The sequence below is a fragment of the Phalacrocorax carbo genome, chromosome 3 (assembly GCF_963921805.1).
Source record: "Phalacrocorax carbo chromosome 3, bPhaCar2.1, whole genome shotgun sequence".
NCBI classification, from domain to species: Eukaryota; Metazoa; Chordata; class Aves; order Suliformes; family Phalacrocoracidae; genus Phalacrocorax; species Phalacrocorax carbo.
The window spans coordinates 69,825,944-69,883,015 of record NC_087515.1 but is presented as its reverse complement, the minus strand read 5'-3'; the positions used below and the strand labels follow the sequence as shown (position 1 = coordinate 69,883,015).

Genomic DNA, 57,072 nt, shown 5'->3' with positions numbered 1-57,072 from the left:
CATATAGACCAATGGCAATAAACCACATAAAAATATACATCCACTGGGAATGGAGGAGGGGTGGAAAGGCCAGAGGCAACAAGGGGCTTTGATTCAGTGCATTGAGAGCAAATGCATTCTGCCTTCCAGTTTAAAGAGCATGTACACAACCAAAGACACCATTACAGATTAGTCCAATAGAGAATATCAGCAGTATAATGGCTAGAGTTGCATATTACAGATCTCAAAGCCAAAGAAATTCTTTGCATAGCAGCATTGTGAGAATTGCATAAGTCCTTGCATGCTAGGAAATTTAGGCCTGGTCCAGAAACAACAAAACTCTAAGGGGAATGGCCTGCCTGCTGGGTTGCTGTAGATCTTTGCTAAAATGCCATTGAAGCCACTTTGATACAAAATCCTTATTTACAGAAACAAGTTTTTAAATAGACAACTGCAGAAATAAATTGGAATGCTCTGGAAAATTATATTACAGTGATTGCCAATTCTTCGCTATATGTAACAGCTAACTCCCTTACAGTATGTGTAACACTGAAAGATAATTGTGTTGTTGCTGGAGAACAAGCAAAGTTCATTCCTTCAGCAACATTTTGAAGACACATAAGAAGTCTATCACTAACATTGGAAAGACGAAACATTTAGTGGAAATGTACTCTGAGTTTGAGGAGTGATATCGAGAGGTTTTAAGGGATTTTTTTTTCCTCTACTTCTGCCTCTAGCAGAGGCTCTGAGTCAGGCCACTTTTCTAGCCTTCAGGTGGCCTGCTACACTGCATATGTGAATAAGGTCTAACTGACTCTTCATGAGTTTCTACCCTGCCACACTCCTCCCTAACAGGGTCTCAGGGAAAGACTATGGCTCAATTTCCCAGTGTGAGGGAGAATGACGCTTTCTGTCAACTAAGTACCAGCCAGCTGATTCTTAGTGACATCCCCATTTCAATGGGCAGCTGACTCTGTGTGTGCAGGGAGTTTTGCATTTATTTCAGTACTAAAGCCCATAAACATGCAATAAAAAGAGTCTTAGACTCGTTCAGAGCACAAGTAAGAACCTATATGGGCATTATGACTTTAGACAGCATATGGAGGAATAATATTGAAAACCTATTTTAAAAACAGGCTTACAAAACTCACCACTTCCATAGGTGACACTAGGATTAATAGAAACGTCGAGTTATACTTAGATCATTTGTAGTTCTTGCATGAGTGTGTGTGTCTTGCTTCAGAGCTTCCAAGGTAACTATATTTCCATGTCACAGATAACATGGGGGAACCTGAAGGTCCAACAGAGCACTTCCCCCTATAGCAAATAAGTGTAATAAAGCCATTACTGTGGTTCAGTAATCACAGTTTTGGGAACTAAAAAATTCACCACAGTGCACTGGCCCTGTTATGGGTGCAGTTGAAGAGAATATTTAAACAGTGTCAGTGGCAATTTTCTAAAATTGGTATGTCCAGCTAGCCACCTGCAGGCCAAAATCACTGGTTTTGATACTTTTGGGCATCAGAACCAACGTGTGTAATTGGACACAGAAAATCTTGACAAAATGGACTTGTCCTTGACCTATTAGTTTATTTCAAAAACCTTCTGTTCATTAAACTTACATACATCAGGGAATGTGGTAGATATTTGATCCTTTCTCTGTTATTCAACAATGTGATATATGTCAAAGGCGATCAAAGAAACTGAAGGGAACTAAAGAAACACCTTCACTGACTAATCAGGGGAAAGGCTTTCATAGTTACATACTTCAAACAAAAGCACACCACCATTTTTCAGAACAAAACTGCTGAACTTTACTATGAAGGTTATTTAAAGAAGTTTTATTGCAGTCAGCACTGACTGAAATTAAGAACCTTTTTTTTTTTACAATTCTCTCATATTATTCTTTCCTCAGCCTTAGGCATTTAAAGCTGCTCAGCTACTTAGGCATTTAAAAGGTCAATTTGCAAGGCATTTTGGTTTGCTAATTTCCACAGTTAGCTAGAATCTTAAGCCATGTTCCAAATTCACTGTGAATCATCTCTAATTTTTCTAGTTCTAAGGAAGTTAATGGAGTGCAATCTCTAAATTAGGGCAAATAAGCAAATTTATAATACTCTTGATTTTCACTCAAGCACACAGATTTTTGCCTCTGTCCAAACTGTATAAATTTTCTTCAAGATTTTCTGTCCTTGTATCTTTTCCAGTAATAACTTTGCAATGATGTCTGAGTAAATTTTGATGAATTGTTGATCTGTTTGAAGCCTTCATATATTGTGGGATTTTCCTACCACTCACATCTAGAAAGGACCTGAAGTGTAAACTGGGCAAATTACTCTGAGCATGGTTTTGCCGTGCAGGCAGCCACAGTGGCATGATAAAGTGGTATTTATGGCTCTAATGCCTGCTCGCTCCAACACCGGCATGCCTGAACAGTTACTGGTACTACCATACAGGCTGTATTGCTCAGAACACATGGCCTCCTGTCTTCTCTCTCTGCAAAACCGAAGTTGTGCAGAGGAAAGAAGAATAAGGCCTAAAAGGAAGGAAAAAGGCGTGTATTCTCAACGTGACCGGAGTAGGACAAGAGATCACTACCAAATTAAGCACAATTAATATTCCCTATATTGCCACATATACAATTCACTAGGACAAAAGCCTACACTCTCTCTGAAATCCTTTTTACATTCACATAAGAAGATGTGCACATTAATAGATCCTGGGACGATATTTGAAATTCCTTTGAACACACTATGTTTCTCCAGAAGAAGAAAAGTTGCAAGACAAGATCAGGCTGATGTTGAAGAAGTGCCTTTTTACTCCTTTTAACCTAGACATGCTGTTTAAAGGTAACATGTATCATCATTACCACACTATGCATCCAGCAACAGCCCAGAGAAGGGTGCAAAAATTCCAGGATGAAGGACACTGTCTTTCTGAAAGTTCAGCAAGAGTCTGGGTAGCATCCATATTTCTTTCACGCTGTGGGAAGGAACAAGCCAGGCTCTGTGCATGTCGTTCAGATAGCCCATAATACCGAGTCAAGTGATGGCAAAAACATACTTCCAACGCCATGTGTCTAGGATTTCGGGCACCATTGTGATCATACCTCAATGCAATGTTTCCGTACTAGATGCAGCTTGTTGCCAGAGTGCAAGTAAACTTCGTAACTGACTGCCACGAGTCAGTCTGGGAGCAGTAAATTAGCAAGTGGCTCAGGCACTCTAGTCTAGGAGAAGAGTAAAAAAGGAGTGTGGCTGCAGCACTGGGAACAACGGTCCTTGTTCTCCTGCCTCGAGTGAAAGTAAACAAGTCCATTGTTATCTGACTTTGCCAAACCTCAAAGTATAATGCTAGAAGGAAAAATAAGTTTTACAGAATTGAGCATATACAACCCTTTTCTTCCCTTCATAAATTGTATGTTACACTAGTTGAAACTACCAAAGTGTTTACAGTATGCTATATATATAATGGCACATTTAAGCTTTTTAAAGGGACCGGAACATTTCAGGAATGTCTCTGGTGCTGAAAAAGGCTAGTGTATTACAAATCATATAATATTTTAATTCAGAAAAAATATGTTTGGGTATTTTGACCTAGCATCATATGGGTTAGGAAACCGAACGAGGATGCTGTGAAGCATGACTGATGAATCAGTCGAGCTAGTCTGCTTCAGATACATATTGTGCAAGGCATTATCGCTGCAATCAGTCACAAAAATGCATATTTAGTTTTTGTACATTAAATACTACACCTGTGAACCTATGTAAAAGATATACAAAATATAAATGTCATCAGGACTGTATATTTCAAACTTTTTAAAATAAACACAAAGTGTATATATATATGTAGGCATATAGGTTGTAATTTCAATGTCAACACTAGCACAGTTTGTCTCTTCTAAATACAGACCTGTATACTTCCTAGTCCAACACATGCACTACGAACACATGATCATGCATACAGCTTTACGTTCTGCTGTTTGCAGAAGAGTCAGAATATACAGCACTATACATTGTTTCAAAACAAAATTGATTGGCAAATTAAGGAAGATGCCATCCAAAAGAAATTCCTTGTGAGCTATTACCAAAAAAACAGAGAAAACCAGGGGTCTAGTTATTTCATCTCAATAAAAACACTGAAGACCATGGTGATGATGACCTAAGATTCAAAACGCTTTGTCCGGCATGTGGTGGGGGTCGCTTTTGGACAAGATACAACAGTGTAGAACTGGTTGCTATAACACATACCGAACACGGCTATAATGAGGCGTAGAGCTTTCACAACACCATTCAACCCAGCTCTAGGTTCAGACTACCGAGGTCTCTGACCGAAAAGAGACAGAGCAGTTGTATGCCGTTCTTCTCACAGCTGGCGGTGCTGACGGTGATCTGGATGCCCATCTGGAAGGTAAGCGTCGATTTGCTGGCCGAGCAGGCCGGGAGAAACCCTTCCCACTTGAACATTTAGCTGGCACAGATATCTAGAAGACAAAGGCAATTCCTTGCTTTAACAAGTTATGGCTTTTGTGGAATGCAGCAGGAATGTAGGAAGACATTTGGGGTGACCTCAGAACAGGTGGCCTGAAGCTATTAAAAGATGCACAGTAACGCGCAGAATGCAAAAGAACAGCTATTTCTGTGTATAGGGATTCTCATATCGGTTGTGGTTTAAAATATATGGAGACAAGTGTCAGACATAAGGAAAGATATAAAATGTTAATGCAAGCCAAAACTCACATTCACTTGCCATTTCTTTTAATTTTTGGAAGTTTTTTTTGTTGATGAACGCTGTATACTGTTTGAAATGTAGAACTGGAGTACGGTCTACATACTTTTCAGGTATTTTTGATAGATCCTATTTCAGCAGTCACATCTTGCTAAGAACTCTTTCCATTAGTGCAACGTGAAGCTGTTTACACTTGGTAACTAATTCAGAATGGTTATGTATTAATGCAGTGTCATGTCTACATGCAGAGCCTTATATACCCAGGAAAACTGACAGATTTTGATCGTAGCTACAGTGATGTAAGTTGGAAATAATGAAAATAAAACAAGTGCTTCATGCCACATGTAGTTCTTTACATCTTTGTGACATGAATGCTGCTGGACCTAAAATGGTACTCCCTAATCAGGCACTATTCTACACTTAGTTTGTAGAGATAGAAATGACAACATAAAGTACGAGCCTATAGAGAAAAAAAATTCAGTTGGCTTAGTAAAGTTATTCTAGGCTTACATCAACGTAAACTCAGTCATTATCTAGTAATTCTTTCTTCCCTACATATTCATTGATGAAAATTTGTTTTCCTATCAGAAGTTCATCAGATGAAAAAGAAATCAGAAGCTTCATGTTTTTTTCTTTCTGTGCTGTAGTAAAGATGTGTCTGCTAAGCAAGATGTTGCATCACTGCAAGGCTGTCAGAAAGACATGCAGAAGAAAATCTGCATGATTGGATTCTCAGCTGTTTAAATCCACATAGCTCCACTGAAGTCTGTGAATTTGTGGCAGTTTAAAGCATACCACCTGACAGTCTGAACCCATTTAAGTTTCTCAGCTCCAAACACATTTGCATTCTCTTTTCTAAGATGCTATGGGGCATATCTCTTTGTGTTTGTTGGCCAAGGAATTCTTCAGGAAAAATAATTTTTTTTCTTTATGGCCTTTTACAGAACTGCAACTTATAGTGTATTTTCAAAACCATCTGTTTCTCTTTTCATTAAGAAAGAATGTTGGGAAAGGCCATATTTCTGAACTTCTGCAAATAAAATTCAGCCAAATCTAAATTAATTAGTCATGCCATACTCTTCTGTTTCTGTGAGCCTATGCTTGAATATATAGGAGAAGCCTGGAACTGAGACATGAGTAAGAGGAGGTCACTTTATTACTGGAAACTTTATGGAGCTACAATACCCCTTTTCATAGACAGTTCTAAGGAAATCCTGAACCAAGCAGCACCCTGGATGCTGAAGAATTCTATCTAAGCCTGCTAGGATTTTGACATGGCCAAGGGTGCTTAAACCTTTTGAGAAGGCTTATGAAATAACTCCTCAGCTAAAGGAAGAAGGGAGGGAGTTAAAACCTGATTGCAGTTCTCACAAGTTCAACCCCTGCATAACTGCACTGCAGTTAAAATCTAGCTTTACACAGCAGCAGCAGAGATCAGAATCTGGCACGTCTTCACTGGTCATTCTTACTTACACACTTCTGCCCTCCCACGCCTCTATTAACTTCAGCGGAAATACTGCTGATTAATCCAGATCCTGGCCTAAAGTATCTATTTTTACATAATTACTTACAATCTCACATTAGCCTGCCTCATTTTAGATTCTGAAGCTTGGTATGAAACTGAATTACTCTATTCTCGCCATTCTTAAGAACCTTACCTCTGGTAACTTCTGTCTCTCTTTTCCTTGCTTGAGTTGCTGCCCAATATGCCTGGCTGAATTCCTCGGAAATTCTTGCTTTCCTTGCTCAATCTGGAGCATTTCTAAATACTGACTAAATGTCTCACAACCCCCATTGGTGAATTCAGAGTTTGCCCGTGTCCGCTTATCTTTGCAGCATTTTGCATTACATGGAGAAGTCACTGTTGATTTTTCATAGTTTTTCAAAAGCTTTTCAACAACACCATAGTTCGACCTTGAGTCAGCTGAACGCGGGCGACCGGATAAATTACTTGGTCTCCAGTCATGCTCGTGAAGCATGTGCCTATAACCACTAGTATTTGGAAGTCCATTTATTGGCTTTTGTTGACCTGCCATTTTGACAGCTTTGCTGGGGTTGCTATTTTCTTGCTCTTTTGCTGCAGAGAATTTGGGATTTGAAACACAAGATGTATTTACAGTTTCTGTCCTGCTCATAGCAGAGTCACACAGTGGGCCGCAGGGTTCGTGATCTTCTGATGCTGTTCGAGGCACCTGGTTTTCTTGCAAAGCATTGTTACGTTTATCTGTGTGAAATACAGTCCGGTTAAATTCATCAATCTTTGCTGCTAAAGTTTCATTTCTTTGGGTCTTTCCCAAAGCATATCTAGAGTCTTCCAAAAGATCGCTGTGCAGGGTAGCAGGGGCATAAAAGTCATTACTGTAATAAGGGCTGCTGTGAGACTTGGGATTTTGTTTCTGGTGCATCATGTTGCTTTGGGCCATATTTCCATCTGAACAACTCTTTTGGGCTGACAGTGGGGAAGGTTCACTTTTATTGTCTTTTCCAAGTTTGCCCACATCATATGCCCACGTGTTGTGGCAGAAACTTGGTACATTGCACTCATTTTTGGATACAGGTATTGCAGCAGTTACCATCACAGGACCTTTCACAGCCTGCCCTTCATTTGCACAGGCTGCTGTAGTTTCATTCTGGTTTATAGGTAAAGGATTCATCAGTTTCCTTCCACTCCTACAGTCCTGAGCCTTGTAATTGCTTTTGATGCCTAGATCTCTTATTGGTGCTTCAGAAAGCTGTACAACTGCAGAAAGTGAGTTTGTTAGGTGCCGAGAAGTGCTACGTGGAGGAACTGGTGGAGCTTCTTTCTTTTGCCAAGGTCTGAAGTCTGCTTCTCTGTCACCAGTAAGACCACCATAAGCCATGTCCTTCAAAGCCTTGGTGGAGCTCATCAGATTCTTCCTGTTATTATGTTCCTCTGTTTCAAAAGCAACTGAAGCCTGTGATTCATTGCTGGACACATTGTTCATCTCAGGCAGAATAACTGGTTTTTGAGTTTCCTCAAATTCCCCCAAGAAAGGAAGTGACTTCATTCTGGAAATAAAAAGGGAGATGTTTCAGGGATGAGCAACAGGGGTATTCCCCCAGGGGACCTCAGCACAGATTCATTCTCTTCATGAGCAGGTGTTTTAACACTGGCTGCTTAAAAAGATTTGGGAGCAGTTTTGCTGAAGCTGATACACCCAGGATATTTGAAACATACAAGAAGAATGCAAAGAAAGCTTAACAAAGGGAATCTTGTATTCCTTTCTCTTGCCACTTGTCCTGGTTTTGGCTGGGATAGAGTTAATTTTCTTCATAGCAGCTGGTACAGTGCTGTGTTTTGGATTTAGTATGAGAATAATGTTGATAACACACTGATGTTTTAGTTGTTGCTAAGCAGCGCTTACACTAGTCAGGCACTTTTTCGGCTCCCCATGCTCTGCCAGGTGCACAACAAGCTGGGAGGGGGCACAGCTGGGACAGCTGACCCAAACTGACCAAAGGGATATCCCACACCATATGACGTCATGCTCAGTATATAAAGCTGGGGGGAGTTGGCCAGGGCTGGACCACTGCTCAGGAACAGGCTGGGCATTGGTCAGCGAGTGGTGAGCAATTGCATTGTGCATCACTTAATTTTGTATATTCTTTTATCATTATAATAATTATTATTATTTTCCCTTCCCTTTCTGTCCCATTAAACTACCCTTATCTCAACCCATGTATTTTACTTTTTTTTCCCCCAATTCTCTTCCCCATCGCACTGGGGTAGGGGGTGAGCAAACAGTTGTGTGGTGTTTAGCTGCCTGCTGGGTTAAACCACAAGACCACTAAAATTCTTTTCCTAAGTTTTTGTAGATGATTGCTTGTTTTCTTTCCTACCCCACAGTAAGGACAGTGGGATCTTGTGAGTTGTAATGACTCCAGTGAGAGTCTACCTGACTATGAACTGAATAAAGAAAGCTTTAGGACACAGTGCATCCCTTGTGTAGGTTTCCTAACATTACACATGACAGTACAAATGTATCTTTTGAGATCTTCTCCGCCAGGATTTAGAAAATATGCATCAGCTCTAAATCTATTTGCTTTAAAGATACAAACACTAATGCAGCTACAATAATAAATTAGTGACAGACAGTCAACCAATTGCATGGGGGAGTGTAAGAAGTCCCTCTGCTCTTTGGGAGCGTCTGAGAAGAGCTTGCCATGATGCAGACTTCCATGGGGTCTCAAGTTGAGACATAGCCTTTCTCAACCTCTTTCAAGGTGTGCACCCTGTCACACCATGGATTCAGCCTTACCTGCTGAGAATTTCTGCACAACTCGAGAGGAAGACTGGTGTTTAGCTTGCTAAAGGAGACCATGAACATTGAATTTTTAACAGATGGCAGAATGTCCATTTTCCATATTTTTCAGGGTCTGGCTTACCATCTTTCCATTAGTACAAATGTATGGTTGTTCTTCCTTCTCTTGCCTTCTTTGCACTCTTGGATTGCCAGTCCCTGACACATGCCCCACACTTAAGGCTAGATCTGGGCTTAATCTAAGAAACCTCCCAGCCTAACAAACCCATGCAGTGTTGTATAGAACTGCACAGAAATGGGACCAGGGCAGACAGAAATATCTGTTCACTTTCTCAATCCTCTATACAGTCATTAGAAACAAGTACAATTTCATCTTGTACAAATACTAATTTCATTTTGTAGATCATATAGCTAAACTCCATTTTGCTAGGAAAACGTGCCTTTGTATCATATTTCAGTATATTTCATCTGAATGTTTTATGCTGAGCACTGAAACACTAGGAAGATAGGAACTCCGCAACTCCTAGTAAATTCAAAAGCAACCCCCCCTTCAAAGTGAACAGGAGCAGAGTCTTATTAGTCATTTTCTTCCTCTAATATAAAAAGTCCAAATATGTTTTTACCTTCGGTGGTTGGACTTCTTTCGAATTTCCTCTTGATAGCTGCATAATTCTTCACTGACTCTGGCAAGTTCTTTAAGAGCCTTTATAAATATAAAAACAGCCCTTTAATATAAGCCTTTAAAATGGTATCTCCAGAATTATTTTGAAACTCACAGCAGAGGAAAGTAGCACAAGGAAAGATACAAAAGTGCCCCCAGATTATGAATGGAGGCAAAAAGCATGCTGTTAATACATATAAACAGTGAGAAGACACTCATCAATAGCAAAGTGAGAAGCAAATAGAGACAGTGACTTGCTGGAAAGCTAAAATCAGGGAGATCAATTCTTTAGGTTAACCTGGCAGGCCAAAGCCCTCAGTATTTTCCTCACCCTTGTAACTGAAACATGTTCATACTTCACTTACTACATTGAGATCACCAATATAATTCTTGGCATTTTTCTTGGAAGTTTTGATGCTGAGGCTGTCTTCAGGTTCCTCACAGTTCTCAAAGGCCAGATTGTCCATTAACAGAGTATTGTTTCTGCTCTTGGCTCTGGTTTCTTTACATTTGTGTCCTGTTTTACTGAGCAAACTCCCTTTTTCATTTGCCACATTGTGTTGATAGTTCAGCTCCACTGTGTCACTCTCTTCCGAAGCAGGGGAATGCATGGACAGCTGCAGCATCTTGCTCTGAATGGCCTTATTATCATGGACACTCATATTGCTCTCCCTTCTAAGTTTCACCTCCTGGTAAAGCTGACAAAACAATAGAACCTTCTATTAAATCATGGTACTGTGATGAACTTTATGGTAAAATAACATATTAATCTTCTGTTTTGAATGACGCTCCATTCAGTAGCACCAAGTAGATTTTATACATGTGTTAGTAGGAAAGTGTTGAATCACAGAGTGTGATAGTTCACAGACCATTATTGTCACAGGATGAGGAAATGACTGTTACCATTCACAAACTTTTTGCCATGGTTTTAGTGTATGGCTCCCACTCATAGGATGGGATTGGAAGAGGTCTCATGAGGTTTATGGCCCTGCCTTGAGCCAGAAGCTGTATGGTTACCTTCCAAGTAATATCAGCGCACTACGTGGTAGACACAGCCCTGATCTGATGGATGGGAAATGTGAAGGAATGAGAAGGAGGGAGAGGGCTCTGGCTATGTTACAGCCTGTTAAAGTATATTAGTTTAAGAAGGGGAAGTGAATTCTTATCACATACAGCGCCATCTGCACTAGAGCAGACTCTTCTGGTTCTCAGGCAAATGGAATTCTTTCCTATGACTGGAGTGATAAATCAGTACTGCAGAATGGATACCAATAACCTTGGGGTATCATCTGCAGTTTTGGCTGGTCTTGCAGTACCCAGTGATTTGCTTTATTCTCTTCCCCTCAGCCCCGTTCCATTCTTTATCTCTTTTTCTGTCTCTGTCATGCTTTCCTAATCCACATGCTAATAAAAAACATGGAAAAACCATGGTCTTCGCTGCCATTGTCAGGACTACTAATAGCCAGAATGCCTTTTCACAACACATTACCGTCATTACAAAACAGCCCATATATGTAACAAACTGAAATTCAACTACACACAGAGATCACATTACTAACTTCTGAAGCACTCTCGCTTTGGTGGTGAAATTAGGTAAGACTGCACAGAAATGTCCTAACATACAAGACAAAATGTGGCAAAGACTATAATATCACCAAAGTCTGCAAGGACTGCAGGTAAAATATCAAAGAGCTGACATTATGGAGTTATGCTGCAGGCTGGTTTAACAGGCAGTGTATGGCTGCAATTCATTTGGCTCTGATCATTTTCTTTCTCATACTTTCATGTGAGAAATCTCTGCCATACATTCCTGTGTTGCTCAGCCACAGGACAGTGTTGGCAGAGAGCAAGCAAAACTACTCCGTGTGTATATTAGAAAGAAAAATGTGGAAAGCTCAGTGGTGAAAAAAACTTCCTTCTATATGTTGCCAAGGCAGATTCAATTTCTGCATTAGAATGCCAGGGGGTTCTGCTGCAGGGACAATTTGGGGATAAAAAAAAAATAAATAATTACCGTAACTATTTCTGGAAGGAGTTGCATTAGAAATGGCGAGGAGTGAGTGTTTGTACGTGCAAACACAAGTGGTGTCAGGACTTTCATGCTATTTATTGTAGCTGTTTTCTCTACTAAAAGCCATCCATAAATGGAGCAGGTTCTAGTCAGAACGATTCTGCATCATGCAGCGTTTCATGTATGACGTTCTTTATAATATTACCATTAACCCCAGCAGACCTGTGCCATCTAATTCCTTTTTGCCAGAGATTTTGCCAGATACCTAGATACTTTTTTTACTAAATATGAATTTTCCTAAATCCCATGCAGTTCTTCAGCATGTACTTACATAAACCATGTATAAATATGAGCAGGGCAGCTCATGCCCAGCAGAACTGGCAGCAGTATATGCAGCCAACAATATAATAGCAAACTACACAAAGTGTCATTTAACCTCCTGCTTTGTGTTCATGACTATTAAATGCGCAATTGCAAATACTGCTTAACCCCAGGCTTTGCATCCTACCATCAGCTATTAGAAACTTCCATTGACAGATAAGAAATAGGATATAACTCAGAAAAAAAATTTGAAGTAGCTCCTAGTTGCTTCATCCCAAGTGAAAATGTTAGTATTCAGAGTTTTGTTTAAAAGTACCTCTTCTATTTTCTTCTGCATGACCTTCCATTGACATTCCCATTCTTTCCTTTCATTGTCAAATCTCTCCAGTAATTCCATCTTCTCTTTATTCCAGTTCCTCTCAGTATTCTCCAGTTGTTTACGCAGGTCCATGGTTACAGTCTGTGTAACAGCAAGAAGATAGCTCTGCTTTTTTCCTTTCTTCCCTGAATGTTTCCTGGAAGTTTATCAGAATAAGTTTTACTTGTGTTTTATTCTAGCTTTCAGGGGAAAAAACAACCAAGCAAAAACCCAAATAACTGACTGAAATGTACTTGCAGGAGACAGCATCACACGATTGCATGATATATATCTGGAGTGTGACTGGAATATGGACAAACTAAGCGTTATAGGACACAAACCCAAGGGCAGAGGGGCCCAATGTGGAGAGGGGAGGAGGGACATGCATCCAGCATCACAGAATTCAGGAACGTCTGCCACAGCAGCCTCTGTACCATGGCCACTTCACATCTTTGCCATTACTCTTCACTATAAACCTGTTTTCAAAGAAATTCGAGTCTGCGTAGTATTGAATGGCACTTCAGGAACTTGGGATCCTGCAACGTCTGCCCTTGAGGGTGAAAGCTATTTTTACGTTTGTTCAAAAGACAACTGCAAGTGTAAAGGTATCATGTTTGCTCGTGCACTTCTTTCACACATGCATGTAGCATGACGAAGACTGTAACATTCTTTTGGCAATTGAAGACCATAAACTTGATGCACACTAAAAATTCTCAGGGCTATACGAATGCTTTAGCATACGTGAAGGAAAACAGGACAGGAAAGCTAGTAACAGGTAACATACACATACAGTAGAAAGCATTATTGTACTGTATGAAGGACTATAGATCATTATAAAAAGTTAATGTGTTTTGATTTACAAATCTAAATCTATAAATGTTCGTTCCAGGACCAGCTGAGGAAAAACTAGCAACTTTTCTCCAATAGCACTAATTCAAATCTAGTTCAAAACCATGCTCAGAATATTTAACTAATTTGTGCTTGAGTTCCTCCCTCCCTTCAGAAGTCTTTACTGTCTTAGTATCTGTGAATAAAAAATTATTAATTGAACCCCTAAATATGTATATTTTAAGAGAAATATTTTGGATCTGCTCATCTTGAGTTTGGAGTAAAACAGTTGCAGATTTTACGGGCCTGGTATTCCTCTTGCTTCCTTAGGCTTTACAGTAGAAACTCCACTACATCAGCACAATTACCTTGCCAGCAAGGCTGAAATGTCACTCATTCATCCAGTTACAATGGCTCCTGTAGTATAATGGCTGGTGTACCCACACCAATACTTGAATTTGTTAACTTTGGCTCTTGAAGCCAGCTGTTGTCTTACTTAGGTGGACATGGAAGCTAGTTCTACTCAGAAAATGCCTCTGCATTGCTTTGGTCTTCTGCCAGAAACCAAGTGTATGGGCAGGCAAATGAATTACCAGAGAGTTAACTAGGGGTAAGCCCAGTTTACCTTCCTGGTACCCTGACTGATGGTCAGTGTTTGTCAACTGACAGGAACTGCCCATTTTATTGCCCACATTTTCTTTAATATAGTGAAAATTCAGTCTTGAGCTTCACGCAAATTTCTTCTCCATCCTGTATTTTATTGGATAAGTCTTGTTGATTCAGCTGTAGTTACCATGTAATCACTGCTTACCAGTGTCTGCATTATTTCAGCTGACTGGGAAGCTGGTGTCAAACTTGGAGTCAGCTTCTTTCATGAACAAGTAAGCAGAAGAGCTCAGCTGAAGCCCAAGAGATTACTCAGGTCTTTGAGTCATAGGAAGTCCTGCTACAGGATCTCTCAACTGACAGCCATCATGGGCTCAATCCTAACTCAGGGGCTGCAAAACTGTTTACCCCAAGCAATTTTGGATGGAGGTCTTAGAGAACGAGCTGACTAGTCTTCAGATATCTCTGTCAGCCCATTTCACAACGGTGTAATCATGTCGCCATGTAATGTGGTATTGGAGCTTACTCTTTCAAACTCTGACTCACAACTGCCTTGGAGCTGTGAAATGGCAATCTGTCCCTCAACTGTCTACAAAAAGATTTCAGACCCTTCCTCCACCTGCCTTAAAACATAAAGGACAGCTTCACAAAAACTTCCTTGAAACTAAGAGCTGCTGAAAGACAGCACAGCATTCTTACCACGAAAGAAGCCAAGCGCTGGTTTGCTCATGGTTTCTTAGGGAAGGCAGCCAGGCTAAAGAGAGCGCACCTCTCCAGGCCAGCGTTTCAGCTTTGTGCCAGACTTCAGTACGTGTTAACCAAAAACACGTTACCAAAAATCCCACTGCGTTTAAGACCTGTTGCAATCTAAACATCTATTGCTAATGAACTTTAAAACCATTTCAATAATTTCTCACTTTGCTGATTCAAAGTTGCAATTTTTAATACAGTCATTTGCTGGTTGGTTTTGTTGTTTGGTTTTTTTTTGGCGACATTTATGCCTTTATAACCTTTCACGACATCTCTGAGAAATAAAAGTCAACTCTGTGCTCCACTAGAATCCTTCAAATACATGTCAGAAAGAAAGAGAAATATGTATAAAAACTGTAAAGTCATGAACAAGACAGGCAGGCATAATCTGTCTGCAGCTTGCACAAATGGTGATTTTGCTAGTGCACTGTTAGCAATAATGACCGTGCTTCAATCAGCAGCATATTAGTAGAAAGTCAATACTATATAGTATAATTTTTTTTACACATATAAGAATAGATAAATAATATGTACTCCTTTCAAGCATGTATATAGCATTGAAAAGGCCCCTGGTGGTTTCTTAGTGCTGGGAACTACTACTGCCATGTTTGCATTCATCTTAAGAATTTCCAAGTTGTTTCATATGGGACTCTGATGATAAAAAGAGATTGGAGCCCATCAAAATTAAATCAAGTCTTGGAAGAGGTTAGTTACAGAAGTTACAGATAGTCACTTGTAGCTCTAAGACCCACAAAAAGCTTGTATTGCTTCTTATGCTTCTCCAATTTCCTCTTGACATAAATTCTGAGAAGAAAACTCATGTTTATTGATGTTAGCAGCTGAATGACTATACAGTTTTGCTGCTATTGTACAGCGGATGAATTCCACTGTATTAAGAGAGTTTTAGCTCCTAATTCTATGACTCTTTCCCCCTTTTTTTTCTTGGTGTTTGGTGGGGGGGGGGGTTGTATTTTTTTTTGCTTGTTTTTTTTTTCCCTACTAGCAATAAAATCCAATCTGCAGTCCTGGTAGCATACCCTCTGACAGCATAGTGCACTGAAACATCCCCATGGGTATTTCACATGGCTTAAGCAACCCAAAGGGAGGTAAAATGCCACATTATAATTTGCTGTGTGGATCAGAACAGTATCTGTGCTCTTGCAGTATTGGCACTTTCTGCATGTCCTAGACAAGGTCAGAATCTCATTACAGCAATCAAATTCAAGCAAATAATCAATTTTGTCTACATCAGCTGCATTTTCCCTGAACCTTTCCTTTAGCCCTCCCTCCTCAAGCAAAAAATGTTTTAACCAACTATTGGATGTTAATGTTATTATTCCCCTGTGTCTTACCCATGCCCTTTCTAGTCACATATTAAAAATGCAAAATAGTTTGTAACCAACCTCCATCAACTTCTGAAAATAGTCTGCAGTGACATCAGCTGAGATGTTATTTTTCAGCTGAGATTAATTAGATTGGATGTGCACAATCATTCAGATAAATGAATCTTCCCGTGATTTTACAGAAAAAACAGCGATTAAATTATATTTCCAGCAGTGGTGTATTTCAGATGACTAAGGAAATTACAAATTTATGTATTTGTTCAATTATAAAAGTGTGCCATGTATCGCAATGCTATGCAGTTTATACATAAAAAGAAACTACAACTGAGTGAGTGAAAGAGGAGAGAAGGGAAGAAAAAAGAAGTGAGAAAGAAAGGAAAGAAAGGAAAGAAAGGAAAGAAAGGAAAGAAAGGAAAGAAAGGAAAGAAAGGAAAGAAAGGAAAGAAAGGAAGAAAGGAAGAAAGAAAGAAAGAAAGAAAGAAAGAAAGAAAGGAAGAAAGGAAGAAAGGAAGAAAGGAAGAAAGAAAGAAAGAAAGAAAGAAAGAAAGAAAGAAAGAAAGAAAGAAAGAAAGAAAGAAAGAAAGAAAGAAAGAAAGAAAGAAAGAAAGAAAGAAAGAAAGAAAGAAAGAAAGAAAGAAAGAAAGAAAGAAAGAAAGAAAGAAAGAAAGAAAGAAAGAAAGAAAGAAAGAAAGAAAGAAAGAAAGAAAGAAAGAAAGCTCAAGTGCTCACAATGCTACCTGTCATTCCTGTTCTGTTGATATATCTGTGCCTGCTCTGAAGAAACTGAGGGAACTAATGACGTCTTTCTCTAAGAATAAAGACTATATATAACATACATGAACACCACGTGTATGTTATACGTACATATAAATATACATCTAAACATATGTATGTTTTTATATACATATATACATTAATAACATTACATATAAATAACATTAGTGAGATGTTTAAATAACTGTTTGCCACATTAGCAATTTGCTTTCTTTTTTAATCTTAACTGTTCAAAAACACTGATTTAAAATACACTGTCACCATACCTTTCATGGAATAAGAAATCCTTTAGAAGTTTTTCAGTCCGTTTCTAAACAGCAGTGAAAGCAATGAAATGCATAGCTAGCTGGGATCCAGTTCTGCGAATCTTGATCTTTAAAAGAAATAAGAAAGCTAAGCGAGACACAACCTTTCAACTGGGGCAGCATTTGCAACTCTCTTTGAATAACTTCGCAACTTTTGCAAACTGAAAAACAGTTCCGTTCAGCATCATCCCGGCAGCTGGCTTCCACGTGACGTCAGTGCACGGAGGATGGTTTTAAAGCCATCTCTTCCAACCCCCAGCTCTGTAACTTTATATCTCCTCATATTTTGTGTAAACAACTCCAAGTCCAGGACATTTTTAGGTTTTATAGTGCAGTCCAGTCTTTAAAGCTTGCCAAAGCAGCCAGTGTTAGTATTAAAGCTATGACAATAGGCAATTTTAGTTTCTTTTATTAGCGTCCATATTGTAAAGAAAGATTCTTTGCTGCCTTCCAGACCCAATTTTCAGGGTTATATTTTTTAGTATGTTCATTTTGAGCTTTGCAGCTTGATCCTCATAAGCTGCTTTGTAAAGGGAGTTTGTTTAATGCAGCAGTTTTCTTGGTTAACAGCTATCTTACAGAGCTAAAAGCAAATCACTCCTCCCTAAAATATTTTCTGTATTCTAAATATGCTACCCCTTATGAAGTGCAGAATTATTGGGCACTGTTTAATCCTACTGTCTTGCACTCTGGGAATGGTGATAATGGTTTCTTTGGGATATACCCAAATATTCCTGCTACTTTATAAGGTTTCTGGATCAGATTCACCAGTCTGTTAAGATACTTTGTGTCTCAGCAAAGCAAAGTGCATGAAATTGGATGAAAATCTCCGTTGTGCAGTGAGACTCATCCCTGGCATAAGGCTAGCAAGGAAGGTCCAAAAACACCTCGGCCTGGATCTAAAGTACTGGGAGTGCCCATAGCAAGCGTCGGCATGGGGTGAGGGAAGGGAGCGTATGCGACAAAAATGATCCAGCAAGTTAAAGTCCATGGGAGACCCTGAAGCCAGCGTAGCAAAATTTAGCTGCTCCCCCTGCTGAGCTGCACACGAGGAGATCAGCTCGTTCCTTGTACCTCTGCCCACCACAGTAACTCTGCTGTTGCACTATGTGTTAAATTGCTTTCATTTGGCACACTGAGATCCCCGGGCAGAAGCTTCACCCATATACCAGTGCCCCACTGGGTACTTGTGCTTGGAAGCGTCTGTGGACAATGACTGAGACCACCCAGTCAGAAAATTCACATTTCTGGGAACATTTGTCCCCACGTGTACCGGGAAAAGGGCCACAAAGTACTTGGCTCATGCAGCATAAAACTCTGGACAAATTCTGCTATGAGATGGGTGTCTTCGAATGCACTAAGCAGGAGTGACGTATATTTCTGTGGGCAGAGCAGCTGATGACAAGAGGATCAGTGAGATAAAGGACACAATATGAGGATTCACACCCCCTTTGCTTAGTCAGCACTCTTCTCTTTAGAACAATAATTTTATCTGTGATAAAATCCATGCACAGCATAAAAATTTTAGCTCTGGGTGTATTTTATAGTAAATACCAAAGCTGGTTTCAGAGAAAACACATTTTTTCTCCTTATATGGTCTAGCTGTAAGTCTCTGAATACATTACTGGGGTGCTAATTCTGCTCCTGTGTAACATGAATAATGGGACTTGGGCTGCCTGTGAAAATTTAAAAGATTATAAAAAATTGAACAAAGATGCCCAAGTACATGACTGAATGCTCCTGAAGAAAATCCCCAGCCTCTAAACTCTGAGGATTTTAAAACTCCCTGTTTATAAAGCAACAGTGTGACTTTTCTTTTGGGAGGTTACGTCCCAACATGCCAGCTGACATGGCTGGGAGTGAAGCCCAAGTGCCTGGGAGCAGAACTGAGCCCACAGCTGGAGGCTGGGTGCCACAGCACTGCTTCCTCCCTGAAGCCAGCACAGCTGCGCCACCGCTGATGAAGACAGACTCTGAAGACGGTTTTTACTCTTATCCATCAGCACAGGCTGTGTCTTTAATATTGCTAACTCAATGCCCCTTGTCTTGTTACATTAACTTTTTGAAGCCAAACACAGCAAAATTAAAGAAAACAATGGACTAAATCCCAGGGTTGAGTTTTCACACAGGCAAAATCCTACATTTCTGTCAGTGTGAGGAATTAGGAATGTGTAAGACTGAGGGGCTCATGAGGAGAAGAGAGCTGGACCCCACCCATAGGTTAAAAGGCCATGTTAAACTCAGTCTAATATGGGAAGGGCAGAAAAAAGTTGGGACAAAGAAAACATGAAGCAAGCTCTAAAAACCTAGGCTCATTGCTCCAGACACCAAGTGTAGCAGTTGTGACTTTTGCTTTTGAGGAAAAAAAGTTTTCCAACAGAGACCGTCCCTTCCCCAACAGCAGCAGACAAAGCAGCAAATGTGGCTTTCCAGCCTCTGGCACAGGCAAAATAAGCAGGAAGGTTATTGTAGGTTTATTACATCTGACATGCTGCTTCCACAGGCAGAGTGTACTTTGTCCATACCTGGTATCAGCTCTGCTTGTGTTTAAAGTCAGCACCTCAGCAACGAAGGCGCAAGGGCATTTTAAAGAAGCCCTCTGCTAAATTTCTCTTCATCATGCAAGACTGAAGACAAAGCAGCATTAGTTTCAGCATGGGCTATAATCTGATTATATACTCACAGTAGTGTGTATTCTGGTTAATAGTCTGCGCTCAAGATTGTTTTAGAGCATCTTTGGTTCTGCTGTACTAGCTTGGTTATGGCACACCTATTTTCCTGTGTCCACGTAAATTTGGCAACAAGAAGGAAGAACAGCACTGCTGCCAAACACAACATCAGATTCCTGAATGATTTACACCTTGATAATCCTGTCAAATACATCTCAGGAGTGGATATATAAATCAAGGAATGGGCAGAAGGGAATACAAATTCTGTCTCCACTTACTATTGTGCACTTCTGCAATAATATATAACTTAATGGAGAAATGGAGCCAACAAAGTGTTATGTCATGTCACTTCTCCAAGGTTACATTGGAAATCAGTGGCAGATACTTTAGATGTTTACTTTAAATAGAGCCACCGTAATTTTCCCCATAGGCAACTGCATGTGTAATGGCAAAAGTTGGGTTTGAATATCACTTCCCCTGGCATTAAATCAGAGACAGAAATGTAAGCCAATGGGAATTACGTCCCTGATACTGATGCCTTTAGAAGTCTCCTACTCACCTATCAAATTCTGGGGTGATTAAGGGGAAGGGCATCTAATATCCTAAAGCTCTGCTTGTTTTTGTAAACAACCCCCAAAGTTCATCTGCAGTTCATCTCTTTTTATAACACATGTTTAGACAGCCATGTTTTTGGCAATTTTTTATTTTCCAACTGCCAGGCATATTTCTGCACTATAGCACCTGCTCTCTTCTAGTTTTGATTCTGAAGTACTGGTGACATGTGTCAGCAGACACTTACTCTGTCTCTAACTGGAGCTTCAGGCACGGATATTTTTGGTTGAAAGAAATATCTCTGATCCTGGAGAAGATGATCGTTCTAGTATCACGGTAATTTTTCAGTAACAGTAAAGAAAACACTTGTAGAGGTATTTTGTCAGGGCATTCAGAGCTGACTCTAAATAGGAAACAAATTTACCTGAATTTATCTGGTTGCAATAAAGGAAAAATGCATCTATTTTCTAAATGACAAAAATTCATTGGAGTTAATGCCTATTTACACAGTTGTAAAAATGTCAGAATTAAATCTATAGATGCAAGATCTCTGAAAGAACATGGAATGAATTCCTGGGAACACAGGAATCAGAAATTCAATCTTTCAGAGAAATGTAAAATTAAGGCAATCTCAGGGTTAAAATTCAATGACATTTTTGCCAAAATATTAATATTTTGCCAGAATATTCCAAAATGGGAACTGTGAATATGCTATTGGTTTAAGTGGGATTTGAACTGATAGGCAACCTGGCATATCCAGCTTGTTGCCACATAAAAGCAAAATCTTATATTCTTATTATCGCTCTTCAGAATTAGATGCTATGCGGCACACAGAATCTAGTGAATCAGCAGTGCTCTCTCTGGCTCTGCCCTGCCTGAGTCCCATGTGCTCCTGCTAGAAGATGTGGACATGTTCAGCTGCATTTACTTATTCACCTGTGAAGTGGACTTTGCCCACCAGGCCAGTAACTGAGTGGGGAGAATCTGCTTCCTTTCTTGATAAGTATAATTATTGCATTTCTTTGTGAGACCAGGTTATTTCCATTTGGCAAGAGGCAGAACACACATTTCTTTGGCTAGATGTTATCTTCTGGCTATGGAGAGATGTCCATACTGATTTTATTAGGTTTCTCAGCAGCTTTTAAAGTAGTGAAAAATGGAGGGCTGTGAACTTTTCTGCAGTATCTGGTGAGAAACAGATAAGCAGCTCCAATCATTCCCTTCAAGCTGAATGCAGAAGCAGATGAAACACACATCTCATTTCTCACTGAGGTTTCTCTGTACTGAGGTTTGCAGGGTCCTCACCGTTCTCTTTGCTCGTCAGATTCAAAGACTGTGGGGAGCTTCTAAAATTATTTTGCATGCTCCAGTACGCTTTAATTTCAGATTGTAGCCTGTGCAATAGCTCCCTTAATGTCCCAAAAGGTCTCAGCTTTGATTTGCTTTGTTGATGCCTGATGGAATTAGCATGAGGAAAGCTCCAGCTATATGCACGAAAACACTGTGAGAAATCATTGGGGTTATAATTGCCAGTCTTGTGCAGAGGTTATCTCCATCTTTTCTCAAGAGGTTCATCCTCACCTTTTCTGATTTCTAGAAAGAAGCAAATCTTTCCCAATTACTTCCAAGATGTATTCAATGTATGAATTCAGTGTATCAAACTTTCCTACTAATTTACAGTAGTACTGTTACTGATACACTCAGTGTAAATCAAACCCTCTCTACTCGTCTTTATTACATACAAGGCTGAGAAATATATAAACTTCAGATCAGCTTTAAGCATGATTTTTTCTCTTTTATGGGATTGAGCCAGAAACATTTCACAAAACTCAAATGATCTGTCCTTCCCTCAAGGGACACTAAAACAGAAAGAAACTCAAAAAGTCAGTCTTGGCTAAGATTTGATATGACAAGTTTAAGCCTCAAATTATTATAATTTAACATCCAAATTGCAAATCCATGGGGGGAAAAAAAAGAATTTCTCAAGCAGTTGCCTTTTCCCAGTGATTTGAGAACTATCTGTACAGTCAGAGAAATTCACTGTGAAGGGATGATATGCTTGACATATGTTGCCATAATAGTTTCTAATATGCGGAACTTGACTTTTAGGCAACTGAGCATGAATTAGAGCATCTTAGAAACTCCTCAAAATTACTTGGGGCCTGACTTTCTCTTTAAACAGAATGCCAGGCAAGGCTATCTATTAATCTTACATATATTGATTATAATTTCCTTTAGACATATCTTGCTAACTACAAAATAAATAAGGATGACAACATCCCCTGGTAGGAATAAGTACTTGGATTAAATCAACGTTAAGTGATTTAACTGATCAAGGTTACTACACTTGCTGCAGAGTATGCAGAGGTAAAGTTAGACAAACAGAGAAAAACACAAGCTTTGTATAATACTGAATATTGTGAGTATACTAATTTCTTTTCATTCTCATAAAATAAATTTTATTGCCCAACCTTTGCTACCCTCTGAGCAGTTTCCCTCAAAACAGTGTCTCTCTAATATTTCAGACAGCAGAACACAACCCAGCCACAGAGATTAGATGTTCTCACTGGAGAATGGGTTAAGTGAACAGTACTACAGTGCATGATAAATCAAAGGGAATCCTTATTGCAGGCTAGAAAAACAGCTGCTTTATTTATTACTAGATTTTTTTATCATGGTACCTACACAAAAAAAGAATTCATTAAATCACTTACTCGTAAATGATCACCTTTGGAGAATTCACATCTGTGGGTCTCAGTCATTGAGTGAGAAAAAACATAGGTTGAATAAAACAGACGACTGAGCTCCACTAGGCATTTCAGGTGAGGTATTCATAGTGGGTGATCTACAGTTTGTAGGAACTGCCTATGTTTAGTGTGACAGAAAGATCATGAGTTGCCTGTACTCTCAGTGCAGCCTCTCATAGTCAGGACAGGAATATACAGTGACTATTGATGCACACCTATGTACACAAGCTTCCCTCGCCTATGGTCGCTCGCTACCAATGGCATGGTTAGATGGAGGTCACTCAGCAAGCCAAGAATTACCAGGTTCATTCAAAACTCATTCTGAAACCTAAAGCGAGGATCCAGAGCCCTGGTGGCTACAGATCGGAAAATATTATCTGATAAACTAGGCTGTTAGGAAAAGATATTTGACATCAGACAAGGTGACTAGCATCACTCTCTTCAGTTCAAGTCAGACTGTAGCATGGACATTTTTTTAGAGCACAGAGAGAATGCAGCCAGCCTACATCTCTCAGAAAACTCCTTGTCTCTTCTGATAACTCCTCCTTGTGCAGCTCATTCTCAGGGGCTCCAGCTCCTTGCCACATTTCCAGATATAGTGCTCTATATACCAACCATTCTGATTTTGTCCCCTCCATGGTGTCTAATCCACATAATACAGTGCTGAAAAATATTATCATCACAATCATGCAAAACATTTATAAGCTGTGACATACAATTGCAGAATACACATCGAATGTGGTTTTACTATTCATATGTGGCTAGAATACAAATTCTTTTTCTGGGAGTGGGAAGAGGAAAGGAACAGACTCCTCACACCCACTCTGCATATTTCTGTTTTACTTCTGATTTGGTGCAAATTAATGAATACTAAATTGGTTCCAGTCACTCAGGAAATCTTTATTCAAAAATGATAAAACCAGACGAAGTGAAAAATACCATTTTCTGTTTGCTTACCTGGAACACCATGGTGAGAGGGTTTCCTATTCAACTGGGTGACTTTTTGGTATGTTTTTTTGCAGGATTTTTGGTTTTGTTTGGGTTTTGGCAAACAAGTAGTCTTCAGTGTTTTTACAGCAGTGGCTATTACAGAAACTATGTCTCTTGCACTTCTTATCTTGGAGGGTGGACAAAATAAACAAACTGAAAATAATACTACAATGAACAGTAAATGATGAATGGCTTACAGTACAAAAAACAGTGTAAAAAGGAAGACAAGTTTAAATATTGTTGTGTATGAAAGGGATGAAAATAATACAAGGATGAGAATAAGTAAAATGATAGGCTGGAACATCTGGGAAAGTAAATACAAAGACAAAGAGAACAGTCAATTAATGGAATAGCAAGTCCAAACTTCCAACAAAATAAATAGTGAATCGGACTATGCTTGTGGAGGGACCAAGTGCCCATCTCCCATTGACTTCAGTAGGAGTTCTGCATGGTCAAGCCCTGAAATGCCCAATTTAACTATTGCTGTTATTTGTTTAGAGAAAATACTAATTAGTTTGCTTTATATTTGTATAAGCCCATGCAGTGCTCTGCCTTTAAGCTAATGGGAGCTCTACAAGCTCAGAGCTATTGCTAGATCAGAAAGTGAGCATGCTAAATGCCGTTTCTGTTTGATTTCATGCAATACATGTATAGTAATTGATTAGCTTTAAACTCACTGCGTCTGTGACTTTCTGATACAAGGAAACAAAAGACTAATTAGTCAGCATAGGAATAAGAAACAATAGCTTTCAGCTTCACCTGGCAACTACTTTAACTGTAGAGTAGCAGGACAGCACAAAGTAAATTAACACAGCAAGAGACTTACTAAAACATTGAATAATACCATAGGCAATAACAAGATTTGCCAACTATAGGATTGCATGATAAGATAAGGTTAGGTAATTTTCATTTTCATAGCAAAAGATCTTGAGTCAGCAAGGAATTTGCTTCCCCAAACCCCTCTGGAACAATTCTGCATAAAAATGAACTACAGAAAATATGCTAGTCACTGCTGTATGTAAGCACAGGCCTTCAACAAGACACAATCAGTTAAAGCAATTCCAATATTCACACGACCATGTGGCTCTGTGACTCTCTAAAGTAGATTTGCATGGTTTATTTTTCTCTGTGGCATGTCATATTCTCTATAATTTTGGAAATTTAATCTTTCCTCCTGTTAAAAATTAATAAGATTTTCTTTTTATTCATTTAACAGGAACCCAACCACTAAGAAAACTATCATGTTCATTTATGTGCCAAAAATGCTGTCTGCACTGCCATGACTGGCAATGAAGGCACCACTATGGCAAATGCAGTTGCAAAGCCAGAAAGGAGTAAAATCTTCCACCTCCTAGAGCGTAATTCTTTTAATTTCCAGGAGACCAGACTTATTCACTGTTCACAAACATCTCCACTGGAAGAACAAGGTTTCATATGGCCAAATGAGGATATAAAATAATGTAAGAAATAACGATTTTTGTCCACTGTCTAGAAAGAAGAATTTTCATGTGCCATACATGAAATTTGAGGCTTAATTCACTCAGCAGAGCCTTTTTACCTGTAGGCCGTAATAAGTAAAAGTCTACCTGACTCACTGACAAAGGTTCATCTGCACTTCGATCATCCGAAGACTTTGGAACTTCGAGTCTGTCTATGAAAGCCTGGAGCTCTTTCCTGAAGGCCTTCATCTGTGCGTTGATCCGGTAAAGAAGCTCATGCTCACGTATTCTGCTGCCATCATCTTCTTCATCCATCAGTCCAAAGAGGTCCCCATTAGCTACATAAATTCTCGCCTCTGTTATGATAGTGCTTGTGTCGGAAATTAAGCGATCTATTGTCTTGCCCAGCCGCTCAGCTTCAGAGCGAATGTCCTTCATCTGCTGTCTGTCAGTGAAGCTTTTCTGCCACCCAGACGGTGTCGGATAAAAAGACCTCGTGGGCGTCAGGCATCGAATGTTGCGTACCTCTTCGGAGTCGCTTTCCCCACCGATGGGGCCTTCCCTTTTGCGGTGAGGGGGGCGGGAATCATCATCGCTCTCTTTTTTTCCTGCATCACTTTCTGCATCGCTGTCTCTGGGACTGCCACGGATCCCAAGATGAGAGGCCAAGTCATAGCGTTGCATGTTGGACATTAAGACTCTGTTCTCATACTGGAGTTGCATGACTTTGCCACTCAGCTCGTTGATCTGCATTCGTGCAGCTTTTAGCTCCTCCTGTAACGCTTCTGTCTTTGCATTATCATGGTGCCTAGAGCTCTCATGCGACCCAGACTTGTACTTGTATTTGTTCAGCTCAGCCGTTATGCGCTTGTTTTGTTCTTCCAAATCAGCTAAATTTCTCCTCAGCAATTCTGTTTCATCTTCTACTAGCTGCAAATGCTGTCGTAATTCTGACAGGGATTCACTCTGCTCTCCCAGGAGCGGATTAGCAGTCCCTGAGAAATCATCTCCTCTTAAATCATCAAGCTCTGCTTTCAGTCCTCTATTTTCTACTTCTAGTTCCACTATTTTCCTCCCAAGAATGTTAGCTTCCTCCTCCACAAGTCTCAATCGAAGCTTGAGTTCAGCTTCTCTTGTGGTAGGTGGCCCACCTGCTTCACCTTTTGGCAAGGGACTGTCCAAATCCCCATAAAATGACCTGTATTTTTGCAGTTCATGTTCAAATCTGTCTTTCTCTTTATCAATCTTAGCCATTTTCTTCCTCATCAAGGCTGCTTCTTCTTTGACAAACTGTAGCTGACATTTCAGGTCTTCATTGTCCTCCTTAGAAAAAAGAAAAAGTAGTATTTGAAGAAACTTCATGTAAAACAGGAGGCCTCCAGTGGGTGGTCTTAAATTCACACAATCACAGGTACATAGCTTTAGATACTAAGAGATTTTCCTGCAATCATTTTTCCACTGATAATAATAATAATAATTAATAATTAATAATAAATTAAAGAGAGGGAAATAAATAAATTTAAAAGAGGGGAAAAGACTATTTCACTTGTGATTGAAGTTTGCACAGTCCCCACGAAATACACTGGGGGGGGGGGAGGGGCTTGTAAAAAATCCTTATATTTTCTAGGCTTGCAACATTGTAATAGACTTCACAGTGTTCAAAAATCCTGAAGTTAGCACACAAAGGGCCTATTATTTTGTTTCACTGGTGCTCCCATTTATTTATTTTGCCTAAAATATAGAGTACATGAAAGCTGTTGGGTTCTGTTGCAGCACCAGCGTTTCTTTAGGTGGTCCTTGACATAGTGTTGTCTGCCTGCAGATCTGGGGTAGGAGCTCTTTGTTTCACAGCATACAGGAAAACAAAGAGCAAAGCAAGCAAGCAAGCAAACTGCAAATCTACAAATCATGTACATCATTTCCAGAGTGTCCCTGAAGCCTTCACCTGAAAGTCCAGGCTACTGTTATTACAACATACCTCTGTTGGTGTCTGCTGTGACTTTTTTTCTGATTTTGGTAGGTCTTTGCTTCCTCTTCTTTTCAGTGATTGCTGCAACAACAACAAAATGAGATGCATGGAATATTTCACTAAAGAGGTACATAATCCAGTCACTTTTTTAAAACATAGCAAGTCAAATGCAACTATAAAGGAATTAATTTCTTGTAATCCTTGAGATACACCAAATACAGAGGGGAGACACAGCTGCCCAAAAATGACACGGCGATGTTATACAAATAAAGTATTGGTTTAGTCGGTCTGTTACCTTTTTTATTCAACACATTTTAAGACTAGTGCATAATGAATGTTTAACACATGACAAGAGAGGTAAGAAAGCTGGTATCCCAAGTGGTAAAGTACAGATGGGAAAGCTGAGACAAGCAGTGAAACCCAGATTGCCCATTTATATTAACCCTGATGGGGCCAAGGCACTTGAAGATGTGTCTAGCCAGACATGTAGCCTTAGGTTTTGTGGTAGGCAAGCTACATAAAATAGTGTCACTGAGACCCCGTCAGCTGAACTGAGTGTACATCTACACACCTTTCTCTGCATCCCACCCACAGGCTTCAAGCTTGCAGGTCACACCTCTGTAGGTGTACACTGTAGGCAAACTCTGTGCAGACAAACTCACATGTAGATCTGGTTGCTAGGTTTGTTCTGTTTTCAGAACATATTCAAGTAAATACAATTTAAAACTGCTCAAACTACAATGTCCTAGTGAGAAACAAAGCACATTAACTTCAGAACAGCACCATGCAAACACATGTATGCAGCACCATATGAACAAGCTTCTTAGGTGTCTTCTCATCTGCTACGTAGCCAAAGCAAATAGAAAAGAAACTGCTGCTTTTAGAGCAGGATGCACTGGGATCGAAGCCTACTAGCATATCCAGCAAGTCTCATAACTGCTGACAGTAGAAAGTTCATTAGTGGGCAAGCGGTAGCAGTGGAAAACAACTGCAACCATCCCACTGTCAACACCCAATACAGATCATCAAGAAAACAGCAGGAGAGAGGAAAGTGAGTGAGAGAATACGTCAATACATAACATCCCACTTGCAGCTGTTCCCATTTTTTATGTTCCCCAGGTAAAATGTAGGCCCTGAGGCAGGGCAGTGATACAACCAACACCACCCCCCTCTGAGACTATTCTCTGGTAGAAGGATCCTTTGTGCTGCTATGAAATACGCATTTCCCTTCACCAGCCAGGGGAGAATGCAGCTGTATCTAAAAGCCATCCAGTTCCATACAGTGGGAGTTAAATATGTTCATTATCCTAAAGGAACAGAGTAGAGTGGGCGAGTGTGCCGTACATAACAATCCTGTGCACTATTCACCTGCTGGTACCAATTGTTCTCTTTCTTTTGCAGATCATCCCCATAACAAATACCAAGCTCATGGACTGCTCGCTCCAAAGGAGAAGTCAAAGCCATGGAAATGACTCACGTATAAATCTGGGCAACCACAAAACATGATTTCTCATGAGGCTTTTTGCTCAAATTTACTATAGGATTATGCAAGAATTATGAAAAATGACCTCAGATTCAGAATCAGAACTAAAATTCACAGCTTGGTCCACCAAGAACCAGAATTAAAATTTTTATGTCTCTTGCAGAAACACTGAATGCTCTCAGTAGACAAAACAATAAAATCAAAGATCATTAGCTGTGATAGCTAGATAGCTGGATAGCTGTGAATCACAGGCTTGTAAAGGAATCCAGAAAAGACACAAAAAAATTAGTTAAATTAACTCACTTTTCCCCTTTAAATATACAGCAAACAACTTTGGGATCCAGTCTACAAACATAATTATTCTTCTCCAGGGTCACCCATCAGTAATCCTATTGCAGAAACGGTATATGCATGTGGATGTTTTTTTGTTGTTTTTCTTTTTGAATTGGCAAATCTATAAAGTGTTTAACTTTCAGAGAAGCAGTTCCCTCCTCTGTATGACCATTAATTATACCACTATGTATTATCACTGAAAAAACCCTTTTCAAATCAGTTAGCACTGCAAACTTCTTGCTCCAAATTCTTGCCAATACCACCCACTGATAAAATAACTACGGCATAGTTAAACTATATATGTGCTTGATTACCTAAATGCCTTCTATTCACCCTGCTGAGCTCAGCATCTCTCCAGATATAACGAGGTTCTGAAACGCTGAGCTATGGCTTTTTGTGTATCCTACAACTTTTCAGAAGGTAAGAGATAACATGAAAAAGTTTCGCATGACAAAAAGAAAAAAAAAAAAGAAGAGAAACTACAGAGAGCAAAAAGTATTTCGGTAGGCTTGACATAAAATGAAAAATCTGGTTTTCTTCCTTTCCCTCTATGTCTTTCGTATTCCTTTTGGTAGTCAGGATAGCAACATTTTAATTAAAACAATAGTTGTGGCTATGTAATGACTAGGCATTACTTTCTATTCTGCTCTACTTGAATTACAACAAACCATCCATGGAGCTTGTGTTATTCACCAATGAAAGTGTTTAGCAACAAAATTTTATAGCAGAAAGCAATGAAGAACATGAACAATTCAATTAGCAGGATGATTTGGGTAAGTGGATTAGGCCCAGCTGGAATTGGTATGATCTTTTTCGTGTGAAAAACAGCACAAGACAATTTCTGATCACTAGAGGTTAAGATCTCACTTGCACATCTTAGCTGACAGATGACATCTGCAAAATCACAGTGCTCCATAACATCATGTTAGGGCACTAAGGCAATACTCATACTGAACAAAGAATGCCACATATCAAGCAGTGTAACCTGCTACAAATAATAAATTGTTGAGAGTTTTTTCAGAGGTACATTTCACAGTTTACAGTGGCTACTCTTTCAATCCTTTCTCTCACGCCTTGGATTGGAAGAGTAGGCTAGTACAATTTTCAACAATAAATAATTTATTGCTGCTAATGAAAGTAAATTCATCAAAGTAAAACAGAAAAAGGAAAAAATGTTCTAAGCATATGGCAAAAACAAAAATAGCAACCCAAACTCCTGCAAGTGAATCTTCTTACTACGCCTGTGACTGGACACTATTAGAGCTGTCTGCATGTTGCTTGTTTTAACATACTAAAAATGTTAGACAGGGCAAGTGAGTGATTCAGCCACCTTCATGTACAAAATCTGTTTATTCAAAGATTTGTGTGTTAGATCACCTTTTAATATAATTCACTTGTTGATCCTTTCCCCATTTCACAGTGTATCACTAAAAGCCACCTCTGCTGTCTTCTCAACTGTAGCAAAAAACTCTGCCCCTCATATTCTGTTGAGAGTGTTGTGAAGGATACTTTGAGGGCTGAGATAATTTTCCTTCCATATAATTTTAAAAATCATATTCAGTTCACTCTAATGATTGAGTTTAAAAAAAAGAAGTAAAGTAAGAAACATAACACTGCTGCTTGTGCACTCTCTGGTCAGTAATGCTTACCAGACAGCATTACGATTTTAATAACCTTGAACCAAGTTACCCATCTGCAGGAGAAAAGAATAAGCAAAAAGTGCCTATAATACTGTTTCTACAATGGAGAATTTGGTAAACTGCTCAAGTACTAATGAAATATTTCAACAGCATAGTTGGGGATAGTAAGACCAGCAACTGGGGCATGTATCATTATATTGTAAAATCTCTGCTTACCTCTGAAAAGACTAGGAGGTAAAACTGGGTTTGACCTGACTATTCTAGCATTCACCATATGGCACCAGCGCACATGGGGCTCCGCGCATATTCTGGCAATTCTGAGAAGTTTCCACAGTCTAGATAAGATAACAAATAACGTTCGTATTATACGCACGCCAGATCACATGCAATGGGCAATTCTGTTGTGATGTTCAGCAGCATCAATTCTCCAGTGACCTTCACTGGAGTTTATCCAATGTGTTGCTGCAGATGCTAAGCACTTCTCAACACCAGATGGTACAATCCTTCTCTTGCCAGCCCTAAACTGCAAGCCAAATGTGCAGTCTTAATATCACCTGTGATGCTCAGTGCTTCTCAGGTGTAAAAAGACCTGAAATCTACTCTGAGAGTAACATAATGCAGAAATAATAGCATCACACTCTACTGAGTATGAAAGCTATAAAATCAACTCAAATTCTCCCTACCTGATCCTACGCTACAGTAAATCTCTCAGTAATTAATAATGAAGCCCTAAGCAAAACATACCAAGACTTTTCAAGACACTTAGGTTTGATTATTTCAAGCCTGATCTGGGGGTATACGATCTAAAAATCAATGCAGGCAACCACAGGACGAATTGCTGACACATAAAGGGATTTACTGGTGCACAGAGCCCCCATAGCAGCCCTTATCTCTCCTCACAGAGCAGGCTAAGGGAAAGGGTGTGTAGCATCTTGAATCTCCAGACCTGCAACTGAACCTTCTCATCTGCACACAACTGTACTGTACACAGTTACGGGTAGCTGTCTCACAGCTGCTGTGACAGGTCTGCAGAGCTTTCAAAATCAGAGCAAACCTAACACCATCTTTACAGCCTTGAAAAGTCACTGAAAACTGAACAAATTTTGGGCTGCACAAACTTGTCTCTGTCTGCACGGAGTGACTATGACCAGGGAAATGGAAATTTGCCCTAAGACCCTCTCTGCATTTTCCCTTCAGTCAATATGGTGAAGCAGCTCATGGAGCTGGATCAAAACAGACGCAAGAGAGACTTAGTTTACTGCCACCAACTCTAATTCAATGTACTACAATACATAGTAAAAACTAAATGGACACTATCCATGTTGGCACATGGAAAATGCATATTCTCCTAAAAAATAAAAATCCATGTTTATAAATGTCTCCCTTATTCTGCAACTCTGTCAGTGCTATTTGCCAGCAATAAACTTAAGACACTGCCTTTGTCTGTCATTGGCACAAGCACACAGAACGATACAACCCTTTACTCCGTCCACCCCACTTCAAAGGCAGGAGGAGTCCTGAGTATTTCAGTATTCTACTTCCTTGCAAAATTACGGCAGGAAAGAAAAAGCAGGGTATAGGTGAAACACAAAGCAGCACAGCACCCCTGTCCATGAAGAAAATACTAAGCATACCCCTACTAGCTCTAGCAATGCTCTCTTCATATTAAAACTGGCATATTTAAAAACACTGCTGAGGAATGATACAAAGTGAAAGCAATCTTTACTACTTCACCATGGAGAGAAAAATAGATCTTATGTAGTCTTTTGAATTACTTCATATTGCAGAAGAGAAAAGAGGAGCTGCCCTCCAATATTTGCATTATTTCATTTGAATTTTTAGGAGTTATTTCTGTTATCATTTTCAGATCCTTTACCATTACTCATTTGCCAATTAAATGAGGCAAAAAAATAAAAGGAGAGAAAAGGATACACCTTTGCACTTTACCTAGAGAAACCTTCTGCATTTTGAACAAAAACCACATTGCTGGAGCAAATAATGATGACTCCGTGGTATAACTAGGTAAAAGCATTCTTTGCAATGCATAGAATGAAGCAGTACATTTATGCTTCCATTACATTTGCTTCCTTCTTTTTCTTATTTGAAAAAAAAAACCCTGAGCAGTAGAAGATGAAAGCTGCCTTTTCAAAGTTCTCCATATGGCCTGGTCAAATAGCTGGCCAAACTCTAATACTTTGCTTTCTGTGATTACACACTCCTTCATCCATCAGGATATCATAAAACAGTGGAAACAACTTCTCTGAAGAGGAAGAGGTCTCCTGCCATTTGAACCTTTCAAAAGATGGAAGAGCTAGACCTGCTTAGTTCCCCAGCGCTATCCAAGTAGGCCTCGTTATTGATGCAAAAATCACAGTCAGCTTGCACTGGGCTCCCTCATCCTGAAATGCAAAAGCATATCTCAGAAGACCATGAATATTTTGGAGTGGAAGTGCAGGAATAAGGTATGTTGTTGCATAGCGATGCTAGTTGAACCTATTTCCTAGGGCTTCCTAAGTTGCTGTTTATTTGTCAGCTCAGCGATTTGTCTTTTTTGGGAGAAGAGCGTCAGTCTCTGTCAGGGTTTGCAGAATGCCAAGTACAAGGCACTGTCCCAGCCTTTATCTGGGAGTACCAGTATGACAGACAGTATGTCAACATAGTTCAAAACACCCACATAACAATAGCAATAATCAGAGTCACAGACATGGATGGATATGGCAGTTATGAATTAAACACACATGAGATTTTGCCAAATCTGAAAAGAGTTTTCTTTCTCACACCTATTATCACGTGTATATTTTTTCAGTCTTCTTAGAAGAATATCTCAGAAGAGATTCCAAAGATGTTTTCATGAGAATGGGAAAGTGTAAATAACCAGATTAGGTTCATTGCCTTCGTTACAAAAATGTGTATATATATATATAAACCGAAGTGTAGTTAACCATATCCCAACAAAAAAAGGTTAGTGTTGAACTGAAAAGTAATGAGAAGGAAAATAAGAATAATTCTGCACACAATATGCACCTCTACACTGCTTGCTGGAAATTTATACAGAAGCCAGCTCTGCAAAGCTGTGGGCTGGTCACACGTGTACATTTGCATTCAAGCTCATTCCATACTGAAGAGTTGTATTAAATGCACAGGCAGCTCTTACAGTCCCTCATCTGGATTCACAGGGTAGAATAGCATCAAGAACAGACACATCTCTGTAAGTCTGTAGGCACACAGCAGAAAAAGGAGCTTTGCAGCTTGCCCTACGAGACTGTGCACCTTAGACAACACCTTCAGTTAGAGGGACATCTCACAAAAAAAATTTGTATTTTAGAGTTCATTTGAGAGGATGCAAAAATTTAAGATGAATTCAGGTAGGCAAAATTCTGAAATCTGCGCTTGTTCTAGAAGCCTGAGCAGTGAGCAGAAGATTTTCTGTTGACAGGGGAAAGAAATCCATCTCTTAAATGTCAGCAATCACCACTCTGTCCTCTGACTATAAGGAGGGATTTTCTGTTACTCTTCATATCTTCTTTTGTCTGTGTTTACTTCGGAAAGTTGTTTTGTAAAGTTAGCCAATTGTAAATTGGCTGAAAAATATTTTCCGTAGTACAACATATGGGGAAGTTTCAAGGGTGTTCAGGAACTTAGGTTATTAAAAACAGACGATCAGACTCTGAAGTGCTCTGAAGTTATGCCAGTGTGATCCTGCCGCAAATTAAATCTAAGTTTTAATGTTAGGTTTTTGGAGCAGCTCATGTAAAGAAGGTGCTCTGGAAGAATAAACCATGGAGGCTAGAAACTAAAATGGAAGGAAGACATTTTAGCAGTTGGGACTTCCCCACACCTACCTTTCTCACTCTGATACCAGTCTGCTCTCCCATAAGCCTGCACCCAGTGCTTTTCCTGGTATTTCAACCATGCAAAGATGGAGATGAGGGGAAGGAGAATATTGCAGCACTGGCCAGAGAAGAGTGTCCAGCAGCTTCACTGACTACAAAACGCCAGAAACCTGTGATTGATCCCCATGCCTCATCCTCCTAAATGATGACTCTTCTCCCTAAATAAAACTTGCCCAGGTTCTTAAGGGTAGTACTTATTCCCAGCATGGGAAGAGGCTGTGGCTCTTAGGCTGACTTAAAACCTTCATGTAGAAGTTGACTTAAGACTGTAATTTAAAGGTTCACTTTGCTAGAAATGTGAAAATCTCATTCTGAAATGAAGTCTGATGGCCTTCAGCTCATTATAAATATTTGATCAATGCGTTGCATTTTTAACTAGTTATCATGAACAAACATCCAACTCTTCAGCATTTATCATAAATGCCACTGAACCAGCAAATCACCTGCAAATGAATGCCACAGCAGTCCTAATGGGGTTACACAAGAATCAATTCTTGGTCCTACACTAATTAACATTTTTTGCAGCTGCCTGGAAAAAAACATAAAATAATATTGGATAAAGACTGCAGATAAATTAAAGGTTGGAGAAATGTTAAATACTGAAAAGGACAGTCATTGATACAAACCTTGGTGCAATCAAATAATATCTGTTTTAATATGACTAAATATGAAGATACATACGGAAGAACAAGGAGTGAAAGCTATGCTAAGACAATAGGAAAACAGCCTGAAGAATATAGAAGGTCTCTTGAAAAGACACATCTCTGAAAAAGACTACAGGGTCATAAAGGATAATCAGCTGAAATAATGTCCAAATATAATTTTGTGACCAAAAGGCTTAGCTTAGTCCTATGATGCAGATGTCAAAACCAAAGTTCACTGTGCAATAACTAGAAAGGGATGTGCCTCTCCACAGAGCCAAACCCTCAGACAACTGGAATTAATCACTCCCAAGTAATGCCCATCTTTCTCCTTTGAGGGACGCCAAATTCCTAACTTAGGTTAAATGCTTAATTTTTAGATGCAGATTAAAAAAAAAAACAAAACACAACACCAAAGCATTGATGCTGGACTCTTAAATTTAGCATGCTAGTAAGAACATATGTTTCCCAGCTGGTAACTAGCTTTCAGCAAATTCAGATGTGAAGGGAGGTGCAAAGGTTTAACTGTTTCTGGGTCAGTTCAGGCACAGTTATGGTAGACTGTTCTCAGGTGTCCATTTTTAACACAGACCAGCACCCTTTTCTGAAAAACTAGGCATACGATTAAATAAAATAGCTGGGGGTACTTTATGACCCATGTTACTGAGGAGGCCAGACTGGTTGATCATACCATACAGTTCTGGTCTCATAATTTCTGAATGCATGACCCAAATTTGGGAACTCAGAAACAATACTCCTAGAAGCACACCACAAGGAAAATGAACCTTTGAGTGTATCTATGTGTACCATCAAGGCAATGTTCCAGTTCAAAAGTCCTTCTGGGATACTGTCACTGGTGCTTCTAATTAATCATTTAATAAAAGATCTAAACTGTTAGCATCTGTTAAAATTAAAATAATTCAGCCAAGCCTGTAATATAAAACACTCTTGGTAATTAGGCCAGTTGGATGTCATCATCAGTCATGCTTTATAGGGGTATAGAAGCCTCTCATTATACACAACACTGATGGAAACAGATGCATGGCAAATACCTTCTAAGTGCAAGTATACGTCTGTGACCTAAGCAAAGAGCTTGGTTATTATACTAACCTGGATTCATTGCTGAGATAGCCAAAGTCAATTAATGCAATCACACAACTAGGATCAGACAAAGCAAAATAGATACCCACAGGTCTGGTTCTAGACATCTAGATATATGCTGTTGTTAATACTAGCAATGGGAAAAAAAATAATCACATGTCAAAACATCTCAGCAGAAACAAATACTTCAGAAGAGCACACCTGCATATTGAAAAGGTTAATTCACTGTCCTTTACTTCAGAATGAGAAATGCAGTGCTTGGAACTCTTAACTATGAAGCATTATCAAAACCTGAATCTGCTAAAATGTCAGGGGGGTTGCATTTCTTGATATTATGAACACTGTGGTAAGTGAAAAATGTAGTGAGCAAACATCAAAAGCCTGGAGTTCTTGTTCCTGACTAGTATTGATTCCAAGAGATTCAGAAGAGCAGCTGGGCTGATCCCATAGCTCAGCACACCCTATACCTGGCTGTTCTCGCTGTCAAGTGACAGATATCTATTTAATATGCAGTGACATACACCATAGAATATGGCTATATGTGTATGCAAATGAGAGGGTCTAAAAGAAGAAGGTGGCTTAAAACATGTCATTCTGCTCTCTGGAGGGTAGTACCTACAAGGCAGTCCAGAGGTAGAACACAGCTGGCACACCAGTAGTCAATTAATAATACAGCTGACACATACAGTCTACTCCTGTCCAGCGCGGTCACAGAAGCCATTTGTTGGCCAGTCTTCCCCACCGCTGTACTGTGTATAGTACTTTCTTTGTTGTAGTTTGTTCTTTGTACATCACTCACCTTACTGCATGTGAGGTATCTGCCTGATAGAAGGTTTAGTAGTTTGTACACAAACACACATGCGTGTACAGCTGTATTGCACAAATCACCATACATATCAGTGCAGCAGGAAAAATGACCTGCTTGATAGCATGTACCTGCCTCTGACCTGTTCACTCACTGTATTTTGTCTGAGAAGAAAAACAATTTGGACAGACCCTGAACCCTCCCTGTTTAATAGAAGTAACCTGGAAACCATTTCCTTTCTCCCCTTCCCAAAGTGACCTTTTCTAACCCATGTACGCCCTTCTGCAAAATGAGAAATTAGATTCTGCTTATTATTAACAAGTAGAGACCACAGAGTTGAGAAAAATCACAGACCAGTTGAGGCTGAAAGGGACCTCTGGAGATCTAGTCCAGTCCCACTGCTCAGAGCAGAGTCAACTAAAGCAGGCTTCTCAGGGCCACGTCCTGGGGGGTTCTTGAATATCTGCAAGGATGGAGACTCCCTCCTGTATAGACAATGTGTTCAGTGTTTGACCACCTTCACAAAAAAGTTTGGTTTTGTCCTGTCACTGGACGCCACTGAAAAAAGTTTGACTCCTCCTTCTTTACACCCTCTTATCAAGTATTTTCACACATTTGCATGTTGGTAAGATTTACACCACCACCCCCAGCCCTCCACTCTTCTCCTGTCAGGGCCCTGAGGGCACCCACAGGCGTCAGTGGCCCTGACCAGCCTCACCTGGGTCCTCCCCACACACCCTGCCCTTGGGCCCAGGAGCCCCATTTCAGCTCAGCCCAGGGGGCTTCAGGTCTTACTTGAGCTATGTGAGAGGAGTACTGGCCTCCAATTCACTGCAGCTATTCCTGTGTCCAGCCATGGGCCTTGTTGATCCACCCCTCGACTGGCTTTCCAGCTTCACCTCAGACCTGCCTGGTAACCTGGACTCTTGTTTGAACCTGGCCATGATGTCTGGGTCTGCCCTGCTCACCCCAATGGGGTAGGTTGGGACTGGGCCTTGGCTGGCAACACCCTTGCCCTGCCGGCTGTGCCATCCCCCAGAACTCCCCACCCCGCAGGGAGCAGCCAGCCCTTGCTGCTCCCCAACATCTCCAGGCTGAACAGTCCCAGCTCTCTCAGCCCCCGCTCATTTGACACATGCTCCAATCCCTTAACCGTCTTCACAGCCCTTGCTCCAGTATGTCCATGCCTCTCTTGCACTGAGGAGCGCAGCACTGGGCCCAGCACTCCAAGTGTGGTGTCACCAGTGCTGAGTAGAGGGGAATGACCACACCCTTGACCTGCTGGCCTCATCCAGGTCAGTAATGAAGATGTTGAACACCCTTGGCCAAGCGTTGACCCCTGGAGTCCTGCCAGAGGGCTCAGTATGTTAATAGGATGGGGCTCTGAGCAACCTAATCTAGCTGAAGATGTCCCTGCTCATTGCAGGGGGGTTGGACTAGATGACCTTTAAAGACCCCTTCCAACCCAAATCATTCTATGACTCTATGATTACCATTATGAGCTTCACCTGGGACTTCCACCCACAGGTCTGCCATGGGCCCAGGAGCTCCATCTAACCTCAGATCTGGACCCTGAGTCCCTGCCTGAACTACATTTTAGCTGTATCCAGCTCTGTCATAGGTGTGCATGGCCACGGACCCTCTTGATCTTAACCCTCACCTGTGGCCTAACTTCCTGCTTGACCTTGCACTTGCCTCATGATCACTACACCTGTGGATTGACTTCCCAGTTTAATCTCAGGCCTGCCTTGTCACCACAACCCCATTGGATGATCTGGACTCTTGGTTGATCCCAGCTGCCGTCCCCAGGCTTGTTCTGGTCACTTTGCTCAGGTACTGTTGAAATGGGCCCTGTCTGGTGGGGCCCCTGCCCTACAGGCTGTGTAACTGTGCCTGGCTCCTGGCTCCCAGACCCTCAGAGAAGCTGGCCCTTGCTGTTCCCTGACAGGTACACCAACTGGTCACCAGCCTCCATATGGACTTTGTGCTGCTGATCATAACTTTTTGAGCCTGGTAGTTCATCAGCCAGTTTTCAGTCAACCTCACTGTCCAATTATTTAGCCCATACTTCATCAGCTTGTCTAGGAGAATGTTATGGAAGAGGCTCCCTGCATCATTCGCCAACGTGCACACATTTTCCCTCATCTTCATTTTGCTGCTGATATACCTGTAGAAGCCCTTCTTGTTGCCCTTTAGTGTCCCTCACCAGATTCAGCTCCAGGTGGGTTCTGGCTTTTCTAACCTCATCCCTGTATGTTCTGAAAATGTCTTTACATTCCTTTAGGATCACCTTCACTTAATTTCCTGCACGCTGGGATAGACCATTCAAAAATTCACAGTGCTGCAACCAACAGCCTCACCACACTGCATAATCTTTTATTTTTAAGTGCACTGGAGACAAATGCAAGAGACATTATCAAGCATTTGCAACAAAACATTAAGCTGGATTGCCTCTATTTAAAAAAAAAAAAAAAAAAGATTGCTTAGGCAACAACATTTAAAGAAAAGGACCAAGATTTACAGCCCAATCAAAAGCCCAGATTATCACACTACATCTTTTGCATCCTACTACGTGCCATTAGGTTACTAGTTATCAAACAGTATCATCTCTCCTTCAGGAATGACTTACTAATCATGTATAGCAGTGCATAAGGAAGCTATAATTGCTTCAGTTGGCTTTTCTGATCCTGTAAGTGCTGGGTACTTCACACTAGCCACCTAAGTTCTCAGAACCATCATTCTGAAAAAGTAATGAGTAATCCATTGAACAGTAAATTTCTGTGATAGTTTTGTTGCATATGGCTCTGTTGTCTGTGCTCCCATCTCAGGTCTTGCTAGTCTCTTTCACCTGTTTTTACACTGGAAACTGCACTGAGGTTACTCCCTGAGGGCCCATGACATGCTCCAGAACAGCCATCTGTACTATGATGTGACAAGGTTCTCCTTCCTCACGCTGGCAGCTGAGTTCAGCCAAAACACAGGACAGTGCTTACCTCCATGGTGCTAGTTTCTGCTTACTCTCCTAAAGCCAGGACAAACTACCTAGGGCTGTAAGGCTCTGCCAAAGAGCCATGAGGAACACAGGTACCTGAAAGATACACTGGGAAATTCTATGTGCAGAATACCAAGTAAATCTACCAGGCTACAGAGTGCCCTGGTTTTTTAACTGTAGACTTGCTAGCAGCACCAGAGAATGTAAACACAGAAAATTGTTTCATGTGGGGTTGCTGAAGTGCTCAATTTAAGACTATGAGAAAGGCAGCCCTGAGGCCAGCAATGAGCACATGCACTGAAGAGAAACAAAGCTATGGTAATATTCCTTTCAATCTGAAACAAGCTCAGCTTTGACCTGTATCAGCACATTGCAAATGCTCTGTTTTTCCAGATGTTTCTTTGAAGGGACTGGTGCACTTAAGCAGTAGACTGAACACAGTGGTATAAGGGAGAGAAATCATGTATTACTATTATTCATCAAAGCCTTGGTGAGACTTCCAGGAAGGTTATGACATTTGGTGTATATTGATACCATATGAAAACATGTAGCTAGTCTGGTTCAGCACTTAGAAAATATCTCTGTTCTGCTTCCATAAAGCCTTCCAGCTGATAGAAAGCAATTTTGCAAAGTCATCTGGATTTCCTCTAAATCTGGAGAATCCTGGCCTACCTCTGTACACCCATTCATGCTTTTGTAGCAGTACAAAGTGGTCAAGTTTGCCCCCTCTATCACGCAATATCTTTATTCAAGAAACTAAGCAAATCATACAGTGTCTTACAAAAAAATTCCAGAGACCTGCCAAAAATTACAAAATGGGCATAAATAAAACAATAGTAATTTTAAAAGCATAATATATTATTAAAAAACTTAAGCAAAACAACAACAGAAGAACCAGTGTGGATTATGTACTGTCTATGGATACAACTATGGATACAGCTGTGAAAGGTAGCATGACAGCTGTCGAAAAGCCAGCTGTACCAGGGAGCTCATTCTTACACTTTTAAGTTACCTGGCAACTTTTTCCTTCATTTGAGCAATTGAGTTGATATCTCTATGTCTAAATTATGTATATAGACACTTGAAAGTCCACTTGAGTAAAGAAATACTGAAACTGGGAAGTGCAAAAATAAAAACTTGTCTTCTGTGATTGAAGACCATTACAGAGTCCTAAAAACATTGCCTTTTCCTAGAAAATAAGTAAACTTCTCAGGCTTACAAACAGCACAGTGCCAACAAATGATTAGGAGGTGACTGAATATAAACCAAGCAATACTGGATCTCCCGAACTTTCCTCCATTTGTTCATGCAGTATCATACTTTAGGGACCTTATTGAAATTACTAGCAAGATGGCCTACTTCGGTGATGTGATATAAAAGGCTTTATTTCTCCTTTAGATCTCAAGGAAGTCATACCCTAAAGTCTGTAGCAACAGAGATAAATCTTTTCTGGCCTTTCCCACTGTCAGTTCATGCTCACAGACCATTTTCTATGGTAGCCAGTTACCATCCACCACCTGAGCCACAGCTGCTGCAATGTCCATTACTCCCGCAGATGACTGGGCATGCCAGTTGTGTTGGCTTTGCCACTGCTGGTGATTGCCCCTTGCCAGTAATGCTCTGCAGCAGGAATTCACATGGCAGCAATGGACTGGACTTGCTGTTCTGTGTCTCATTTGCCATCTCATCTGGCTCCAAACCAAGCCAGAGACCTTTTGCATAGTTTTTACACTAGAAAATTAAATGGTATGGGACTGTTCTCAGGACCTGATGCCAACTGGCACTCCACAATTCAGTCTCCTTTCAGCTAAAATGACAATACAGCTAACCTTCCCTACAGCTTCCTTCCAAACAAGCAGGACCACATCCAAATTGTCAATCAGGAATAAGCTCTGACCCAGCTAGACCCCAAATCATGCCCAAGCACTGAAGCAGTGATAGCTGATCTGGGCCAAAACCATCTGAGGGATGCGCTAGCAATCTCTTGTCAGTGTGTGGGCCCTTCCTTAGCCTGATTTACTTTACAAATATAGTTTTTGACTAATGGAAGCAATTCTGTAGCGAAGAACAACTTTGAGAAGAATGATCCAAGTAAAAAAAAGGTCTCAGGTGCTGACCTGAGACCAGAATGTAGGGACTTATATCCTTTCTCTAAAGCATAGTTTCTATGTGTTTGGAAGTTTGGCTCTTATTCTCTGCCTCCATTCTGGTTCGTTTTTTTTTTTAAAGATGTTCATTACTTTTTTTTTGTTCTCTAAAATAGAGCTTACTGCAAAGAGACTCTGATTTTACCTGAAGACTGTATGTAGTATCAATAACAACTTTGAGAAGAGGACTTGCAAATCTAAGGCTGCTGATATCACAGAAGGGAGGGAAAACAAGGTAACATTCTGCCACAAGGATGGAACTCCCATGCCCCCATCAAACCAGAGTAGCAGCATTATGTTTACAGATTCAAAACAATTGATCAAACATAACTTTATTTTGTGATGGCTAAATTCTTTTCTGTTTTAAACGTATTCCAAAAGATACACTCTTTTTCACTACAGTTGCCATTCTTTCATTATTGCTTCCCCCTTAGCAAGCAATGCTGCCACTCCTTTTACACATCCTTGCAAATTTTAAGGCAATTCAACAGGATCCACATAGCAGCACACTGGATTCGATGACTCTCTGAAAAAAAAAACACCTCAAGGCATCTTTACTCACAAAACCTCTTCACAATAAGATATTTTTTGAGTTTCATTCTTTTGAAATCATTCACTATTTATTACATATGTTTTAGAGCTATATTATTATTGACCATTAGGCTGTTTATTTTCAGTTTTGATAAACTGTCTTGAAGCAAATGGCTCATGTGAATTGCTGGTGGCCGATACATAATTAAAATGTAATTTTATGAGGTTTAAGTGTAAACTACTTCTCAAGTGCCCATAATTTTTTTCCTCTTTATGGCATGACATTTTCAGAGAATTACTACAACAGGTTTTGTAACAGAAATTAATTTTTTTCTCCATTATGATACTTTTCTCAAAGAACTAAACTGAAGCAAACTCCGCTTATTCTGCTCACTGTGAAATCGTAGTGTGCTCTGAGCAAAGATGTCAGAGTCACACCCTCACAGATGATTAATAGCATCCCTGCTGAGTACTGTTTTTAAAGGAAGAAAATAGTTTGGGCATGATACCAAAGGTAACAATTTCACATAAGCAAGTCTGACAGAAGTAACTGTTGGTTCTGTATCTGCAGGGACGTGGCGCTTAGAGAATCACTGAGTCACACTTGGAGACAGAGGACTTTGCTTTTTCCTGTACAAACTCAGGCAGAGACTTGTTTCTCACCTCTTTTTTAAAAAGCCTCCTCATTATCCTGTTGTTCTTTTCACCAAAGCAAATTGAATTTTCATGAGGCAACAAACTGAGATTCCACATCAAGGAAACCCTCTGCTTAAAGGCACTTTTAGTAGAAGTGTTGCTGATAGACTTGGTATTTGGATACTCCAAAAGACCCAGGAAGGAACTGGGCTTGTGAGGGACTTATTAAACCCTCCCCTGCTGCCATCTGGTGCCAGGAGCAAGTAAATTACTGCAACTCTTCGAAGAGTACCACTTACTACACTGATCCTGTGAAGCTGATCAGCCACATCAGCAGGTGTACTACTGTCTCATCTCTCTCTACCTTGTCCCTACTCCCTCCATTACCAGCTCAAACTGAAATAAGGCTCAAACTCTGAAGAGAAATGAAAACATGAGGTGCAATGAGGAAGTGCTTGGGAAACAGTAAACAGCTCAAACTTTCCCTTTCAAGGCAGCACAACCAAGTACCCATCTCCAGTGACTTGTATGATGCAGCATGGGAAAAAAACAGGATCTAGAAATCCATCCACAGTTACAGAGCTGTGACCTCACTGGGATCACAGAGAAATGATGGGATAGCTCACATGCCTAGAGTGCAGCCATGGATCAATACAGACTCTAAAGGTGAGGAAGAAGGGTTGTGCTCTGCACAAAAGAGCAGTTCAATTGCATGTAGCATTGCCTTGTAATGGGAGGTGGGCCAGCTGCGAGCTAAGGGTAAGAACCAAAGGACAGATAAGCATGGGTGGCATCGTTTGGGGTGTCTTCTACAGACCATCTGAATGAGTAAGAGGAAATAGATGAAGTGTTTTTCAGACAACTAGAAAATGTCACATGATTTCTACAATGGATTGAAGACAATTTGTGCCCCAGGCGATAAACAAGTCAGCTGTGGGAATCATCCTCATGGACCTCTTGCAAATAAGGAAGCATCGGTCAGGGGTTTGATGGCCAATGGGTGTCACTGGCAGCCCCAACTGTGAGATGGTGAAGTTTAAGGTCCTGAGAGAAGGGACCAAGATAAATAGCAGACAAGAAAGTTTTGATTCTGAAAGCATCCAAAAACATAATGCTACTGTTGGATATGGTTGCCTTGCCTATTGGAAATGCTGCAAACCACCACCCATTATGAAACTTGTTTCTGGTTCCTTACAACCTCACCACATTTTAGATGTTGCAGATTTTCCATGCCAAGCATTTGGCTCAGAATAAGTTATCAACATTGTAAATATTTTGGAAAATTTCAGCAAAATTATTCAGCTCTTTCCAAGAAGATAATATTCTGGTTTGCATGCTTTGGAACATTTTTGTGTCTGTATACAATATGTACCTCATACTTTTCTAATTCATCCAAATCATGACTGGCCACACTGTAACCTTTCAGAAATCTTCCATTTCTATACATTACCAGGTAATTATTTCTTGGAGTTTACCAGTTTAAGTTGCTGGAAATTTGGTATTTACAAATTACCACAACTCTCCCACCCCAGCTATCAACCTGCACATCTTCTCCAGCTGACAGATTATGTTCCAACTCCAGGCCAGAAGGCAAGGCCTAACTAGTCCTGCAATTTTTGCCCCATGCAGGCCTAGATAAAGCTGAGGCTAGGCATTAGAACCAGAAACCTTTCCTCCAGCGCTCACAGTGATATAGTTGCTGTTTCCTAGCACAGTAAGTGATCCTCCACTGCTCTCGGTCCAGATGCAAAAGTGAAGAGCTAAGTCTTGGAAACAAGGAAAGGAGCACAACAAACCAAGGGAGCTGACAGATTTATACGAGGGCTTGGAAGAATCATGGGAAAAGGACAAATTTCACAGAGAAGAGAAGATATAACTAAGAAATGGGCATAATATACTCAGAGTAGAATAAGAGGAAAATGAAATGGAAAAGACTTGAACTCTAGAGAGGAGATTGGACATTTGTGAATAGTTGGAAGGATGCAGGGAAGGCGGGAATGAGAAGAAAAAGGACAAGACTGGGACTTAGGAACCAGAAGACAGCTAAATAGCCACTACTACAAGACGGAAAAGGAAAAAAACAGACACAGAATCAAGTCTGAGAAAGACTCTGGAGAATCTGAGACTTTGTGAGCTATAGGAGAAAGACTGGAAATAAGTGGTTGTGATTAAATGGCAAGAGAAGGGGCTTAGAGAGGGAAAGGTCTGTGAGAAAGGAGTGACTGGATTTTTATCAGAGACATAGTGAGCAAGCTGATATTGGTGATCAAGGGGACTGGAACAGGATCACCCCTTAACAATTGTTTTCACAGCTCTCCAGTTTTTGGTTGGGGGGAGTTGTTTGGGTTTTGTTTGGTTGTTTTGTGTTTTTTTTTTTACAGCAGCTTTTGTTGTGAAATTTCCAGCTACCCTCCTGATTTCTGTGCAGCCTGAGCACTCAGAGATATATGGAGGGCTAATCTGTGCATAAACAGGGCAGGTTAAGGTTGCAAGAGTAAGCAGAAAAATGTAATTACTTTCCCGTGGTCCCACAGCAGGTTAGTATCAAAATCAAGAAGAGAATTCAGATTCATCCTCCCAGCTCCAGTGCCTGGTTCCCCAGACCCTGCTGCCTTCTTCCATTTCCATGCAACGTGCAAAACAGACTGACAAGACAGGCACCACTCCACCAAAACACAGATCCATGTAGGGAGGCATAAACTCCTCTGCTTGCAGTCTGAACTGACAGGACAAAAGACACCTCTAGTTCATATTCTGTGTAGCCATGGTTATCGCACAAGAAAATGGTAGCTTGACAACATCGCCCTAATGTGGCTGTAAGAACTGAGCTGCCTTGCATCTGCCCAGCTTGGAGCACTAGCATAGCCATTTATTTCTATCCAGAAAGACATATGTCTCTGAAAAACACTGTGCCTTTTGTAATTATATTTCTGCATTGCAGTGAGGATTTGTAAAGCCCAGGGTCCAGTACATCTCTCATATTTCCCCCCTACTTCATTTTTCTCACGACGAATCACCTAAAGCATGGCTAATTGGGCATTTCCTACATAGCTATAGCAAATGAATGAATTCTTAGTTCATACTACTATCACAAAAAGCTCTACAAGAGTTAGCTAGATTTCAACAAACTGTTACCATCAAATTAATAAACATTAATTAATTAATTAATTAACAACTCACTAACTTTTTTTTAATATCTCAACAAGTTAAATTTAGCTACAGCTGGTTTCTCTTTCTTCTAGGAAGCAATTTCTCTAGCTTGTTTTCAGCTTCCCAAAAAGCATAACAATTAATAATAACAAATAATAAAGAGGAGATCAGCAGCAGTTGCTACCAATAAATTCTGAGAACTGACAATGCATATTAAAAACCTTGTGTTTCCATGTGGATGTATGCAGGAATAAGACTAAATGAAATAGCTGCAGGTTGGGGGATTGAAAGTAAGAGTAACTGATAGAAAATGTATGCTTTGCTGGAATACCTTCCAAATCCTGGATGTTTGCAAGCTTCTGCTGCCATCAACAAAATCTCCATTTTTCATGGAATACATCATCATTATTTTTTTCAAAAGCTCCAAACCAAGGAAGTAAACAGAAATTTTCTCTGTATATTAATGGACAAATACATTCACAAGTCGATAATCACCCAAATGTTCACTGGAGAACTCTAGATTTTACTCTACACAAACACATCTGCTAGCACTTATCTTTTATACATGTTTCCAGTCAAGTCTACCATGCTTTTTAAAACAATATAGAATCTACACAGAGAGAACTTTGGCTTTGGCCCTGCTCTAGAGACTACCTAACAATAAATTACGCTTCTGCCTCCAATGTTTTCTGTTAAGTCTTTTAACCATTCTCTGCTATCTCACACTGTTCATTATAAAAGGAGAACAAATTTCCCATGGCGATTATACATAAACAGATTTTAAGAAGAATGGGAAGGTTTGTGTTTTTGCAGTACATTCGATGACATAAAAGTACAGAAATCAGTCATTACATACTCTGAGCACTGTTATTATGCTGTAAAATAAAAATGCTTCATTGTCTTTGGAGATTAACTCTCTCATTAATTCTAAGCTCAGTAAAGTGAAGATCACAATCCAGACAAAAGGTCTTGAATCTGCATTCCTATTTATGCTGGGTTGAACTTCCTTAATCAGGAGGTTGCATTCGTTATAATGGCTGTACTGAAATGAGAAAGGGTTCTAAACCCATGAATCTGGAGGAAATAGCTCGCAAGCAAACAGAAAATGAACATTATGACTATATGACAATGACATTTAAGATGCATGAAACCTCCAATTGCCAAAGAAGAAGAAAAGGTTATTTGTCACAGAAAAATTCTAATGCACTTCAGACTGCTTTGGGTGGTTTTCATGGTTGTTTCATGTTAACATTTTCATAGCTTCTTCACAAATTATAAATTTCAAATTAAAAAGAATTTCTAATTCAAATTAGTGTTCTTCATAAGCACCCTTCCATTGGTCCCCCAAGTCATGGCATGCTTGCAAATTGCATAATAATTTGGCTTCACTTCAAACTTGCTTTTCTCTGACTTGCACCACCTCAACCATCCTCCAGCTTCCCCATACTGCGCTGAAAGTCCTAGCCTGAAAAGCAGCCTTCTCCTACTGAAGGGGACTCAGCAGCCTGTTTGAAATGCATAAATGAAAACTCCTGCCTAATTATGATGACACATAAAATGACTGCGTATGGCAGTTCTCCTCTCCGCTTCAGTATCAGGATGTATTTCTGACTCTTTGTCCATTCCACCTCTGCTCTGGTGTAAATTCTTACTGCATTTTTCCATTCTGGCTCAGTGCTCCCATTCTGTACCATTGGGAATCATCCATCTGTTTCAGCTTCATGGAAATAGTGTTGTGTAGGAGAGCCCCTAGCTTAAACATGACATGACACTTTCTTCTGGAGTCCCAAGTATCCTTCCACTGATACCAACCACAAAGGGGGAAGGGGAAGACACCTAAGCTACAGAAAGAAGTGGAGAGCAGTACGAGAGCAGCAGACTGTAGTTCAGCACAGTGGGCCAGAGGGAAGAATCAAGATAAGGAGAAAGTGACTACTCATAACAGAGGCAAAAAAGCCTATTTATTGGGTTAATTTCCTGCAGTTACATAGCTCCCAAAGAGCATAAGCTACTAAATTGCCACTACACTTCATTGTAACCTGAAGATCCGTAAGAAACAGAAGCTTGCTGTGGTACAAACTATCACAGGGCAGGAGGAAAGGATCCAGAAATGGGAATCTACAAGAAAGTAGAGTCTGAACGGACAAGAAAAATCGAAAACTTGGAGTAAAGTCAAGCTTAACAACAAGTTGTATGGGTAATTACAGAAAGATCATGCTCTCATAAAGAAGATACTCCCGGAAACGGTGTTGGATGTGATGGCAGAAACTAGACTGAAAACAGAAGAAAGTTTCAGGCAGAGGAGAGGGAAGCTGAATAAGGCTCCAATTTCATGCCCTTTTCAACTCTGCAATTATCTGGAAAAGCAGTAAAAAGTAAAAAAAACCACCTGTTTATCCTCTACTAACACGTTTGAAATTCAGTTCCTGTGAAGAAAACATGAACATTTTTAATACTACATCACTTAGAGTAAGAACTTGCAGTTCCTAAAAATACTATAATTTGCCATACAACTGAAAATTTCCTGCCTTTCTTAAACACTGAAATACATCTCTTCTGCTTCATACAAGGTCAAAGTAGACATTGGCCTTCCTGCTAGGGAATATTACTAAAAGTGAAAATCAGTGTCGTTCATTGAACTTTAAACAATGAGCTGGAGAGCTGCTTCTAAAATCTGTTTTGAGAAGTCATTCTCAGTCAACAGTTTCTCTTTTTACTGCGTGCTTTGTTATGTCTGTTGGCCAGGCTATTACTGCTGCAATACAATTTTATGCTTACTTAATGGCACGGTATCTTGCATCTGTATAATGGCGAATGGAGTAATTATGAAGATGAATTAGATATAATGTAAAATTACGCTTTGACTGAAAGGCCAGGTAGAGTCTCTCACTCTCCAGTACTTCCAAAAGAGCACGAGTAAGCAAGATGGGGAGGTGGCTAATCCCCAGTCTCAGTGTGCCTGCTAGTCCCTAGTAGCATTTAACAAGGGAAAAATACTGGTGTTTGTAAAAACCTGTGGGGAACATCATCTGCAAAGTCAGATGCCTCTGACTCCCTTCAGCACTCTTTCTGCATGTATCTTAACACAAGTACAATGTCTCAAAGCCTCTGAACTCTGTAACCATCAGTTCCACATTTCCCTCCTTGTGTAGGAAAAACAAAGCCACAGTGTGGTTTCTGTTTCGCCTTCGAAACACCAAATATTTCAGTTTGTTCTCAGCTTCCCAGTCACCAAGTTGTACTTCAGCACTCTTGGCAACTGTCAACTTTTGCCTGACACATTTTGTGCCCCAAAACAAGCTATAGGGAGAAAACCAATTAGTTCAGCAATAATAATTTCAGAACTTCAAGTACTTTGTGTAGAATAGCAACACTAACCTCTTTCATTTTTTCCAGTTCATTCTGTAGCGCTTGTTTGGCAATTTCAACTTCTATAAGCTGCTGTCTTAATTTTTCATTTTCATCTTCTGTTACAGTACGTTTTTCTTCCACATTTTCTAACTCATGGTGAAGTCTCACCGACACATCCTTTGCAACCTAAATGAAATGAATGATATTTCAGAAGAAAGATTAAAAAAAGAAAGAATTACTGCTGCAGTGCTTAGTGCCTAAGCAACCATTTACAGGTTAATTCTGATTGTTTTGATGGAAGCGGTATGAAAGGACCCATGTAGACAAGGACATCTACAGATAGAATTCTAAATTATTCCAAATTCAAGCTGATTCCTACCAAAAAATGGTATATTATTCCTATGGACTTCACTGGAAACCACATTAGACACTAAACCACAACTCCTTCTTAGATCCTGTTATGTCAACAGTAAAACAGGACCTTCATTATTCCTGGAGACAGTGCAGCATCTATTTTCCCTCAATAGTTTCTGTTTTTCAATGCACTAAGGCATATGCCCTTCCAATACTCGACTTGCAGAAGCATCTCAAAGCAGGGCCCACCATCTCCAGGCCTACCCTACCTGGGCCTATTATAGGACCACAAACAGACACATCTTTATTTGGACCTTGCTAGTTTCTCTCTCCTTCATGGACAGTTAATCTAATTATCTGATATTTACTACTTGTGGTTAAGTTAAATAGTAAAACATGAACAGACAATGTTTTTACTGACCTTGTGTCAACCAAATTGATGTCCAATATTTTAAATGAAAAGGAACACTAAGGTTTTTGCTTTTTTCTTTTTTTAATGCATTTTCACAGGAATAGAGTTAAAAGGCATATGTCAAGACCTAATTTCTCTTCTTCATGTAAAGTAATGAGAATTTTGCCATCCAAGCCACTTGCATTGTACTTTGTGAAACCACCAGAAACTGTAATCGTGCACCAAAAATATTTAAATATACACTAATCACTGTTATGATGGCGATTTAGACACATAGCTTGAAAGGCCTAATTTCCTGCTTTTTTAGGACATTGGAAAGTATAATTAATCCTTCTTAGCATTGGCTAGGGGAGTTCAGAGAGCTATCCTTTATGGCTTTCACTAGGACCATCTTTATGTCTGTATGTCAAAGAACTCTCTTTGACATACTAAAACTCTAAAGAAAAAAATAATTGCAAGCAAGCAGTCTAGAAGAATCGGACCTATCAGAAAACAAGAGCAGCTAGTGACTCAGCCTCCCCTCACAAGAAACCCAGTGTGTGTGAATTACTGATACAACACTGCAGTGTAGCACAAGATCATTCAATAACCTCCCCCACTGCATGCACACTCAAGACACATAATGCCCAACAGAAAGAGAGAGTGGCGAGGAATTTCAATTATAACCATACTCCAAAGAGACTGCAGGATGAGCTCAGAATCACACCACAGGGCTATATCTTGATGTGTTTTCCTATACTCGGTATTAAACTGCTCATCTGGTTGCCAAACCAAAGCAAATGGAAAATCGTGGGGGACATTTTTAACAGCATCCTGTCAGAATCTGTCTTCAGTCCGTAGATATAGTCTGTACCAGTAAATACAACCAAATAACAAAATCATTACTGTTAGTGATTTTTTGACACAAAATTTGGTGGAGAAGCAATTAATGTGGGGAAATCCTACAGAGCATTCTAGATCACATGGGAAATGGGACTCACTCATGCAATATGCATTTTCATACCACTATACACATGGCTGTATCTCCAAAAGTTTAAGTCCCCTAATATATTACCCATGCAAAACGGACAATGTTATTTTGGATAGAAATGCTTCAGAAGAGGACTCGGGAACACTACAGAGAACTGCACGTGAATTACCATGACACTTAGCCAGCACCTGGAATGCAATTTGGCAGAAATTTGGCATTAGACATTCATCCGTAATCCAAAGCAGAACACATTTGTGATCTGTGGGAACGCTTTGCAATAACACTATTTCTTTCCAAACAGTCAGTTATATGGTTACTTGGAAAGACATGGGGGAAAATCCTAATCAAGGTGAGCTCTTTGCCCAGCTCAACCTAAGGCCTTAGCTAACATCTCCTATACTGCAGGTGAGCAACTCACCACAGAGTCCATTTCCCCCCCAGGCCCCGCTCATGTATTACTTGCTAGTACAAAGTAACGTTGAGCCAACAAAGAAATCAGCTCTAGAAGCTGGAATCGCAATGTTCACTTGGGACATGAAGCTTCACGTTCAAATTCTGCCTGCAAAGGTGCGTGTCTCAAATATTCACCTAGGCGTCATTCTGAGTGTAGAAAATGTCCCTTGCTTCGATCAGCAATTCCATCTGACTCCTGACACGGGTCATTTTGCTTCTGACCAGGAAGACACTGTTTTGTCAGGAGCCATGTGAACAGCTGCACTTACAGAACTGTCACAGTAGCAAATGTGGGGTTTGAATATGCACAGGAAAGGAATAGCAAGCAAAGGATATTGGCATTTGAAATGGCTTGAGTGAGAAAATTACTGGAACATGGCTTGGACTGGTGTCTTTATTTTAATAAGAATTATGATAAGCTGGAAAACTTTCAGAAAAAATGATCCAAGTCTACAAACCAGGCTTGGGAATAACAGACTCTCAATCCATTATGTTTATCAGAAAGAAGTTTAAGAATGACCTTGTTCCTGATCATATATTAAATCAGCATTTTCAACTACAGCCCACTGAATCTAACAAGCCATAGGTAACGAGCTCTATACAGTGGACAAATGTTGCTATACACAGGCCTTGTACCTCCATGAGAAATGGAGGGAGATGACCAGTCGACTGGGAAAAATTTGAGAGTCCTGATTCAGTAGGAGCCTTAACAAAGTCTAGTGGACAGAAGCGGAAACTAAACAACTTCCAACTGGTGCAAGAAAGGGTTTTTTTCTATAACTGCACCAATCTCCAATGGAGATGATGGATATTTTGCCAACAACAATCTTTAAATAAGGACTGACACTTTTTCTCAACAATGGGCTGTGGCTCATTCCGATGTTACGGATTAAATACAGCTGATTACACATTGAAATTTGATGTGTCTGTGGTTTCAGGTGGATGTGGAAAATCCTGCCTTCACTGAAGATAACAGCAGTTTTTCCACTGGCGCCAACAGAGTCAGGGTTTCATGTTGTGGCTCTGCAAGTACTGAATCTACCAGTCCTGTGAAATCTTTACTGAAGAGTACAGCAATCCTCTCAAAGTCAATGGGGCGACTCAGTGAGGCTGGTTTAATTTTGCAGTGGTAGGGTATGTTTTGCATTCATCATAAAAGATCCAAAACCCCTAGATCCAATTTTGCATTTGAATCACTGTTTGCATTTATTTACAAAAAATTATTGGACTGAAGCTGAAAATAGCCTACCTACATTCTAAAAGGCTTCTGTTACCAAGTTAAGCTTGGCCATTGCTATCCTACGGGCTCCATTGGGTGCACAGTGTGCGACAGAACAGATGGAAATCCCTGAGTCATAAGGACCGAGTGCACACTTGTGTCTCCATCTGAGGCACTCCCTTCCCTTGACACCTGCTCGCGTCTGTACCTTGAGGTCCTGCTCCATGCTGCGCAAGAGCTCCCCATCGATCTCGCCAGTCTGGGCGTAGCGGAGCCTCTTGCGCTCAGCCTTGCGCAGCCGGTACTGAAGGATCCGGCAGTTCTTGTTGGCTCGCTCCAGTTCGTGGCGCATTTCTTGAAGCTGACAAGCGTCCTCCTCGAAGAAGCTGTCCCTCATCTCGTCCATCTCTGTCCTCAGCTCATCTATCTCGTTCTGGCACCAGGGTGAGAAGAGGACAGGGGTGCAACAGGTGGGTGCAAAGCACAAATGTCAGCAGGTAGAGGGGAAGGCAGCCAAAATGGAGCTCCCCCCGCAGAGACACCAGCTAAATACAACCCAGCTCATTAAAAGCACTGCAATGAAAAGTGCCACTGCCCGCACGTTCAGAGACAGGGCCGCCTTAACTCTGCCTCCAGCTCTAGTGCTGGGGGAGAGGGCGGCCGGGGAGGCCCCTCCCGGGGCGGGGGTGGCGGCGCCCCCCGGCCCGCCCCGGCCCCGGTTCCCGCCGACCCCCGCCGCCGCCGCCCTGGCCCCGGCCCCCGCCACCGCCGCCCCGGCCCCTTACCTTGAGGCTCTCGTTCTCCTCCCGCAGCTTTTCCATCTCTTCCTGCATCTCCTCCTGCAGCTGCGAGCTCAGGGAGCCCTCGGGGGCGCCGCTCCCAGCGCCGCCGTCCGCCTCGCCCTGCCGCAGCCCCTCCGCCCCGTCCGCCGCCATGGCAGAGGGCGAGGAGGCGGGGGCGGCCGGGGGAGGCTCGACCGGGGCGGCGGCCGCGGAGGCGGCGGAGGAGGAGGCGGAGGAAGCGCTGCCGCTGCTGCTGTGGTTGCTGCCCTTGGTTTGCATCTGGGCGGCCGCCGCCAGCCCCTTCCTGAGGTGGAACTGGATGAGCTCACTTTGCAGGCATCCCTCCTTCCAGAACCCGCCGCCGCCCGCCGCCCCGCGGCCCTTCCCCGCGCCCGAAGAAGATGGAGGCGCCGGGGCCGCCTCCCCCGCGCCCTTCAGCGGCGTCCGCCCCGCTTTCCCCCGCCAGTGCTTGGGCGGCGGCGGCGGCGGCTGCGGCGCCACCGCCCCCTCTCGCTCCCCCCCGCCGCCGCCGCCTCCTGCAGGGGGCGCCTCCTCGGCGGCGCGCAGCGCGGCGGGCTCGGCGGCGCGCGGCGGCGGCTCCTCGGCGGCGCCTCTCCCGCCGGCGGCGGCGGCGGGCGGCGGTTCAGCACCGGCGCCGGGCTGGACAGCTCCCGGCGGCCCCGCGCCGCGCCCGGGCCTGTCGGCGGCGCGGCCGCGGGCGGCTCTGGGGGCCGGGCCCGGCGGCGGGCGCGCCGAGGCGGCCTTGGCGGCGGCGGCGGCGGCGGCAACGGCGGGCGCGGCGCGGGAGGCGGCGGCGGCAGCGGCGGCGGGCGGCGGCCGCGGGGGGGTGTCGCGGGCCCTGGCCGGAGACGAGGCTCGCTGCTGCTTCCTGCCGCTGCTGCCCTCGGGGTGGAGGCGAGGCTCGGCGGCGGCGGCGGCGCCCCCTGCAGGCGGCTGGCTCATGGCGGCGGCTATCTCGGGGAGACGTCCATCACCGGCGGCGTCCTCCGCCTCCCCCGCCGCCGCCGCCCTGAGAGCTGGGGGAGGAGAAGCGGAGAAGACGGTCGGGGTGGGGACGGGGCGGGCAGCCCGGGGGCGGCGGGGAGCTGGCGCGGTCGGCGTGCCAGCTGCCTGCCGCCGCAGTGCCCCCGCCCCAAACCCCTCACTCCCCGGCTCCCCAGCCCTGCCCCGCGGCCCGCCGGCACCGGCGGCCGGGTCGAGCCGGCCGGCTGAAGCGCAGCGTCGACCCCGAGCGAGGGGCTTTCGGCCGGGACCCCCCGCTGCACGCCTGAGGCGGATCCGTTGCCACCCGCCTGCATCCTGGGGCGGTTTCCCACCCGACGCCGACCCCTTCCCCCGACCGGGTGCCGCATCCCAGCTCAATTTCCATCCACACGCTGCCTTCCCTCTCGCTCGCCCTCGCTGCCAAACCGAGTGCCGGTCTGGGTTGCCACTGCACCTGCCTGCCTCCTCAGATGCCCCTTCCAGGTGTCCGTCCGTCCCAGCCCAGTGCGGACAGGCTGCTGTACAAAGGGCTGCACACGTGGAAGCAACAACAGATTTGCCTCCCGCTTTGACAGCGGCTCTTCCAGGGTGACGTTAGGCCTCCGAAACCCGGGAATCGAGAGCCGTAAAGGAAAGGGGCCCTTCAATCAGTGTCTAAGTGCAGATTTGTCCCAGTTTGTTTTCCAGAGGCATTGTCAGGACTTACGGACTGATCCAGGTTTGTTACTGGTTATGCTGACATAGAACTGAGGCATAATTTGCAAGACAGAGGAAGCAAGGAATACACCCTCAGCCAGTACGTGGTGTTATGTGGTATTCGCCGAAGGGTGCTCACAAGGCAATTTTCCCCCATGGTGACAAAACTGGAGTTATCGAGGCCCCAACAGATTATTTAAAAGGGCTGTTAAAAGCCATATCATGCTGTTAATGTTCCTTAATATATCCTGAAAATAATGGCTGTGATCCACAAACTGTTTTCGCATAGCCTTTATTCAACTGTCCTTAAACATGAGCAAAAGTAGAAACGACAGCATTCCCAACACGGCCTGACGATTCCCTCCTAGAACATGGCTTAGCCGTTCCCTACTAGAGCAGGGAATAAAGAAAGAAACAGGACTGGGCAAAGTCAGTGTAGACATTATACGGTACCCTGACAATTGGTTTACTCCCTGGAACATACCAGACAATAAGGCTGTGTTTGCTCTGCTCTTACTGGCAGGAGCACGGGGTTTCCTCTCAACTGCACTGATTTTAACCAATATTCTGGAAATTAATGCTCAAAATGACACAATTTGCCAGAAACTTCCCAGGTATTAATTAGTAAAAAGGGAGCATGGGAGTGTAAATCTATCAAAACTTACACTTGTATCACATATCTTTTATCTTGTAGAAGATTTGCTTTGCATCCCTGCTAAGCAAGACAAACAGAATTCCCACACCACCGTTGTTCAGAGCCGTACAGGTACAAAATGTCACTCTCGAAACCCAAACCCAAAGAAACTGCGAAAAGCCAGGACTCATCTTAGATCCCGCGTCCTACCCCTTACTCTGCCTTGTACCTACCGTCCAAAATTAAATTTAAAATAATAGTCGGGAGCCCTACGCTATACCTGGAGCTTTCCGGGAAGTTTCCCTGCAGCAAAGCCACTGGCCTCAGCCGCGATCCGCCGGGAGCACCGCCGGTGCCCCCAATTCCGGGACCGGCCGCCGCCTACCGCTCCCTTGGCCGATTATTTTGGGGGGGGTTGGGTTTGTTTGGTTTTTATTTTTTCTCTTTTAACTAGCACAGTCCCGTTTGAGCCCAAGCCCGACAGCCCCGTCCTCACAGAGCTCGGCGACCCAGCCTCCTCCCCAGCGGCAA

At 41.6% G+C, this 57,072-nt stretch overlaps 1 protein-coding gene across 6 annotated transcripts; it reads right to left on the bottom strand.

Annotated features, from left to right (window-relative positions):
* Positions 1–677: 677 nt before the first annotated feature.
* Positions 678–54,923, bottom strand: LOC104052150 (microtubule cross-linking factor 3). Of its 6 annotated transcripts, none has more exons than XM_009513327.2 (7): positions 23,873–24,098; positions 16,909–17,015; positions 12,300–12,498; positions 10,017–10,349; positions 9,614–9,693; positions 6,366–7,737; positions 678–4,462 (listed from the first exon to the last, which is right to left on the bottom strand). In XM_009513327.2, the coding sequence occupies exons 3-7, from the start codon at positions 12,432–12,434 to the stop codon at positions 4,289–4,291; spliced, it is 2,094 nt and encodes a 697-aa protein (XP_009511622.2). In that variant the 5' UTR covers positions 12,435–12,498; positions 16,909–17,015; positions 23,873–24,098; the 3' UTR covers positions 678–4,288. The 6 variants fall into 6 exon arrangements, with proteins under 6 accessions (XP_009511622.2, XP_064303396.1, XP_064303400.1 ...); XM_064447326.1 differs by having other exon boundaries at positions 12,300–12,443; XM_064447330.1 differs by lacking the exons at positions 678–4,462; positions 6,366–7,737; positions 9,614–9,693; positions 10,017–10,349; positions 12,300–12,498 and adding exons at positions 25,492–26,667; positions 27,323–27,394; positions 50,044–50,202; positions 53,633–53,857; positions 54,210–54,923 and having other exon boundaries at positions 16,914–17,015; positions 23,873–24,209.
* Between the last annotated feature and the right edge of the window lie 2,149 nt (positions 54,924–57,072).

Bases quoted from the DNA above. Each gene is read 5' to 3' on its own strand.
- LOC104052150 (XM_009513327.2), bottom strand. From the start codon at position 12,434: ATGGACCTGCGTAAACAACTGGAGAATACTGAGAGGAACTGGAATAAA. The intron at 10,350-12,299 runs GTACTTTTAAAC...TTGTTTTGTCAG, and splicing joins TGCAGAAGAAAATAGAAGAG to CTTTACCAGGAGGTGAAACT. The intron at 9,694-10,016 runs GTAAGTGAAGTA...ATATTTATAAAG, and splicing joins ATATTGGTGATCTCAATGTA to GCTCTTAAAGAACTTGCCAG.